This window comes from Leiobunum rupestre, chromosome 5 (assembly GCF_980474605.1).
Source record: "Leiobunum rupestre chromosome 5, qqLeiRupe1.1.hap1, whole genome shotgun sequence".
Taxonomy (NCBI): Eukaryota; Metazoa; Arthropoda; class Arachnida; order Opiliones; family Sclerosomatidae; genus Leiobunum; species Leiobunum rupestre.
Window position 1 is genome coordinate 14,017,299 of NC_143388.1, and position 60,948 is coordinate 14,078,246.

At 39.5% G+C, this 60,948-nt stretch overlaps 4 protein-coding genes across 5 annotated transcripts; 2 read left to right on the forward strand and 2 right to left on the reverse strand.

Annotated features, from left to right (window-relative positions):
• The first annotated feature begins 6,149 nt into the window (after nucleotides 1-6,149).
• Nucleotides 6,150-25,164, forward strand: LOC149943599 (glycine receptor subunit alphaZ1-like). Its single transcript, XM_090176120.1, has 9 exons — nucleotides 6,150-6,220; nucleotides 6,264-6,364; nucleotides 15,742-15,809; nucleotides 15,883-16,027; nucleotides 17,189-17,290; nucleotides 19,306-19,443; nucleotides 22,503-22,864; nucleotides 24,907-25,109; nucleotides 25,161-25,164. Exons 1-9 carry the CDS (start codon nucleotides 6,150-6,152, stop codon nucleotides 25,162-25,164), a joined length of 1,194 nt encoding a protein of 397 aa, XP_090032246.1.
• Nucleotides 25,165-31,341: 6,177 nt separating this feature from the next.
• On the forward strand, nucleotides 31,342-43,851 carry LOC149943600 (monocarboxylate transporter 9-like). Of its 2 annotated transcripts, XM_090174451.1 has the most exons (5): nucleotides 31,342-31,688; nucleotides 32,924-33,183; nucleotides 33,271-33,414; nucleotides 39,013-40,050; nucleotides 43,610-43,851. In XM_090174451.1, the coding sequence occupies exons 2-5, from the start codon at nucleotides 32,967-32,969 to the stop codon at nucleotides 43,786-43,788; spliced, it is 1,578 nt and encodes a 525-aa protein (XP_090030577.1). In that variant the 5' UTR covers nucleotides 31,342-31,688; nucleotides 32,924-32,966; the 3' UTR covers nucleotides 43,789-43,851. The 2 variants fall into 2 exon arrangements, with proteins under 2 accessions (XP_090030577.1, XP_090030578.1); XM_090174452.1 differs by lacking the exon at nucleotides 31,342-31,688 and having other exon boundaries at nucleotides 32,886-33,183.
• Nucleotides 43,852-45,048: 1,197 nt separating this feature from the next.
• Nucleotides 45,049-49,707, reverse strand: LOC149943601 (uncharacterized). The gene has a single exon (XM_090176121.1). The coding sequence runs from the start codon at nucleotides 49,705-49,707 to the stop codon at nucleotides 45,049-45,051; it is 4,659 nt and encodes a 1,552-aa protein (XP_090032247.1).
• Nucleotides 49,708-55,172: 5,465 nt separating this feature from the next.
• Nucleotides 55,173-59,447, reverse strand: LOC149943602 (growth hormone-inducible transmembrane protein-like). Its single transcript, XM_090175305.1, has 7 exons — nucleotides 59,367-59,447; nucleotides 59,039-59,285; nucleotides 57,169-57,280; nucleotides 56,687-56,828; nucleotides 56,316-56,613; nucleotides 55,569-55,740; nucleotides 55,173-55,490 (listed from the first exon to the last, which is right to left on the reverse strand). Exons 2-7 carry the CDS (start codon nucleotides 59,250-59,252, stop codon nucleotides 55,406-55,408), a joined length of 1,023 nt encoding a protein of 340 aa, XP_090031431.1. The 5' UTR covers nucleotides 59,253-59,285; nucleotides 59,367-59,447; the 3' UTR covers nucleotides 55,173-55,405.
• Between the last annotated feature and the right edge of the window lie 1,501 nt (nucleotides 59,448-60,948).

The following is a 60,948-nucleotide window of genomic DNA, read 5'->3' on the forward strand; positions in this document are numbered from 1 at the left end:
TTTTTGCGTATGCGACGATTGCATTTGGCGGTGTACGTTCATGTTGAATAAAACTACATTGAAAAGCACTTGGTAATTATCTTTAAGGGCTGTCGCTAGGCATTTTGCTGGAACAGGCAAAATAATGTTTTTAGCCGTCTCTGGCCCATTAGCAACTTTAAAAGTTTTGTTTTTTCCACATTACAAAATGATAATTTGGTGCAGCTTTATATTTTAAAGAGAGTAGTGGTGCTTTCACGTCTCCAACGTACGCGAAAAGAGAGGACCTCTGCTTTTGCATCGTCAACGAACGCGTAAAGAGAGGAGCGCCGCTTTCGCGTTTCCAACGAACGCGAAAAGAGGAGCGTCGCTTTTGCGTCTCCAACGTACGCGAAAAGTGAGGAGTGTCGCTTTTGCATCTTCAACGAACACGAAAAGAGAGGAGATCTGCTTTCGCGTTTCCAACGAACGCGTAAAGAGAGGAGGGCCGCTTTCGCGTTTCCAACGAACGCGAAAAGAGGAGCGTCGCTTTTGCGTCTCCAACGTACGCGAAAAGTGAGGAGCTCTGCTTTTGCATCTTCAACGAACACGAAAAGAGAGGAGATCTGCTTCCGCGTTTCCAACGAACGCGAAAAGTGAGGAGTGTCGCTTTTGCATCTTCAACGAACACGAAAAGAGAGGAGATCTGCTTTCGCGTTTCCAACGAACGCGTAAAGAGAAGAGGGCCGCTTTCGCGTTTCCAACGAACGCGAAAAGAGAGGAGCGTCGCTTTTGCATCTTCAACGAACGCGAAAAGAGAGGAGCTCTGCTTTTGCATCTTCAACGAACGCGTAAAGAGAGGAGCGTCGCTTTTGCATCTTCAACGAACGCGAAAAGTGAGGAGTGGCCCTTTTGCATCTTCAACGAACGCGAAAAGAGAGGAGCTCTGCTTTTGCATCTTCAACGAACGCGTAAAGAGAGGAGCGCCGCTTTTGCGTCTCCAACGTACGCGAAAAGTGAGGAGTGGCGCTTTTGCATCTTCAACGAACACGAAAAGAGAGGAGATCTGCTTTTGCATCTTCAACGAACGCGTAAAGAGAGGAGCGTCGCTTTTGCATCTTCAACGAACGCGAAAAGAGAGGAGATCTGCTTTTGCATCTTCAACGAACGCGTAAAGAGAGGAGCGTCGCTTTTGCATCTTCAACGAACGCGAAAAGAGAGGAGCTCTGCTTTTGCATCTTCAACGAACGCGTAAAGAGAGGAGCGTCGCTTTTGCATCTTCAACGAACGCGAAAAGAGAGGAGGGCCGCTTTCGCGTTTCCAACGAACGCGAAAAGAGAGGAGCGTCGCTTTTGCATCTTCAACGAACGCGAAAAGAGAGGAGCTCTGCTTTTGCATCTTCAACGAACGCGTAAAGAGAAGAGCGTCGCTTTTGCATCTTCAACGAACGCGAAAAGTGAGGAGTGGCCCTTTTGCATCTTCAACGAACGCGAAAAGAGAGGAGCTCTGCTTTTGCATCTTCAACGAACGCGTAAAGAGAGGAGCGCCGCTTTTGCGTCTCCAACGTACGCGAAAAGTGAGGAGTGGCGCTTTTGCATCTTCAACGAACACGAAAAGAGAGGAGATCTGCTTCCGCGTTTCCAACGAACGCGAAAAGTGAGGAGTGTCGCTTTTGCATCTTCAACGAACACGAAAAGAGAGGAGATCTGCTTTCGCGTTTCCAACGAACGCGTAAAGAGAGGAGGGCCGCTTTCGCGTTTCCAACGAACGCGAAAAGAGAGGAGCGTCGCTTTTGCATCTTCAACGAACGCGAAAAGAGAGGAGCTCTGCTTTTGCATCTTCAACGAACGCGTAAAGAGAGGAGCGTCGCTTTTGCATCTTCAACGAACGCGTAAAGAGAGGAGCTCTGCTTTTGCATCTTCAACGAACGCGTAAAGAGAGGAGCGTCGCTTTTGCATCTTCAACGAACGCGAAAAGAGAGGAGCTCTGCTTTTGCATCTTCAACGAACGCGTAAAGAGAGGAGCGTCGCTTTTGCATCTTCAACGAACGCGTAAAGAGAGGAGCGTCGCTTTTGCATCTTCAACGAACGCGTAAAGAGAGGAGCGTCGCTTTTGCATCTTCAACGAACGCGAAAAGAGAGGAGCTCTGCTTTTGCATCTTCAACGAACGCGTAAAGAGAGGAGCGTCGCTTTTGCATCTTCAACGAACGCGTAAAGAGAGGAGCGTCGCTTTTGCATCTTCAACGAACGCGAAAAGAGAGGAGCTCTGCTTTTGCATCTTCAACGAACGCGTAAAGAGAGGAGCGTCGCTTTTGCATCTTCAACGAACGCGTAAAGAGAGGAGCGTCGCTTTTGCATCTTCAACGAACGCGAAAAGAGAGGAGCTCTGCTTTTGCATCTTCAACGAACGCGTAAAGAGAGGAGCTCTGCTTTTGCATCTTCAACGAACGCGTAAAGAGAGGAGCGTCGCTTTTGCATCTTCAACGAACGCGTAAAGAGAGGAGCTCTGCTTTTGCATCTTCAACGAACGCGTAAAGAGAGGAGCGTCGCTTTTGCATCTTCAACGAACGCGTAAAGAGAGGAGCGTCGCTTTTGCATCTTCAACGAACGCGTAAAGAGAGGAGCGTCGCTTTTGCATCTTCAACGAACGCGTAAAGAGAGGAGCGTCGCTTTTGCATCTTCAACGAACGCGAAAAGAGAGGAGCTCTGCTTTTGCATCTTCAACGAACGCGTAAAGAGAGGAGCGTCGCTTTTGCATCTTCAACGAACGCGTAAAGAGAGGAGCTCTGCTTTTGCATCTTCAACGAACGCGTAAAGAGAGGAGCGTCGCTTTTGCATCTTCAACGAACGCGTAAAGAGAGGAGCTCTGCTTTTGCATCTTCAACGAACGCGTAAAGAGAGGAGCGTCGCTTTTGCATCTTCAACGAACGCGTAAAGAGAGGAGCGTCGCTTTTGCATCTTCAACGAACGCGTAAAGAGAGGAGCGTCGCTTTTGCATCTTCAACGAACGCGTAAAGAGAGGAGCGTCGCTTTTGCATCTTCAACGAACGCGAAAAGAGAGGAGCTCTGCTTTTGCATCTTCAACGAACGCGTAAAGAGAGGAGCGTCGCTTTTGCATCTTCAACGAACGCGTAAAGAGAGGAGCTCTGCTTTTGCATCTTCAACGAACGCGTAAAGAGAGGAGCGTCGCTTTTGCATCTTCAACGAACGCGTAAAGAGAGGAGCTCTGCTTTTGCATCTTCAACGAACGCGTAAAGAGAGGAGCGTCGCTTTTGCATCTTCAACGAACGCGAAAAGAGAGGAGCTCTGCTTTTGCATCTTCAACGAACGCGTAAAGAGAGGAGCGTCGCTTTTGCATCTTCAACGAACGCGTAAAGAGAGGAGCGTCGCTTTTGCATCTTCAACGAACGCGTAAAGAGAGGAGCGTCGCTTTTGCATCTTCAACGAACGCGAAAAGAGAGGAGCTCTGCTTTTGCATCTTCAACGAACGCGTAAAGAGAGGAGCGTCGCTTTTGCATCTTCAACGAACGCGTAAAGAGAGGAGCGTCGCTTTTGCATCTTCAACGAACGCGAAAAGAGAGGAGCTCTGCTTTTGCATCTTCAACGAACGCGTAAAGAGAGGAGCGTCGCTTTTGCATCTTCAACGAACGCGTAAAGAGAGGAGCGTCGCTTTTGCATCTTCAACGAACGCGAAAAGAGAGGAGCTCTGCTTTTGCATCTTCAACGAACGCGTAAAGAGAGGAGCGTCGCTTTTGCATCTTCAACGAACGCGTAAAGAGAGGAGCTCTGCTTTTGCATCTTCAACGAACGCGTAAAGAGAGGAGCGTCGCTTTTGCATCTTCAACGAACGCGAAAAGAGAGGAGCTCTGCTTTTGCATCTTCAACGAACGCGTAAAGAGAGGAGCTCTGCTTTTGCATCTTCAACGAACGCGTAAAGAGAGGAGCGTCGCTTTTGCATCTTCAACGAACGCGAAAAGAGAGGAGCTCTGCTTTTGCATCTTCAACGAACGCGTAAAGAGAGGAGCGTCGCTTTTGCATCTTCAACGAACGCGTAAAGAGAGGAGCGCCGCTTTTGCGTCTCCAACGTACGCGAAAAGTGAGGAGTGGCCCTTTTGCATCTTCAACGAACGCGAAAAGAGAGGAGCTCTGCTTTTGCATCTTCAACGAACGCGTAAAGAGAGGAGCGCCGCTTTTGCGTCTCCAACGTACGCGAAAAGTGAGGAGTGGCGCTTTTGCATCTTCAACGAACACGAAAAGAGAGGAGATCTGCTTCCGCGTTTCCAACGAACGCGAAAAGTGAGGAGTGTCGCTTTTGCATCTTCAACGAACACGAAAAGAGAGGAGATCTGCTTTCGCGTTTCCAACGAACGCGTAAAGAGAGGAGGGCCGCTTTCGCGTTTCCAACGAACGCGAAAAGAGAGGAGCGTCGCTTTTGCATCTTCAACGAACGCGAAAAGAGAGGAGCTCTGCTTTTGCATCTTCAACGAACGCGTAAAGAGAGGAGCGTCGCTTTTGCATCTTCAACGAACGCGAAAAGAGAGGAGCTCTGCTTTTGCATCTTCAACGAACGCGTAAAGAGAGGAGCGTCGCTTTTGCATCTTCAACGAACGCGTAAAGAGAGGAGCGCCGCTTTTGCGTCTCCAACGTACGCGAAAAGTGAGGAGTGGCGCTTTTGCATCTTCAACGAACACGAAAAGAGAGATCTGCTTTCGCGTTTCCAACGAACGCGTAAAGAGAGGAGCTCTGCTTTTGCATCTTCAACGAACGCGTAAAGAGAGGAGCGTCGCTTTTGCATCTTCAACGAACGCGTAAAGAGAGGAGCGCCGCTTTTGCGTCTCCAACGTACGCGAAAAGTGAGGAGTGGCGCTTTTGCATCTTCAACGAACACGAAAAGAGAGATCTGCTTTCGCGTTTCCAACGAACGCGAAAAGAGAGGAGCTCTGCTTTTGCATCTTCAACGAACGCGTAAAGAGAGGAGCGTCGCTTTTGCATCTTCAACGAACGCGTAAAGAGAGGAGCGTCGCTTTTGCATCTTCAACGAACGCGAAAAGAGAGGAGCGTCGCTTTTGCATCTTCAACGAACGCGAAAAGAGAGGAGCTCTGCTTTTGCATCTTCAACGAACGCGTAAAGAGAGGAGCGTCGCTTTTGCATCTTCAACGAACGCGTAAAGAGAGGAGCGCCGCTTTTGCGTCTCCAACGTACGCGAAAAGTGAGGAGTGGCGCTTTTGCATCTTCAACGAACACGAAAAGAGAGATCTGCTTTCGCGTTTCCAACGAACGCGTAAAGAGAGGAGCTCTGCTTTTGCATCTTCAACGAACGCGTAAAGAGAGGAGCGTCGCTTTTGCATCTTCAACGAACGCGTAAAGAGAGGAGCGCCGCTTTTGCGTCTCCAACGTACGCGAAAAGTGAGGAGTGGCGCTTTTGCATCTTCAACGAACACGAAAAGAGAGATCTGCTTTCGCGTTTCCAACGAACGCGAAAAGAGAGGAGCTCTGCTTTTGCATCTTCAACGAACGCGTAAAGAGAGGAGCGTCGCTTTTGCATCTTCAACGAACGCGTAAAGAGAGGAGCGTCGCTTTTGCATCTTCAACGAACGCGAAAAGTGAGGAGTGGCCCTTTTGCATCTTCAACGAACGCGAAAAGAGAGGAGCTCTGCTTTTGCATCTTCAACGAACGCGTAAAGAGAGGAGCGCCGCTTTTGTGTCTTCAACGAACGCGAATATAGCGGAGCGGCGCTTTCTTGTGTCCATCGAGCACGAAATGATAAATTGCTGATAGAAATATTCAATTTGTTTATAATAGAAGCGAAGATAGCCTAAATTTTTTAATAAATCAAAGCTATATAGATAAACTATTTACTGTCTTTGAATTTGAAGTTGGTTCGTCGATAAATAGCCGAACCGTATAAAATCGAATAAACTCACGCGAGGCTAGGTCAGCAAAGGCAAATATCAAAAGAAAACTGTATCGGTTTCTCTTCGGCAATACGAAGTTCGACGTGCCACTCACGCGTGCCTTTTTAAGTTTGCAAGGGCCTTAGGAAACCTAGAGTTACTAAAAGGATTATGGCACACGAACACACTACATGTACTCATAAATACTAAATTGCATGAGTGCCGCAGTTTCATTTCAAATTGAGTCTACTACAGACACGTTGAAAAAAACAACGTTATATTTCATTAACCAGACATGTTGATAAATTTGTTCGTGCTGATTTTGGCAACAGCCGTAAACGTGCTTGGAAAACCGGAACAAGATAGGTATATGATCTTCATGTTTTTTTTTTATAAACAACATTTTTAGTTACTTCAAAAATATTGATTGTAGATGCAGTTACACGTACGATCCGATTGAAAATATATTTCCCTGCAATTACAAAAGTTTCAAGGTTCCAACGGACGAAGGTAAAATATTTTATTCTTCCGAAAGCCAAAAACACGAGAGGCTGATCTAGTGCTTCCAACCATTGTGATAAATCAGAGACGATCAGAGATCAGATTCTATGCACTTACGCGCAGATATTATCAAATCAGTTGACTCAAAATGCAAACCGGATAGTTTAATAAATAGAAGAGATAACTGAGTGTGTCTACCGATAGGGGTTCCCGCGGGTGGGTGAAACGGGGGTAAGCCGATCCCCCCCATTCCCCCCTATTTGCGTAAATTTTCGGCGGGGTCAAAAGGTTAGCTGATTTACGAGGTCAATAGGTTAGATGATTTACGATGTTATAACCCCTCATAAAACCTAAGTGGTAAGCATCACCCCCCATTTTAGGTCAATAGGTTAGATGATCTCCCCCTGTCGCTATTCGGTAGGTGGTGTGGAATCAGCTGACACGATGTTATGCAAACAGCTATAAACCCGAGTAGTTAAATAGGTCCGTCAAAACCTATCCGTCATAGTGAATGTAGCCCTAAGGCACCTGTCTTTCGAGGTGGTAATAAATAGTTCAATGGGTTTCCGCCGACAAACACTTTTCCGCCCATTATTTTCAAACACTTTCCATCTTATATATCGGTCCCCTAAGGGGTGTAAAAGGGTAGCGTAAAATAGCGGGGGGGGGGGGGGGGGTCCTCGCTAAAAGTGTTTTGGAAAAAAAGAGTCGAGTGTATACAAATTATAAGTTTTTATTAAAATATTTTTCGAGTACAGGCTGTATATTACGATTTACATTGAAAATACGTCTTTGGAAATGTATTTTATTTATATCATGGTAATTACGTCGATCTTCGTAGGGTATATACCAAGTTCAATCAAAGGGTTGAAACGAACCATCTGAATTTAGCGTTTTTACGAGCATTTTCATTAAATGTTCTACCTCGAGACGTTTGACGGTAAGAGTTACGATTTCATCGCCGCCGGGTCCCTCGGGGGTGGTTGTGGGTCAGCCGGAGATGTATTTTTCGGATGGCGGGATATCTTGGCCCTCCAAAGCGGCGGGTGACGGACAGTTGGGATAAAATTTGTCGTGTTTCGCTTGGGGTACGTCGCCGGTTTCCCAACTGCCTAACTGTCCGTGGCAGAGGTAGCATTCGACTATGCCGTCCGAGTCTACGGCGAAAAGTCCGGCGTGGGCCAAGTCCTCTTTTTTCACGTGTACATTGTCCCATTGCTTGAACGTTTCTAGCCGACCGGTTACGGTGTTGAGATCCTCGTGACTAGCCATCCCGATTCTCTTTTGAGCTACGGAATAATATTTCTGGGTCTAAACCCCAAAATGACGTAATCTATAAAAATGACGTAATTTAAAAATGACTCACTAAAGATGACGTAATCTACACCATGAAACGTAAAGATTACGTAGATGCGTTGTGGTTTTCATAAGCCAGCCTCTATAGGAAAGAGGAAGATGTCTCCGCTTAGGGTACCAAAGAAATGCTAGATATGCGCTGAAATATACCGGTCCGTGAGCAGTGTTGCACAAAAAAAATTATATCTATCTTTTTCGTATCTTTTTACATAGATGGCAGCAGCTATACTATACTATCAATTTTTTCCCTCTGAAATTTCTATAAAATATCATTTTATTTTTGATATTTTTGAGCATAGATTTCGACAAAATCATTCACAATCTTTCATTTTATTTAGTTTTGGCCCTTTGATTTTTCACGATCTTTCAAATTTCTTTTTAAGATATGAGAGTTTCAATTATTTTCAATTCTTTTTTGCCCTTGCCTGAAAAATATCAATAGAAATCTTTAAAGATTTAGATAAGTATCATTTCAAATACTTCTTTAGTTTTCATTATTTTGAAAAGTATATTTAAAAATATTTCAACTACGTTTCACGAGAAAGTAGAATAAAAAATTTTCATATCAAAAGTTCGAAGTATTAAAATGAATATTTCAATTTTTATCTTTTGATTATTAATTTAGTAGTAAACCCTCCAACATTTGATTTTAATTTTATGGATTAGAATCGATTTTAATTTTATGGATTAGAATCGATTTTAATTTTGATTATGGAAAATAAATAAAGCTATTGCATCGCCACAGCCCACACTGCCAGTTTGCAACACACGTGACACTCTAACTGCGTGGGAGTTGGGACGGTGGGAACAATAACTTTTGAGAGTTTTGGTTTTAGTTTTGAAATCGCCTTTCAGGCTGCGCGGCGCAGCTTCTTATTGCTAGAATCAGTCTTTGCTTTCCCTCTTCTGTCTGCCTAGTGATAGAGCGAATGATCCCCCCTCCCCCAGCAGAAAAACCGCGCGACCGTTGACCGCTCCTCTCCCTTCTATCACTTAACAGTGTTTCGGGTTTGGCTATATTTCGGTATCACGTGAGAGATGTTCGCCGCTCAAATAATTGTATATCGGCATATCTAGATGGCGTTAAAATATTTCCTCTCAAATACGAACAAAATTGAAGAGTAACCAGAAAAAATCTATCGTGTAATTTCTAATACAACAAATGGAAGCACTAGCTCTATTCCCGCTCTTTTTTTCGCTAGGCTAGGTAAGAGAAGAATCTTTTCAAATATAGTTCGCTGCCGAGTTTTTTTCTTCAAAATTCTATCGCGATCATTTTGCAATGTAGAAGATCATATCAAAATCGTATATTTTTATTTTTATTTTTCGGATAAAGTATCATCTCGTATCCTAAAAGTATCCAAAGATACGAGCGCGCCCATCACTGTCCGTGAGAGGTTTCAAACAACATTTAATAACTCATTTATCGTGTAATAAAATGAAAGAAGATTCGGATCTGGCGTGTGATTGTGATGCGAGTGAATCTCTCCATTACACGGAGGACGAGGAAATGTCAGATAATAAAATTATCGATTATCTTAACGAACTTATTGGGGCATGTAAAAATCGCGGTGCCACAATGGTATCAACCGAGTCAACTTCAGCTACCCTGCCCGGCGAATTAAAAATGCCGACTGAAAAGGAAATGGCTGCTTTGATTTATTTTCAAGAATATTGTAAAACTAATCAAATTCATAATATTAAAAACGTTGTAAAGAAAATGTGAATAAACGTTTTTATATTGAATACATTGTTATTTTTAAAGGTGACCGTATAAAGTAATTTTTTAATTGGAAAATTTACACTTAATATTTTTAAAATTCTAAAATAGGTTTATAATATTTTTCTAACGTGGGCGAATGAATGGACACAATGAACTATTAATTACGTAATCTAAAAAAAATTACGCGAGCAATGAGAAATAACTAGTCTGATTTATAAGATAATAAAAAATATTTATTTTTACACAAAAATTTTATAAGATGATATATTACAAAAATTATTTTTCTTTTACGAGTCAAAAAAATATTATAGAGTGATACAAAAAAATGAAAACGGACATCGTATTTGACTGTCTATTTCAGCGCGGTTCTGGGTAATCCAGTCGGCGAAAAGTAGACTTCGTTCCAAAGAGCACGGTTGTCGGGTGTTTAGAGTTTGATGCCGGAATAGACATTTCACTGGCGGGGGCGTATCAAAAGTCGCAGCTCGGGGACAGTCAAAAGTTTCCAAATCGTATATGGCGGTCTCAGTATAATCGGCTAAAAATTTACACTTTACGTCTCCTTTTGTAAAAATCATATCCGCACTCAATACAGCTGATATAAGGCAGGCGGGTAGCTTATAATAGGGGAGATACCCCGCGGTCCAGCAAATACCGTGAAGGTTCCTAGACACCCAGCCGTTTTGTCTTTTAATGGCGTTCGGAAGTTGTTGTACTGGATAGGGTTGTTCGAAAGTCCAAGCTTGAACGGCGGGAGGGGTCGATACTGTTGATATAGCTAGTTCCTTCACGACAATGTCAGGGGCCTCTCCGCCGGAGCGCGAGGCGGATTTTCCTAGTAGAAAGTCAAATTCGACAACGGCCATTCTCGCCATACCACCGACACGATACTGAGGGTTTAGTTAGGAATAAAACGGGGTATAGTCGCGCGACGGGAATTTATACTCCGTTTATGATGACGTAACAGGTTGTTAAATTTTCTCGTGGCCATTATATCATTTTTGACGTCTCCTCGTGAAAAACCCTTAAATAAGCTTTGGTGGCTTCTACGCTTTGATCGGTGACGTATATAAATCACGCAATAATGTCCGCACATGACGCTCGTTGTCGATTGAAGTCGCCGCTTGTTGGGCGTGATTTTTCTCGAATTTTGTTTAAAAAAAAGTTTAATGGCCGGCAAAATGGGGCGTAGAGCCAACGAGTCAAAATACCAAGCCCGTTTTAATTTATCAAGGTAAATCTCGACCCAATGGCTGCCCGGTTCATCGTGGGGGTCGAGATTTACAACTAGTGACGCTGGAAAACTATTAATATTATCGGGTAGACAATCCGAGGCGAATACGCCCATAAAATTGCGCGTATGTCTCAAAATGTCTAAAATCTCGGATCCGCGCATAATTACACGTTTTCAATAGAAACGTTACGATCTTTGTCTCCGCTAAAGCTGGCTTGAAATTCGGCAAAAACTACGCAGCTTAACGTTTGCGGGACTGGTTTAGCGAACGAAAGCTCCAAACGCATCTGCCCCTGTCGGGATGGGTTCCAATAAGGACTTTCACCCTCGCTATGGTCGTTTGAAATGTCGAAGACGTAAAACGCGTACCCCTGGGCAAAATCTTCCCGGGAAATATCGATCCCGGTGTTTCTATAATGAATTCCAGTACCCGTATGTTAGGAAGTGAAAAAATTTCATTTAGCAAGCTTTTCTTAAATTTTGGTATCCACCCTGTATCATTTAAAAGCTCAAGCATTGTTTTTATCAAGTTAATTTTAAACATATCTTAAAACAAGCTTCCCTAAGTCTGACTAGCTTTGTAGGGTAATAATAAAATAGCTAAATATTTTTTGGGTTTAATAATTGTGATTCTTAGTGAAAATTTTGCATATATTACAGTATTAGGTTGGCTAATGATTTTTTTCACCTGCTACCATTCTCAACGGGTGAACATAGAATAACAAAGATAATTTTCCAATATATTTAAAGCCAACTTTCCTTACATTTCACTATGAAAACACTGAAGCTTCTTTCAATGCGATAACTTTATTACATGCATTTATTTTTCCCAGAATTACAATTATTGAATCGAAAAAAATATGTAACCACTTTAGAATTACCCAACACGGGTATTCAGAAGAGATGGTGTTCAATTTAAAAAAATTACTTTTTTTGGATCCACCCTATATCAGTTATATAAAACCTGAAATTATTTATTTTTTGAATTCTAATTTAACCATCACTTTAAAAACCTTGTGCAAGTCAGAATAGTTGTGTAGGGTACTAATAACGTAGATAAATATTTCTTGGCTCTGTTATGTGTAGGGAAGCTTGTTTGAAGATAAGTTTAAAATTAATTTGGAAAAAAAAAAGCTTGAGCTTTTTAAATATATGATACAGGGTGGATACCAAAATTTCAAAATAAAATTTAATAAAAAGCTTGCTAAATAAAAAAATTTTCACTTCCTAACATATTCAATAGGTGAACACAGACTTAAAAAGATAATTTTCAACTATATTTAACGGTAACTTCCCTTAAATTTCAAACCGAAAATACTAAAGTTTCATGCAATCCAATAACTTTGACTTTTGAAAATTTTTCACTCAGAATCATCACATTAAATGTGATCCACTCTGTATCGTAAATTTAAAAGCTCAAGCAATTTTTTTTTCCAAATTCATTTTTAACTTATCTTAAAACAAGCTTCCCTAAGTCTGACTAGCTCTGTAGGTTAATAATAAAATAGCTAAATATTTTTTGGATTCAATAATTTTGATTCTGAGTGAAATATTTGCATATATTACAGTATTAGTTTGGCTAATTAATTTTTTTTCATCTGCTACCATACTCAATGGGTGAACATAGAATAACAAAGGTAATTTTACACTATATTTAAAGCCAATTTCCCTTACATTTCACTATGAAAACACTGAAGCTTCTTGTAAGCCTATTTCCTTACCTTTAACAACTGCTCCTAGCCAAAAGGACGACAGCGCAACAGACAATAGCCTACAGGGAAGGATTGTAACTGGGAAACTCGTATAACGTACACGATTGGAGTTAACGAGTTGAAGTCTAGGGGTATGCTTAAACTATTCATAGGGATAAAAGGACGGACTGCCAAATTGTCATTAGAATGGTTACTTTTAATTATTAACACAAATTAGATTTCACTCTACCAAATACTCTGCAGAGACTAACTGATGCATGACATACATCTTATAACAAACACAACACAGAAACAATTCCGAGGGAATTGACAACAGTTTTAAAGTCTTAGTTACGAAAATAAACTTGCGTCATACCATTGCTGTTTCGGCTCGGCACCCAGTTTGCGGTTTCGGAACGGTGACCGCTAGTTTTGTGCTGCTCAGACACACACACGCGCACACCCTGGTTTCTACTGCCCTAACGGGACTCACGCCTTCCTAACTTAAACCGCCAGGTTAGCTTGATTCATCACGACTTATAGTCGCCGTTAGCTTAGGGATGCTTCCGACTTCGCGTCAGTGGCCAAAGTTACCCAAAGGTCGGTTCTGCTCCATGTTTCAAATTCAAATTAACCGCGCAAAACACTTAAATCTATGTTTTCATTTTAATTTTAAATTAACCGCGACGCGTCCCAGACCGCGTCCCCCCCCCAGGGGAAATCCGAGCCCCAGACCGCCCCCCCCCCCCCCGGGAAATCCGCGCACGCGCGCCGCCCAAATAAATATACAATAAACATTGTTTGTAGTTACGCTAACTGTTGGAGTTGAAACATCTGTATAGAAACTTCAGATTTTATGTTATTTTAACAATTTTAACAGTTGAAAATGGTAACGTTTGTTATAAGCTTGTTGAGATAGCTCTAGTCGACTGATATGTGTTCAGCATGTCTTATGGGAAACCAAAGTCATTTTAAAATTTGTTTCAGCTTCAATTTTAAATATATATAATTAAACAAAATAAAAGAACATAGTTTGAAATTATGGTCGTTGTCGGAATTCGCGAACATATCGGGTCTTCTATCTAAGGGCGATACCACCTTTGAGGTCGGGGATGTTTAACTTTTATTCAATAGATAAAGCTCTCAAAATTATTCGTAAAACGTTTTATCAAGTAATTTATGTTTCTGTATTCAGGGAGTACAGAACGGGAGATGAAAAGAGGGGCGTTTTTGGTTCTGCTGCAATGACCTACACTTCAGCCGGCGCCTCTGCAAAATACGGGACACCTCGACTAAATAACGCCATCTATTATCAGCGGCCATGTGGTTTTTGTTAAGAAATTCAAATTTTACACACGTGGTGAAAATAAGCATGGACCATTGTTACATAAATCGACTTTCAAAAGTCAAAAGAAAACAAATTGTAATTATTTTAACAGATCTTATAATTATTTTATATAATTTTATACAATTTATTTTTCTATTTTAGGGAATGTGTTTAAAAAGGACATGTTAAAGGCAAAAATGGGAAATATATTAGCCAATCATTGCAAAGGCTTAAGGTTTGAAATATGACACAAAATTATATTTACATTGATTTAGTACTATGATTTCAGTTGTATTATATCCTAAAAATGATACGCTTTACTCAAGAAACTTGGAATATTGCCGGTCGTAAGATAATTTAAATATTTACAATTAGGATCTACGTAATCTAATGAAAAACGGCAGCATCGACTTCCTCCATAAACAACAAAGCCACAAAAATTAGGTAGATGGCGCAAAAAGCCGTATCTTGTCCCGTATTTTGCCAACCTTCCACCCCCTTTCAACCCACCCCACCTCGATTCTCTGGCTTCTTGGTTGAGAACCCTAAAAGGTCTGTCAAAACGACTCCCGTTCTGTACTCCCTGCTGTATTATCCGATTACGCGCGCCGCCCAGGGTTATGACTTTTTACGCGTTTGTATTTGCATTTTTTCGCCATTTCTATCTGCGTTGAAAAGGAGCGAGTGGGCTCGAAAAGCTTCCCCAATATTCTTTTTAATAAAAGTTTATTTTAAACCATGAAGTATCTGTCTCTATAGTATATTACTTACTATTTACTAGTTTAAATTAACCATGGTTAAATTTTGCGTTTAGTCATTACTTACTATTATCATTAAACTACGTTAGTCATTACTTACTATTATCATTAAACTACGCTAGTCATAACTTACTATTATCGTTTAGCTACGTTAGTCATTACATATTATTATCTTAAACCTCCACGAGTTATTATCGAAAGGGGAAAACCGATGAGCTCGGGGAAGTATTTGCGTCGACTGTCGCCGTTATGTTCTTTTTGCCCTAGTGGAAACCAGCCTTTAAGAGCTTTAACAATTTAACGGTATACGTTTTCGACAATACGACAAGTTCGCATTAACTTGCGATGGACAAAGTTACCTTTTTTTTTGGTATGAACGAATCTTTTCTCTGTCAAACAGAAAAAATAAATTAAGTTTTAATACTTTATTGAAACAGGTCTGCTCGTAACTTCAAACAAAACTAACTCGGTTTGGAATTATTCACCAAAACGGGATACTAAAATATTCAGTGGATTAATTAGCGATACAATCTAATAGATAAATAAATTTTGTTACCGCCTCGAAGGCATATTCCGCTAAAGTACTTAGCTTTTCTTATTAAAATTAACGGCTCTATTACCATTGTTTTGCTATAGTTAGATAACTGTCCAGTTAACCAAATCTGAATGATAGTAATAATAATAATCTGATAATTAATTATCTGAGATAAGTACGTGGGGAATATAAAATATAAACCTGATCTGACTTAATCTGATTTACTTCAATTATCTTAAAATTACGACCTGAATAACCTGAACAGTTGACCTTTGGAAGCACTAGGCTGATCACTAAGAATTTGCCGGTACATCGGTTACGCAATCAGGGAATACACCAAGAATAAGTGGAGTTATCCAAGATTAAGCATGCTGTACACCACGAGAGGTCGGACATTTTCCTGTTTTGTGTACGGGATTTTGGATTTTTTAAAAATTAAGGATTGTGGATTTGTCATGCAAAGTCTATGGGAACGAAATTCTTGGATTTTGGATTTTTGGATTTTATTAAAAATTTGGTACGGGATTTGGCCAAATGACCGACCCCTCGGTACACCAATTTTACGGAGTGTACACCAAGATTACGATAAGAATGAGTACTCCGAGATTACGCCAACAGTACGCGGAGTACGTAGAGATTACGTGCATAACGTAAGATTAATGATAACGGGAAATATGTACACCGATTACTCGAAGTGATTAGCCAGCCCTTCGTCAAAACATGTGTATATTTCAGTGTACGGTAATCATGGTAATCGTACAGGTCAACCTGTTAAGGTTGAAGTCGGACTGCAGGTGTACGACATTTACGACTTAAACGACGAAACTATGGTAAGGTTAGCTGCATGACGCAATGCGTAAGATATCAACACATTTGTTATATAAGATTTTGTACAACGAATAGGATTTTTACGTGCACCTAATCCTGAACGAAAACTGGACCGATAAACGCCTTCAATTGACGAATGCCACCTTGAGTAATCGACCTTTGCTTCTCCCCCAAGAGACAGCTACCAAACTTTGGCAACCAGACCTTTTCTTCGAGAACAGTAAATATGGACAGCTATTTGACGTATCTTTGCCAAACCTTAGTATCAAACTGATTCCGCTGACGGGGAAAATATACAAATACGCCAGGTAAAAGTAACAATTTGTGTCACTATGTTAGTATCTATTGATAGAACACTAGAATTTTATTTGCTTTTTTTAAAATTACTTCTGAACCTTTTTTTAAGTTAAATTTCAAAAAAATAAGTGGAGTGACGGAGTGGTAAACACTTTCGCCTCGCAGCAAGATGAGCCGGATTTGATCCCAGCTGGTGGCACTGGGTGAAACCTTAGAATTACTCCTTCTGCGTTGAGTTTGCAAGTTTTCTCCCTACTGGTTAGAGTGGTTTTCCCCGAGGTTAACGGTAACAGTGAGTGTAGGAAACTGTTGGCTCGCGTGGCATGAAGGGCTTGCCACCAGAGTTCTACGTAATTTAACACGGCCACTTGAATTAATGCGGTTAAACGCGGCTAGATGACTTTAGCCTCGGGTGGTGCCTAGCTTATTAATAATATTAAGTTAAGTTTTTAAGAATTTATGTTAATTGGTTCTAGATTTATATAATAAATTGTATAGGAAACTTGGTAGAATGGTAGATAATTCTCAGATTGACTTTATTTGACCTTTAGAAAGATGAAGGTGAGGGGCAGATCACTTGGTTACAGGGTGTCCTAATAATCATGATTAAACATTTAATCCTGATTTAATCATTTGTAATCTTTGTACAGCCAAAGCCACGGATTTAATTTTAATCTAATCTAATCAGGATTTAATAATAATAGGGTGTCTTAATAATCATTGGAGTGAGCTACCCCTCGGATGAGGGTTGGAATTAAGGTCATTCTGAACACGATAATTGTTGATACGGCAGTAAGATTGTATTTATTTACAGTTAGGTTGAATGACTATGTTGAAGTGATTTAACTTATGCTCGAAGAGTAAGTTCCTTAATTTTCACTTAAAAAATCAAATCAGCGCCGGTTTCGAATTACTCTAGTTAACTAAAACTGACGATTGAAGTGCACCAGGGTGACGTTTCCCCCCCCCCCTCATGCCATCATGATGCTCCGAGGATCATCTCGTCATAGTCATTCTATTCTTAGTATAAATATATACATTCACGCGGTAGTGCTTCGTTTTTAACTTTTAATTGTCACTATAGTACAGTTATCCAAAAACAGGTATTTGTTAAAAATTAGCTGCGCCATGGATTTGCATTTCTACCCGATGGACACGCAAACGTGCTCGATCAGAATAGCACTGTGTAAGAATACCGAAACTTTTCTTGACCATTCTTAAAGGGAGTATAGAGCTATTCGATCATTTGGTGGTAGTAATTGTAATTATTTAAACGGATTTTCCACTATAAGCTCAGGAGTGGATTTAGACATGGTCTTTACGGACTGCAGCCCAGGGCCCGTTCAATCAAAGGGCCCGTTCACGGAAAAAAATAAATAATTTAAATTAAAAATTAAAAAGGGGTAAAAAAATGGTGAATGAGTCACCACAGCTAACCCAAAGTTGGTTAGACCCCCAAACCTAGGAGGATTCAAGCTAATCTGGAGTGGTAATCTCTCGTTTTAGGCGTGGTAGTAAAAAATGCATGGACATATCAAAGTATCGCCATCTATCGTAAAAAATTTACACTTTTAATCGGCTTCCCGTCTGCTAGTTTTTATGTTCGCGTATTTCATATTCGAAAACTAGCTGACGAATTTTTTAAGTACATATGGAGATGAAAGGTGGCGCTAAACACATATGTCCGTGATTCTGACACGCGCTGGGTTGCCCGTAGTGGGGGAATACACTTTTCTATTCCAGGGTACGAAGTTTTCATGTCCCTAGCCCAAACAGTGTTAGTCCAGGGCCCCCAAAGTTAACGGTCCGCCCCTGACTTAGCTCGGTGGAAAGTACTCAGTTCAGGCGCGCATGTACGAATTTTCCAAATGTACTAGATATTTTGCCTTTCCTGAACTGCATCCGAGCGCCTGCATCTGAATATAGAATCAGAAATTCTACTTTATACTCCCTTTAATTTTAATTTTAATTTTAAATGTTAATAGAACGTTAATTTTCGGGTACTAGTATGCGCGGTAAACTCTTAATCGTTAGTGTAACTAAAACGAGTAGTGCATTCTAAAGAAAAATAATGAATTTACTCTTAAACTTACAAAATAAAATATCAAAGGGACTGATACTTCATGGTTTTAAAATATTTATTTTCTTGGAGCTTTCGGACCGAGGTCCTTCGTCAGCCGTTAACTCATTACTAATAAACATTTGACAAATTTAAACAAAAAATTATACAATTAAACCATTAAAAATTAAAAATTTCTAAAAAACATAATTCTACAACAATTTTTCATTAAACAGCATTACCCCATAATCTGGTTTATTTTTCAGTTTTTTAATTTTATTTCCCCCCACCCTTTTAAATTTATATTCCCTTTATCTAAATTTAATTCACCCCTATCGTTAATATACACCGCCTCTTTAAAACATCGTTTAAACCATTTTTCTTCTTGGCATACAATTTTTGTGGATCCCCAGTCTATTTCGTGTCTATTCTCCTTTTTTATGTGCATAGCAAGTCCATTGCTTTCATCTTTTTTCTCTACACATTTTTTGTGTTCGTTTTGTCTTTTTGCAAATGCAATAAAAAATATATAGGACAAACAAAGAGACAGCTAAAAAAAAGACAAAACGAACACAAAAAATGTGTAGAGAAAAAAGATGAAAGCAATGGACTTGCTATGCACATAAAAAAGGAGAATAGACACGAAATAGACTGGGGATCCACAAAAATTGTATGCCAAGAAGAAAAATGGTTTAAACGATGTTTTAAAGAGGCGGTGTATATTAACGATAGGGGTGAATTAAATTTAGATAAAGGGAATATAAATTTAAAAGGGTGGGGGGAAATAAAATTAAAAAACTGAAAAATAAACCAGATTATGGGGTAATGCTGTTTAATGAAAAATTGTTGTAGAATTATGTTTTTTAGAAATTTTTAATTTTTAATGGTTTAATTGTATAATTTTTTATGTTTAAATTTGTAAAATGTTTATTAGTAATGAGTTAACGGCTGACGAAGGACCTCGGTCCGAAAGCTCCAAGAAAATAAATATTTTAAAACCATGAAGTATCAGTCCCTTTGATATTTTATTTTGTAAGTTTAAATTAACCATGGATCAGAAATTAAACATTTATAATTTACTCTTACACTACTTTGGATCGATAAAAGTAAATCAAGGAATAATTTGCGTGTTTTTAATTTAGTCGCTACACCCGACGATTTGGTTGAACTGCGTTGGATGGAAAAGGGAGCAGCCATTGATCTGAAATCGGACATTGTTTTACCGCAGTTTGCTATAGCGGGGACAAAGTGGTCCACAGAGGTAGCTGAATGGGAAACAGGTAGATCATGATGAAGATATTACTTAACAATTTTGAAACAAAATTCGACGCGTGAACATTTAAACCTTGAGTCATAAACATGAATAGTTGAATTATGTGTATATTCGAAGTGTATTTTTCGGCCTACGTCGGAAATAGTGTTCGCTAAATAGAGTGATCTATGTCAAATATTATCAGATTAGAGTTAGGTGAAATTTATTGTCTGCCACTAATATGAAAAATAGTATTTTCGTAAAAAAGTAAGATCTATGACCAGTACCGGATTAAAAACTAAGCCTTCTAGGCACAGCCCTATGGGCCCCCACCACTGGTGAAATCAATGTATATTTCACTGATTCGGTTTATGATAACAACATATCAGGCTTGTTGCTTTGTTATTTGAAAAATCATTATTTTCGTGACACAAGCTCAGCTTCGGGACACGTGAGTTTTGCGTTTTTACGCTTTCCTTACATAGGCTCCCACCAAAATCTGCCTAGGGCTCCACCTTCAGTAAATCTGGTACTGTCTATGACATCTATTTCTACATTAAAAGATCATGGCCACCTTGTTTTAAGTCCAATCGTTAGTCCTTACAACTAAAGACTACCGCAAATTTTTCTACGTAAAATTACCATGATGATTTTTTCCGCGCGAGTTTGAGTGCAAAATCGTAAGTTGCGAGATAATGTTTTATCGATTTGGGTACATTTGTTCGAATTTCATTCGTCCGAACGGTGGTACAAATGTCCGAATGATCATTTGTCCGAATGCCGGAAAACAGGATCGTATGTCCGAAAACGTATTTCATTTGCCCGAAAAATTTATCACAACTTTTGTTGGTGATTTAGTCGTTCAATTTATGTTAACTTTACTGGCGAATTTCATTTGTTCGAGTAATCGTTTGTCCGTTTTTTCGAACATTAGGAATTGGCTTTTTTTAATATTGTTAATATAAGAAAATAGTAACATTAACGTGAACCTAACCTAACCTAAAATATCAGCAATAAGAAATACTAATTTAGCGACAGAATTCGGACAAGTGATGCTACCGATTCGGACGAATGAAACAAACAAGTTGTCCAATTCGAACAATTGAAACATTTGTTATTTCGGCGGTTCGGACGAATGAAATTCGAACATTTGTTCCACCGTTCGGACGATTGAAATTCGAACAAATGTACCTACCCCGTTTTATCTGCGGGTGCTCTTATATTTGAAAATTGCGCTTGTAAGAATTGGAAGAGGACTAAGGTTATCCATTGAACAGATATGAAGTTACTCGGATGTTTATTAATGTTAAATGCTGATCACTTTAGTTGTCTTAGACCAACAATTAAAGGATGGTACACTCAATTGTGAGCCATGTTAGCTTAGAGAACTCAGAACGCCTGACGCCAACGTTGTGGCGGTGGTATTCCGAAATTTGTCTACTCAAACCAAACTACGTTATAAGTCTTCTAAGGGTCAGAGTATCTCACGTTACGCAAGAATAGATATATTTCAAAACTCTGCTTAGCAAAACATCTTCAGGGGATGTTTTGCTAAGCAGAACGAAACTAGTCGGACTCATTGTAAATATCATCATTGTTTTTATTAAATATGCAAATCTAACGAAGTTTTTATCCTTTCATAAATTATCAATCGCATATTGTACGTGCAAACATACTAAGCCTTAGTTTTATACAACTCATTATAAATAGGTAATTAACTATTTATCATGATTTTGTAAATTGGTCGGTCATGGACTTACTATATTTTGAAATATACTATTTTAACGTAGGTTACCTTAGCTATATTTTGAAAATGTACTTTATGTGTGACGGTTCCGGAAATTTCTATTATATAGGAACAGAGAGATAGCTAAATTATTTCTGATAGGAATGAACAAAAGCAAAGTTATTTAAAACAAAGAATAAATAAATTTGTAAGTCTTAATAAAGTTGCGCTATGTTGTCTTTGTGAAAATGTTAGGCCTGGTTAGTTAATAGCTATATAGGAATTTATAGAAAGATCTATTCTTGAGGCGCTTCAAGGCGGCTGGCGTTACTCAGTAAGCCTTCCGATTTACGCAACGGCTACCACGTGTTAACATATCGCGAACAGTGAGTCCCCTTAGATTCTTAGTCCATGACCTGTCTAATATCCCCTGCGCTAACAACCATACTATTAGGTAAATTTGTGGACTACTTTTAAGCGTTATATTTCAAAGAAAACAAATACAAACATGTACATATACGAGTTACGCCCAGAACGATTATAATATACAATACAAATACTGTAATACTTGAAAACAGATCGACAAAATATTTATTTTCCTTATTTGTTACAAGTTACTTTCTTACATTTATATGAAACAGAAACAAAGGAATGATTTAGTTTGCGTGCAGTACACTTTCCCGTAGAGGCTCGCTTTTAACAGATTTTCAGGGGATTGACAAATTACTAAGAAAGGTCCATTTGTGCTATTTATACTTATACAATTAAATCTCTTTCTATTCTATCTTGCCAAATGTTCTTGTTAAATCAAATATAAATTTATCATTCCAATGGAGATGTAGAAGCCAGAAATTAGCTAAGGCGGCGCCCGTACTGGCCCCCCTCTGGCTACGGGCCTGTCCTGAGGGTGGGTGGCGCCCAAGTTTTAATCCTTCAACTTAGGGTGGAATTTTATATATCAAACGATAAGAAATCACGTAGCCTCAACAGCTTTTGTATTAGTTTGCCTACCTGTGTCTACTAAGGGTGTATGGGTTTGCCCACCCGAATACACCGATGTGCAACTACGATTACGGCCTGGGCCGACTTGTTAGCTTTTGGTTTCCTAAAACTGACGTCTTCACGCGATTGAAGCACCAGCCAGTGTCGTTTTTCCATCCCCCTCTGGTACCATTAGAAAATTGGTCCTAACATATCAATTCGCCCTAAGTATAAATAACTATATTTTCATAAATTATAAAAAAAACATATTTACCACGGTACATTTAACTAGTAATTAAAATAGGATTACGTCGTATCCGTTACGTTCTTCTTACTATTATTTGAAACCAAATTTGATCTTATATATTTATTTAAATCAGGAAATTTCACAACTTTGCTGGCGAGTTTGAAGTTCAATCGTTACATCATGGCTTCCCTTGTAAATATCTACATTCCGAGCGTTCTGATAGTTTTGCTTTCATGGTTGTCCTTCTGGTTGGACGTGGACACGGTTCCGGCCAGAGTGACCTTGGGGGTCACTTCTTTGCTAACGGTGGCCACTCAAGTGGTCCAGTCTCGGAGTTCGCTACCGCCCATCGCCTACATCAGCGCCCTGGACGTTTGGCTATTTGTGGCGGTCAATATGGTCTCGCTCACGCTGGTCGAATACGCTCTGGCCTATTATTACACCTACTATTACTTGAAAAATTCTTCGTCATTTTGGTTCAAAATTAAAGATAAGGTATTTTTCACTATCATTATGTAGAAGATATACAAAAAATGGTTCGATTTCGTACCCTCAAATAGCGCAATAAAACAATTCGTATGTTACAAGGCTTTACTCAACCTAGAATTTTCCACTATAAATCTGTGAAAAATATGCTAATTAGGGGGGCCTAACAAAAGGGGTTTGTTACGTTTCTGTTTCGTTGGTTTCAAGGTCACTGGAAAATGTTTAGATAATAGTCGATCTGTCTTGTTTCTTTTATATTTATGTTAATTTTGATTGCCTCCCATACGTTTCCCCGCTACCAGATAGTTCTGCCATTGCATGATAAATAAAGGGGTGGATTTTAACTAAATTTTAGCTTGACATAAATTGAACACAGATGACGCTTCACGTGGAAAATTACCTAAGGTAGTGCGTAGGCGAAATGACAGTTCAATACTCCAATATCGATAAAATACTCATGGTGCTACTATATTCGCAAACATAGCCACCTAGATAGTACAAAGCCTGAGCATACTCCTTTTTTTACCCCAAAACTGACGCCAACAGTGGCCGCTTGGGGGTGTTTTATGTGTGATGACGTAGGGCCATGCGCAGATGATCGGCGCAGTAGACTCGGAAGCTGTCGAACTGTTGCCAGCGCGGGACAGAGGCGCTAGGCCTAATTTTTAACACCGAATCTCCTAGTCCATAACGCGCCACCTAACGGCGTACTAGTGAACTAAAACCCAGCATGGAGGAAGGAAAATACGCCCTCCTCTTCAAGTACCACCTAGGTAACAGAGATCCTGCGAGTATAGAGATATGAAACTCCCAATACCCCCAGCGACCCTCTATTTTTGGCCGATGGTGGCGCCCTTCGACGTCTGCGAGAAAGCTATTGCGATGCCATAAGCGAAAAATGGGTTTTCTCCCGGACGAGCGGCGGCGCTGATGCTTGAATTTTTCTTGGCGCGTTTTCGTGAGTTTCATATATCCATTACGGTTTATATATATTTACACAGGTTAGACTACTTGTACCTTCATACGTGCTAGCGTTTTGAGCCTCTTAAGTTCTTCTGACAGGCAACCCTGTTTTCTACTAAGCTACTGGTACACCCTCTAATATATATAAACAGTACTAATTAATTTATTATATTTTTTTTAATTTTAATTATAAATACACTAATGAGCTACCGTATTTATAATTTGATAATATGTATTTTAAAAATTATTAATTATCTACGATACATTTAAATTTAAAAAATAGGTGGCGCTCCATTTTTAAATATAAATATTATTTTAACAATAGTTGATTATAGTTCAGAAACTTTACACAAGCCGGCGCTGTAGGCGTGAAGTAGAATTTTTCAAATTCTCTAAACGCGGGAGTAGCTCATAAGCGTCCATCTCTGAGGAGTCTGAGCAGAAGTAATCTAACCATTGAGTTGGGAATAAATAGAGGTACAACTAAATCTGGCTGGCGCGGGACCAATTTCGTTCAATAAGGAGACTTATTCAACTTTATCGTTCTACCGTAGCGGCATCTGTCTCTAGTGGTGGAAACTATATTGCAATTCAATTTTTTCGCGAAACTGATGCGAAATTGGAATGTATGATTACTCTTAACAAACAAACCTTTGAAGTTGTTTAAAAATAATTTTATTCTATCAACACGATCCTTTGTAACTCAAGTTACGGTGAATTAGATAATAATTATTTATTTTCAGCCATGTAACTTTACAAAATATAGATGGCGCTACCGCCTAATTATAAAGATGAATTTCGTACAGTCTTATCAGAACAGGTCCCGCGTAACCATGGCAACCGAAATCTTGATTGTAATTCTAGCAGTATTATTCCCAATTCAATGAGTCTAACCTGTGTAAATATATAAACCGTGTTTCTATGTATATAATTACTATGTTGAAACCATCCGTGGGCATCATGGTAGAAATCTCCCCCCCCCCCGCATTGAGATAAATGATAAAAATCGTCTCCATATTGTCATTCTCACTAATTATAAATAAATACATTCTTGGTATGACGTAACGAATTTCTTTTTTTTAACACAGTTTAGTCCAAAGAAAAAAGTAAGAAAATTCACGGAAACAGACGAATCTAAACCAGCGAACGGTGCCACGTATAACCCGGAAAGCAACTGCAACAGCGCTCCGAAAAGTAACAAAGAATCGATAGGGGCGTTAACACCGGAAAAGGGTTACAAAAAGCTACGTCCGATTTCCGAATTGGATAACGTATCTCGATACTTATTTCCGTCAGTTTTTCTCGTATTCAACATAGTTTATTGGTCTTATTACTTATTAAGTTAAAAAAAAACGGGAAATAAACTATTGTTGACTGATTAAATTCAAGGACTTTTGAAAACATCAAAATTCAAAATCGACCATTTCTTTCATACAAATACCAGCTACGAACAAAAATAAATTTATTTATTTATAATGTTATTGAAATGAACTACGCGTGTATACGGGATTTACGACGGGTTTTCTTAGGGCGCTGACATTGCCTGTCGATGTAGGTATTGTGGCGATATCTATTAGTAGTAAAAGGAACTAATACCATTCGTCTACTAATGTTTTGTTTCGGACGGTCAAGCGAACTTAAAAAGCTCACTATTTTAACGTATTGCCGGGAGTAGTGGCGTACTCCTGTAATCCTGGGCGTGTGGGAGGCAGAGTTTGTGGATGGCCGTTTGAGGACGACCACCAATCCCCCAACGGGTGGTCGGAATACTTCCTCCACGGGCGAAAATATAAACACACGAAGAGCCGGTTATTTTGTTGATTAACGCAATCTTGACGTCACAGCACGCGGGAAGGCTAGTTGCAGACGACACGACAGACGATATTTTATAAAATTTACAAAAATCGTAAACAAGACGTACGACGGTCAGAATACACACAATCCTTCTAATCTGTTAAGTTTGTTTGAGCTATTCACAGCAACCTGCAACGCCGGTATCACAACCAAAATATATCCACGGTCACACATATATACATATTTACACTTATTTGTTACTTCTAGTCATACTTTGAAAGCATGGAAGATTCCTTCGATCAGTGTCACTTTTATTTTTTACTTCTGATCACACTTATTTGTTACTACTAGTCAGCCGTTGAGTGTCACACTTATTTCTTCTAGTAATTTATTAATTACTTCTGATCACACTTATTGGTTACTTCTGGTCATACGCCGAAGACTAGGCCGATTAGTGTCATACTTTATTGTTACTTCTGCTCATACGTTGAAAGCGCGGCCCACTCTGAACGGCCTTGAAAAACGCCAGAGGGAAACGGGCGAGTAGACCTCTATAAACACGCGGATTTACAATGTTGGAAATTGCGGGGGTCCGTATACGCTGCCCAAAAAACCTTACTTAGAATTAAATTTAAAGGGGCTGGAAAGTGGGGTTTTGAATAACGTCATCCGTGACGTCATTAAAGAAATTTGGCGCGTAGAACTACTTTTTCTCAAGTTCGCGAAGACGTAAACAGGCACCGCTGTGTTGCGATTTTTGTATGACGAAATCCAGCGTGGTCTTGGTTAGTGCACGGCCCCCTGCACGCGCTCACGCTGCTCGCGACGATAGCGGCCCCGGCAAAGAATTTCCTCCCCATGTATTTTCGCGACAGCGATTTTCCGTCGCTTGGAACGCTGGTGTAACAACCGGAATCTATCAAAGAGGCGGGAAGTTTAACATACGTTTCAATGGCGATGAATTTGCATTAGTGAAGTTTTTTTCCAACTGTTTTATTGAATTTGGAGAAGTTTGTAACAAACAATTAGTAATTACACTTTTTAAGTATGTAAGTTTTCATTTCAAAATTTTTTTTTTAATAAATATCTCAATATTTTGAGTGGTAACATTTTATTGCTAAGCCTAACCATAAATGGTTTAAGTTTTGTATTGGCAATGAGTTTTCAAGTTATTAAAAACTGTATTTTGTAGTTATTTAAGACTATAATTATGATAACTGCTCATAATTTTTGTCATATTCACCAATCTTTGTTCTTTATAATTTGCATAAGATAAAACATTAATACTTTGCTCAAATGCTATTACCCTGGCTGCGTTACATGCAGTTTTTTTAATAAGTGAAAATTACCGGGAGGGGCAGGTCACTTCCATTTTGGGTGCGTCTTAATCATAGTAAAATTATTAAATCAAGGTAATCGTGATTAAATCAGGGTAATTAAAATTAAAAAAATTGTTGAAGTTTTCAACAGCAACACGGAGCAGAGCGCAGATACCGAAATAAATCCAGTGACATCAGCTACAAGTAATGAACGGTTTATTTTCGACTTGGTTAAAATATATATATACATTACAATTAATGAAACGATGGTAGTACAACAGAAAACTGACTAGTAAGAACAGACTAGGACTGTTGAATGACTTTAACAAAAATTAATCAAGATTAGAAAATCTAATCACGCTTTAAACGAGATTTAATCATTCTAATCAGGATCTAATCTTTTTAATCAGGATTTAATCATTTTAATCAGATTTAAACATTTTAATTAGATTTAAACATTTTAATCACGATTTAAACTTAATCATGATTTAAACATTTTAATCACGATTTAATCAATATAATCGGTCGAATCGAGATTTCATCGAGCGCGGTAAATACGAAATAATAATTCTAATCATTTAGTAAATTATTCTAATAAGCTTGATAAAATCACGGACAATTATAATCATTCCAATCAGCAATATAATCATTCTGATTCTCGTTCTAATTTCTAATCGCGATTTAATCATACTAATCACGATTTAATCATTTCAATCATTTATATCAGATTTAATCATTTAGTCATGATTAAATCAGATTTAAAGATTATATTAATTAATTAAACATGATTTAATCAACATAATCGTGATTAAATTGAATTTAATCAAAATAATCAAGATTTAATCTTTTGAGAGATGCGTCGTTAATCAAGGAAGTGACCTGCCCCTCCAATTTACCCAATTAAAAAATACCAGCATTGTTCATCTACTTTTAAGAAGGCCAAAGTGTCATTTCATCAGTTACCCGCTGATGAAAATTTATACAAACTGTGGATTAAGAGCATCTCTAGGAATTATTTTGTAGTCAACGAAGCATACACTTCACATGGAAGATTGGTTTGTGGTTTGCATTTTAAGGAACTTCAGTTAATGATAGTCTGTTGTGAGGCTAATGCGTAATCGTAGGATTTGGAACCAGATGTACGTCACTACCTATTACTTAATTGGTGGCATTACATATGAGCCAATATACGATAAGGTCTCAAATTCGAATATAACTACCATCAGAAACGAAAAGAATGTTTATCCACATCATCCAGCATATTTCAACATCATCCAGCACATTTCAACATCATCCAGCATATTCCTACATCATCCAGCATGTTCCTACATCATCCAGTAATTTTAATTGAATCTTGATGAATTTTACTTAAAAAAGCTGATTACTTTAATGTGAGCGTGGGACTACTAAGTTATCGAGATTCTTAGTCAGGAATGGATTAAAGGCAATTAACCAAAACCAATTTTAACTTAAATTATGGTAAAAAAAAATGGGAATCTCTGCATTTAGGCCTAACCCATATTGTGATTTGTGAACTGTGAGTGAGACTAGTGAGTCTGTGATTTAGAATGCTTACATGTCTCATACATATATTTTCAGCAATCTTCAACATTGTCTGACTTTGTTAACTGTAAAAATAATATTCTAGTTTTATAATCTGCATTACATTTACTACTTATTTACTTAAATTGAAGTTAACTTTGTAAATATTAAAACAACTTACTATCAAAGAACTCTAAGAATAAAATCGAAAAACAACAGCTGATAAGCGGACACATGACTAGTTCTTTTGTTTACATTATTAACGTCGACAGCGTCTTCTTTGTCTGGTTTTCTCGGCGCGTATTTTGATTTAAAAAATATCCAAACGTATTTTACTTATTTATTAATAAGTAATTTAAAGATTACGGAAAGAAATTATAACCCTAAAATTACACAATTAGTAATAATTAATGAAACTCGAAAAATTGGAACGTTTTCGCCATATACTCCAGCCATTTCTTAGTTGTTACGTCAGCGCCAAAGGTCGATGTAGGAAAAAAGTTAACTAATTTCACTTTCGCAATTTTCAGTCGATCGCCGGGGCCGCTATCGTCGCGAGCAGCGTGAGCGCGTGCAGGGGGCCGTGGTTAGTGTTAGCTGAGCTCGTAGGAAGTTTTCAAATTTCATTAATCCTTATTGAGATTTGGTAGTAGTGTGTTCGTAATTTTTTTAATTATTATTTGCGAGTTTCATCGAATTTGGTAAAAAAACGCTAGATGAATCGAAGCCAATTTCTTAGGGCCTTGGTGTTTCATTGGAGCATTTTGATAAACCTTGGTACTCAACCACAGTTCTTATGCCTTTTCCCACTTATATAATTCACCAACAAGAGATATTTTCGCATCATCACGTTTCCGTTTTTTATTTGAATTAAACTCGTTCATTATAAATAAATAAATATTAAAATACTAGAACCAAAACCACGTCCACAAAGGCCCGAATATCTTAGCTCGCGTATGAATACCTCTCACTAGTCTGTCTCGGGTCGCTCCTCACTATTTTCAAAACATCTCCGTCAGAGCCAAATTCCTCGAGCGGTGAAAAAAGAAAATAAAGCAGGGTCCGAATTTTTTTGGAGATACCACGTCACTAGACGATTTCAAAACCCCACTTTCCAGCCCCTTTAAGGAACGTATTTGCAATTCTAGGTTAAATGTAAACCACAGCTATTAAAAAATATAACTTTCAAGAAAATCGGACTTAAATTAAGGAACGTTATGCCGACTTTCAGGCGGAAATATAAAACCACGAACATTGGGGTACCGTAAATAACTCCGAAAACTATACTTAAATTTAATATTTACTGATATAACCGAAGTTGTAGTTCAACTGAATCCTAACCTATCCAATAACATTTTTTTTAACGTTATCGGACTTAATTTTAAAGAAAATATCTACCACATAAAGGAAATCACCGAAAATAGTAAATTGGGCAAATGCCCAACTTCTTGGGCTCCGATTGGAAAACTTTATGAAAGGCTATCAATGGCGATGTCTGTACATTCGAACGAGATATCATTGACTCTTCTAGCCCTAACCGTTGAAGAGGTATGCGTGACACGGCGCCATCGGCGGCATCGGCAACGGCTACACTGTACGTGAGACTAATACACACAAATCCTTAGGATTGTGTGTAAAAAGCGTTCAACAGACGTGGCGTCACGATTGCAAACGGAGATCAATGGTTAATTAACAATTTCCCCTCCGTTGAGCGTCACTGAACGCGGCCCAAGTAAAAACCGATTTTTCCCAGATTTGCGTTACTTAACGTTCCCAAGGAGAACGCATTTAGCCCTTAAACACGCTAACGCCGTGCTGTGTACAAATTTCATTGGACGAACCTTTACGCAGGACGTTTTACGGAAAGGGGGAAGACAATTTCGCCATTTTCCCCTTCCGACGGCAGCAGGCGCTTAAGGGTCTAACCAATGAAAATTGTACGCAAGAAAATGAACGACTTTTGACGGGCTGCGTTCTCCTTGTGTGGGGTGCTGTGTTTGTTGCTCCTAGAATTTCATTATGATTATTTTGACTCCGACTGATTATCGCGCTACCCGAATTGGAAGCTCATGGCGCATTCTCAATTAACAACGTGCCACGGAGCGTGCATCGCGCACCGTTTTTAAATAGAAGCGGGGAAATCCCCTAAAATTGTGTAGCGCCATCTTTAGCATTATTTAGCAACTTAGAATCATTATTATCAAACACGTACTGATCTTATAATTTATTAAATTTAAAAAGCAAGGAAATAAACAACTCTCTTCCACAATGTTTTGTCACCATCTATACGAATTTTGGTTCGGCCCTTTGGGTTTTCTGTAATTTTAACTTGTCAATTTAACCTGTTTTGTCCTATTTTCCCCAAAATATTTTTATTGTACTTTTCTTTATTTACTTACTTGTGTTTTTAATTTAGTTAAATTGGCTAATTTATACTACTCCATGAGTATTCGGCACTTGAACATAAGCCCCTGTGGCTTCTCAAGCACTCTTGTATTAAATAAATAAATAAATAAATAAATAAATAAATAAATAAATAAACATTACAGTACCGTGTTAAAACTAAAAACGTCTTTCACAGATTCGAAGATCATTAAAAGAAAATTTTAAATGGGATGATCGTTATCAGTATCATTATCAGAAGTATCCCAATATTATCTGAAACGTTGTGATATAGTTTGACCTTGGATTAATAATATGTAACATATTATTAATCCAAGGTTTGACCGCACGCCAGTAAAAGCGTCAAGTGCTACTCACTTCGTTGATAAAACCACTATTTTATTTTATCGCCTGAGTGTAATACGATTCAGAAGGGCAGACTTGTCAGAGGGAAAGCGACTCGTTCACAGTACGCGTAACAACCAACGCGTGAACGTCGTCTCGAAAACGGTTAAGCCCAAATTGTGTTAGAGATGAATAACATTTTGCGGAAAACTTTCTTATAAAAGAGATAAAATAAAACCGGTTTGCGGATAATTTCTATTCCGGGCGGTTTACTTGAGCGTAGGATTAAGTATCATTCTTACGTAACGCCGGCTTAAACAACAAGAATGATTCAAGAAACTAGAGTGATAAGAAAGAAACTACTGTAAGACCATTCATTTTCAGTTAATAAAATATCGGTACAAAAAGAATTAAGATTATTTAGAAATCAACTAGAACAAGTTTGAAATAACGATAACTACACGGAAACTACTGCGAGCCCTTAACAGGTAAAGTTAATCAATTTTTTAAATTAATTTTTTGGCTTAATAAAATTTCTTTGGGTATTAGCTTAGGTGATTATTATTATTAGCATTAAACGTGGCGCAAGATTATTAATTAACTCAACTGAATAAATTTGAGATTAGAAAATGTACAGTTGAATCTTGTCTCGGTTATGTCAAATTCCAGAATCTTTGTGGATTTTAACATTTTGAAATTACTATAGTAATTAGAAATATCCATATAATTGAGGTTTTCAAAACCAATATGAAAACAAGGCTTACATAAGCTGAAGATATATCTTTTTATATATCATCAAAAGTACATAGTATTTATCTTATGGGATAAGTAAAATCAAAATGAAACCTGTACATTGGCAGGTTCGACGCCGATTTAATTTTTCCCGCAAAATAAGGCTCAAAACCTATCGCGTAGCTATGTAGAAAGTAACTATAACACTGCCTAGGATTATTTACTTGTTTGTCAAACATATTTTATCGATTAAATATTATTAGAATATCAACATAATGACGTGTTCACTCCAAATTATTTCTTATTTAAATAATCACCTGCAAAGGTACATGCTCAGAGAGTCAGAGTCGAAGGGTTCTTATGAGTTTTATTTCCATTAAAACCGGGTTACAAAGGGTGATCCCCTTGAAGAATTCCTAAATCCTAATGAACACTTATTACAAAGAACATTAACAGTTTAGGAAGATGAATACTTTTGATGATATTACATAAATGTGCAAAACCAATAATGATTTTTTTGAATAATTCGAATTAAAAGTTTTATAATGTTGTTGACTATTTTTACGCGTATTTTATCGTAAAATCTATTGATGGGGAAATAAAGTATTTTATGCAAAAAAATCAGCTTAAAATACACTAGAAAATATGCGAAACATACTTAAAAGAAAGTTAGAACTACGGAATTTTGAAACACGAAAATTAATAGCAAACCACAGATGCGTTTTTTACGAGTTTTAAAGCGTTGAACTAGGTAACGTCATAGTTAAATGACATATGGAATACCTTTAGACGAACCAAGAATTTAATCAGGTTAACAGAGAATATGCAGCCGCAACTGTAGCCTCTGTTTTCATGAAACAGAAAAGGCTGTGTATTATCTGTCAACTTGAATACATTCTTGGTTTAATTCCTACAATTGCGCACAACCTGTAGAAAATTCCACGTACTGTTTTCGCAGCAAGTGTGGTATCAAAGCTTTTGTTTGTTTTAGCGTATGTAAGAAGAAACTGAGGCAAAATCTCCAGCCCGGCAAGATGTGTTGGTTTGAACAAAGCCTTCTGGACGACGGCCGACCGGACAATGGTTGTAGTTGGATAGTGGCAGTTTGCTGCTGCTTGGTTACTTTCGGGTCATTCGGAATTAACCGCGCGTCCGGAGTGTATTACGTGGGCGTCCGAGAATCGTTCGGGGTCAGTCGTGAAGCCGCCTCATGGCCTTTCAGTATTTGCGGAGCTGTCAATTGTTTTTCCGGTAAAATGCCCTCGTATTTTCTATCTTGTTCTAAGGGCGGAAATTCCAGTCGTAATTACACTAATTAAGTTACATTATTTAATTTAGGTTTAATTACGGGCTTTCTGTTCCACTTCTTCTCGTTGAGGCAAGTCATCGTCGGCGGCTTGTCGTTGTCTTTTTTTGGTCTTTTTCTCTGCTACTTCGCCAACGACATCTCGTGGATTGTCGCGTCCTATGGAGTTATTTTCGGTACGCATTATTCATTTTCTATTTTCTTCTCTTGTTTTATCAAATAATCTTCCCATAAAATCGACTGTGTCGTGCTAGAATGATCTATATGCTTGGAAAGATATCAAGTTTACAAGAAATTAAACGTTTACACGTACAAGGGTCGGCTAATCGCCGATAGTAGTAGCAAGCATAAGCAAATAAAATATTCTTCAAGACAACTATCCCGAACCGTTCCCCGTATTAAAATTGTCGTCTGCTCAACGTAACCTTCCATTTGGGGGTTGGCGAAAGTGATGAACCAGAATTGGGTACACAGGCGCGCCCAGTAGCGTAGCAATAGTGGGGTACAGTGGTGGGCTATAACCAAGGCCCGGGCTCTAGTCGATAAAATGTTTTTGTATTTGTATTTCATTTTATTAATCATATATCTGGTATTCATAATCGTATATTTTGTACTATTGGTCTTATTATTTTGTAGTATTAGAAATTCTACGGCTAATTCCACTTTTCTGCCATATTGTAATGTTCAAACACCATTGTCCAAAACTAAGTAGTGTGGTGTACAAAAAGCGAGAAATACCAAGAAAATTTCTCGATAACGTTCGGGGTTTTAGCCACTCGTGTACAAAAGACTGATACCGTGAGCAATAGTTAATCTCATTAAAGCTGTTATATATTTGAATTATATTTACCGTATATTTATACTTTATTTAACGAATATTTATATTTTATTTAACGTATATTTATATTTTATTTAACGTATATTTATATTTTATTTAACGTATATTTATATTTTATTTAACGTATATTTATATTTTATTTAACGTATATTTATATTTTATTTAACGTATATTTATATTTTATTTAACGTATATTTATATTTTATTTAACTTATATTTATATTTTATTTAACTTATATTTATATTTTATTTAACGTATATTTATATTTTATTTAACGTATATTTATATTTTATTTAACGTATATTTATATTTTATTTAACGTATATTTATATTTTATTTAACGTATATTTATATTTTATTTAACGTATATTTATATTTTATTTAACGTATATTTATATTTTATTTAACGTATATTTATATTTTATTTAACGTATATTTATATTTTATTTAACGTATATTTATATTTTATTTAACGTATATTTATATTTTATTTAACGTATGTTTATATTTTATTTAACGTATATTTATATTTTATTTAACGTATATTTATATTTTATTTAACGTATATTTATATTTTATTTAACGTATATTTATATTTTATTTAACGTATATTTATATTTTATTTAACGTATATTTATATTTTATTTAACGTATATTTATATTTTATTTAACGTATATTTATACTTTATTTAACGTATATTTATATTTTATTTAACGTATATTTATATTTTATTTAACGTATATTTATATTTTATTTAACGTATATTTATATTTTATTTAACGTATATTTATATTTTATTTAACGTATATTTATATTTTATTTAACGTATATTTATACTTTATTTAACGTATATTTATATTTAATTTTCGATTTTATTGGGGCCCGGCACCAGGGCACAAAATTACACGCTACGGCCCTGGGGTCGCCCGCAGAAAGTTTTCAAAGTGGGGGGGGGGGGGGCAATATTCATACCTTTATTAGGGCATTTACATTTATAGCTCATAAAAGGGGGGAATTTCCTCCCCCCCCCCTATGGCCTCCCCTGTGGGTACAATAGCCGACTTGTTTTTACTTTGGTATTGATCGGCTTAAAAATTCCGTAAAAAAGCCTATAACTTAAAGGCCTAGGTTTTCTTCTGCCTGTCCCCCTTTAAATTAGGCCAACATGTTCAGCGGCTGGCCTACCACCAGGGTATTTGTGCTCCACTAAGTTAATTTAAAGGGGTACAGGCAGAAAAAAACCTAGGCCTTTAAGTTGTACCAAAAGTAACCATTTTTCAAAAGGTGGCGCTAGTTATCGTGGATAACACGTTGAGAAGATACGTTTTTCAGAGGATAGTGGTCCTGTAGAATTTTGGTCCGTGTAGCAACTAAGGGCCGCCGAAAAAGTAACTTTTTGTTAAATCTCCAACCAAAAGTGTACACTTTTTAATCTAAACCAAAACTATTTGCCTATTCGGTTGTTCATAATTACCCGATACCGTCAAGAGCAACTGGGATTTTGGGTACACATTTTACTCCTCAAAAGCATGAGTAAATATAAATAATTGGATTCGGTCGTCTCTAAGCAAATACTTTTGGCCTGTTCCATATAGCTACACTTTAGCAGGTAAATAATTTATAACATTGTTAGTGTTGAAGCTTAAAATAGCTTAAGGGTTTACACCCACTAGGTGTATGGTTTTAATCTATTCTGGGATTTCGAGGTAGAGTAGCTTTGACGTCATTTTACAATTATATCCTTTCAAATCATTCAGGTTCGGGTAATTAATAAATACTTCTGTGACTATAAGTGTAAACCTTTTACTCTAAATTAAAATATTTGGTCTGACACATCAATAGTGAAAATTCTTTGTTTTACGAAATAAAAATAAAAAATTTGTGGGCGAGCCAGCTTCTACAATACATTTTTATTATCGCGCGTACTCTTCTTTGTACCTTTAAAACTGCCTCTACTTGCCGTGAGATGGCGCGCTCTTAAAAAAGGCGCATCACATTCGAGACATAAGAAATTGGAATTACTACCAGCGATACATGTCCCTCTTGGGATAGATGGTCTGTGGTTACACCAACCCGTACTTTCCGCCAGAAGAGCATTGGTATAAAATGATTATAATGATATCATCTACAATAGGTGAAACCCACCTGTTGAATATATATAACAAAACCATCTGCCATCAGACCGACATTTCGAGCATCATATCCAATTTCTCGTCTACCAAGTACAAATAACCGTTACTATAGTTTACATTACTGTTTTACCTCTCCGAGGGGACTTTGTACCCTAGGAGGGGTTATACAACCACCGTGTCTGTCTGTCTGTCTGTCTGTGGGTGGGCAAAGGGTAATCACTGCGTACCCAGTTTCTTAGAATCAGGGAAAAGGTTTTTCTAAAAGCGCCCTCTTTTTGTCATTGGGTGTAGTATAATTTTTTAATCGGCCGGGATTCGAACCCGAGCCTTCTTGCACGACAGGTGACCGTTCTACCGCAGAACCACGGATAAAGTTACGCTTCACTGAAAATTAAAAACTCTTCCGAGGAGAGGTATATTTTGGCTTGCCAACTTGTTCTGTTTGGATCTATGTAAATTAACATCAATAGCAATTCAATTAAAGTAACCTTATCTAAAATTTGTAAAAGATAACGTAGAATGACTTATTCTCGCAATCTTTAAAGTTCACAGAATACTCAATATTGCTATAAACAATTAAGTTCTATAGGCAACAACGTCGGTTTATGGAGACGTGGAAGTCACGGTGCAGACCAAGACAGTGGTCTCTTATTAAATAGACCCCTTTTTCCGGGAAGATAGAAATTTAAATAACCCTAACAGAGAATCTCTCCAAGTGCTTTTATGATGTAGAGATTGCGAAACTCTATTCGAAATAAAAATGACGTTACGAAATGTCGCTTTTGGCCTTTGCGAGCGAATTTTTTTGAAGTGTCATAGTGTTTATTATTTTGTATCGATTAAATACCAAAGATATTCAATACGTATTGTCAACGAAATGGCATTGTCATGAACGGTAAATATATCTTCATGCCTAATCATTAACCTAACAAAGGGATAAAGGTACATACTGTTACAAAATTGGAACTGTCAATTTAAGCGTAATTAAAGTATATTTGTTGGGTATATTAAAGGGCAATTTTACCCAAAAACAAGTTCGCCAAGGAGATAACATTATTTCATTGCCCAGCTCTAATTTTTTTTCACAATGAGTTTTTTGCATAATTGATTACAAAAAAGTAGCAAATACACAACAATATTGGTGCAAGCATAAGTAACATAATAACTAGTGTATAATAAGTATAAAAATGATAAAAAATTATCGCCGAACTGATTGTCAGAGCTATTGCACAATCCAGGTTTATATCAGCACAGAGCCCCCTAGCATCTAAAATATTAAGTGAATTTAACTTATTCCGAGGACGGTAATATACTACTGAGTTCAATTGCAAGTCCTAGCCGAAGTTGGGCGGAAGTATCAGTGTGGAAAAAAGTTTCGGTTAGGAAATATAAACAATAGAAAGTGTCATACTTACGGTTATTATTTTACTTACAGTAGAAGGTGAGCAAGGAGTAAGATATTTAAAATATCAGAAATTTACGGAAAATGATTTCTATTAAAAAGAGTGTCAGTTTAAAGGGAATATGAACTTACATGTTTATAGTGCCAACAGAAGCTACGAATGATTTTTTTTGCGGTTGTGACGTGTGGGACAACTCAACAACTGACTAATCAGGGTGACGATAATTGTAAAGGCCATGTCAACGGGGGTGGACTTGGGGATAGGGATGGGACACCCGTGGCGGAAGTATGACAACAACCCGTTGGGGCTACGTGGTCGTCCTCACCAGGCCCTCCCCATTCTCCACTACTCCCGGCAGCTAGGAATGATTGGTGCTGGTTAAATGTGAGTCGTAGCGCATGTTAGCAGACGATTTTGGGTTTAGTTCATAGTCCTTTTGTTAGGGCTTCCTTCTGAAGACTGGCCACGGTCCCACTATCTCTTGTAACAAGTTTCCATGGCTAGTTTATCTAAGCGGGACCCACTCTAACAGATGACAATAGGTGGTTTCTTTTCGCCTGTTTACCCTAAAACGTTTTATTCGTCTGCCCCATGAACTATTCGCTTGTTCCGCCGAATTAGGGCTGCATTAAATACCCCCAACGAACTCAACGTTGGGACCGTTTACTCTACTGTACGAGTTTTCGCATATACGGTTTTGACGTCACGTTAAAAATTTTTAGTTAACGAAGTCATCGGCTGAAGGATAATTTCGTTGATCAAAGGAAACGTGACGTCGCAGCACGGAGTAAGGCTAGCGGCAGACGATATTTTACAAAATCTACAACATCGTAAAACGCGTTCAACAAGATCCTAGCTACGTCACGTTTACTAACGGTCTCAACGAAATAATTTTTCCAATAACTTCGTTGATCGCTACTCTTTCTAAATTCTACTCCTCAAAAGAGGGAGTAAAGAAAGTAACTGATAAAATTGAATGGTTATCCAGTGTAGGGAGCTGTTGGCTCGCGTGGCATGCGGGGCTTGCCACCACCCTCCTACGCATTGTAACCCGGCCACCTGAAATAATGGCTTTAAAAGTCGCTCGATGACTTAGGCCTAAGGTGGTGCCTTGGGTATTAGCCTAGTTGGGTTTTATTTAATTTATCTGTTCAAATGATCACAGGCAGCAATTTTGGGAAATCGTTTTTACACCACAGTTGAAGTAAAATGACGTCGTAGGGATACTCTTCTTACCCTACAACGAAATTCCAGTAGAGCCGAAAAATAAACCACCTATTAGTAACATAGGAACACTCACTGCTAGCGGGCATAGTTTTGACAAATGGTAGAAATTTTTGTCTTGAATCAAAGTCTATATTGCACACTAAATTATTTAATATATCCCCGTTTACAACAGGGCTAGGAATAGGATTCACCATTGTCTCCATGCCATTGGTAATCAACCAATACTTCGTGAAACACAAAGCGAGCGGCAATGGAATCTACTTGGCAGGAGGAACACTGGCTTCATTCTTCATTCCACCATTGGCTGAATTATTATTGGAAAGATACGACCTCAAGGGAACATTCCTCTTAACGTCAGCAATACCCATACAAGCGCTAGTTTTCGCGTGTTTCCTCAAGTCAAGAAAACCTCAAGAAACAATTAATAAGGGCAGATTGGTTGGTGTGGCGGTCGTAGACGCGGAAGAAATAAAACCGAGTCTGAATAAAGTCGACTTGGAGACTCGCGAAGACAGTGTCATGGACGGGGAGCAATTGGAAATTGACCAGTTATCTCCATTGCATCCAGACCTCGAGGTTATCACTCGTAACGGACAATACTCCGAAAAAGAACAATTGACCCCACTGCATCCGGACCCCAAGGTAGTCGCTCGTAATGCACCTTACTCCGAGGTGTACCGGAGCACCACCGAACAGAAAGTTCCAGATAAATCTTTCAATGAGACAGTTTTGGAAGTTCTGAAACTGAGTAAAGGTATCGTCATGAACCCCATGTTCGCGATTGTGACGTTTTCCAACGTGTCGACCCATTTTCTAATTTTGACCTTCAGTATGATCGTGGTCGATTTGGGTCTCGATAAAGGCTTGGAGCGTTCGGAGGCGGTGGCCCTGGCTTCGGTCGTGGGCATTCCGGAACTTATCGGCCGTCTGTGTTTCGGTTGGGTGTCCGATAAAGGGTACGTGAGCCGCAAACAGATGTTGGTTGCCGAAGAGATCTTCGCGGGCGCGTTACTGTGCATCATGACCTTGACGGACAATAAGTACTTTCTCTTCACCTTGTGCGGCCTATTTGGACTAGCATTGGGGAACGCTCTGATTCTAATCACAGTTTTTTACACGCAAATCATGAAACCGGAGGAGCTGGGAATCTCATTCGCTCTAAAACATGCCTTCACCGGAATCGCCTTTTTGCTGAGACCAGCGCTTACTGGTAAAATCGGAACTAAATAGAATTTTCGTAGTATGAATAGGGTAGCGCTCCCGGCAATACCAAACGTCGTACGGGCGGACGTCGAAATTAGCTAACCTTTCTCTCGTGTTGCCGCTGCTATCCCTCGTTATCGTGCCCCATCTTTATGGCCCCGGCTATCCAGACAGGCGAACGTAGAAATGATCTCGCTTTATCTCTGGCTGCCACAGCGCTGCTACCCCTCTTTATCTGGCCCCAACTATATGGTCCCGACTATCCTTACAGTTTTACGGGCGAACGTGGAAATTATCTGACTTTATCTCTGGCTGCCGCGGCGCTGCTACCCCTCGTTATTTTGCCCCAACTATATGGTCCCGGCTATCCTTACAGTTTTACGGGCCAACGTAGAAATTATCGGATTTATCTATGGCTGCCGCGGCGCTGCTACCCCTCGTTATCTTGCCCTAACTATATGGTCCCGGCTATCCTTACAGTTTTACGGGCGAACGTGGAAATTATCTGACTTTATCTCTGGCTGCCGCGGCGCTGCTACCCCTCGTTATTTTGCCCCAACTATATGGTCCCGGCTATCCTTACAGTTTTACGGGTGAACGTAGAAATTATCGGATTTATCTATGGCTGCCGCGGCGCTGCTACCCCTCGTTATCTTGCCCCAACTATATGGTACCAGCTATCCTTACAGTTTTACGGGCCAACGTAGAAATTATCGGATTTATCTATGGCTGCCGCGGCGCTGCTACCCCTCGTTATCTTGCCCTAACTATATGGTCCCGGCTATCCTTACAGTTTTACGGGCGAACGTGGAAATTATCTGACTTTATCTCTGGCTGCCGCGGCACTGCTACCCCTCGTTATTTTGCCCCAACTATATGGTCCCGGCTATCCTTACAGTTTTACGGGCGAACGTAGAAATTATCGGATTTATCTCTGGCTGCCGCGGCACTGCTACCCCTCGTTATCTTGCCCCAACTATATGGTCCCGGCTATCCTTACAGTTTTACGGGCGAACGTAGAAATTATCTGACTTTATCTCTGGCTGCCGCGGCGCTGCTACGCCTCGTTATCTTGCCCCAACTATATGGTACCAGCTATCCTTACAGTTTTACGGGCGAACGTAGAAATTATCGGATTTATCTATGGCTGCCGCGGCGCTGCTACCCCTCGTTATCTTGCCCCAACTATATGGTCCCGGCTATCCTTACAGTTTTACGGGCGAACGTAGAAGTTATCGGATTTATCTATGGCTGCCGCGGCGCTGCTACCCCTAGTTATCTTGCCCCAACTATATGGTCCCGGCTATCCTTACAGTTTTACGGGCGAACGTAGAAATTATCGGATTTATCTATGACTGCCGCGGCGCTGCTACCCCTCGTTATCTGGCCCCAACTATATGGTCCCGGCTATCCTTACAGTTTTACGGGCGAACATAGAAATTATCTGACTTTATCTCTGGCTGCCGCGGCACTGCTACCCCTCGTTATCTTGCCCCAACTATATGGTCCCGGCTATCCTTACAGTTTTACGGGCGAACGTAGAAATTATCTAAATTTATCTCTGGCTGCCGCGGCGCTGCTACCCCTCGTTATCTTGCCCCAACTATATGGTCCCGGCTATCCTTACAGTTTTACGGGCGAACGTAGAAATTATCGGATTTATCTATGGCTGCCGCGGCGCTGCTACCCCTCGTTATCTTGCCCCAACTATATGGTCCCGGCTATCCTTACAGTTTTACGGGCGAACGTAGAAATTATCTAAATTTATCTCTGGCTGCCGCGGCGCTGCTACCCCTCGTTATCTTGCCCCAACTATATGGTCCCGGCTATCCTTACAGTTTTACGGGCGAACGTAGAAATTATCGGATTTATCTATGGCTGCCGCGGCGCTGCTACCCCTAGTTATCTTGCCCCAACTATATGGTCCCGGCTATCCTTACAGTTTTACGGGCGAACGTAGAAATCATCTGACTTTATCTCTGGCTGCCGCGGCGCTGCTACCCCTCGTTATCTTGCCCCAACTATATGGTCCCGGCTATCCTTACAGTTTTACGGGCGAACGTAGAAATTATCGGATTTATCTATGGCTGCCGCGGCGCTGCTACCCCTAGTTATCTTGCCCAAACTATATGGTCCCGGCTATCCTTACAGTTTTACGGGCGAACGTAGAAATTATCGGATTTATCTATGACTGCCGCGGCGCTGCTACCCCTCGTTATCTGGCCCCAACTATATGGTCCCGGCTATCCTTACAGTTTTACGGGCGAACATAGAAATTATCTGACTTTATCTCTGGCTGCCGCGGCGCTGCTACCCCTCGTTATCTTGACCCAACTATATGGTCCCGGCTATCCTTACAGTTTTACGGGCGAACGTAGAAATTATCTGACTTTATCTCTGGCTGCCGCGGCGCTGCTACCCCTCGTTATCTTGCCCTAACTATATGGTCCCGGCTATCCTTACAGTTTTACGGGCGAACGTAGAAATTATCGGATTTATCTATGGCTGCCGCGGCGCTGCTACCCCTAGTTATCTTGCCCCAACTATATGGTCCCGGCTATCCTTACAGTTTTACGGGCGAACGTAGAAATTATCGGATTTATCTATGGCTGCCGCGGCGCTGCTACCCCTAGTTATCTTGCCCCAACTATATGGTCCCGGCTATCCTTACAGTTTTACGGGCGAACGTAGAAATTATCTGACTTTATCTCTGGCTGCCGCGGCGCTGCTACCCCTCGTTATTTTGCCCCAACTATATGGTCCCGGCTATCCTTACAGTTTTACGGGCGAACGTAGAAATTATCTGACTTTATCTCTGGCTGCCGCGGCGCTGCTACCCCTCGTTAGCTTGCCCCTCGTTAGCTTGCCCCAACCATATGGTCCCGGCTATCCTTACAGTTTTAAGGGCGAACGTAGAAATTATCGGATTTATCTATGGCTGCCGCGGCGCTGCTACCCCTCGTTAGCTCGCCCCAACTATATGGTCCCGGCTATCCTACAGTTTTACGGGCGAACGTAGAAATTATCTGACTTTATCTCTGGCTGCCGCGGCGCTGCTACCCCTCGTTATCTTGCCCTGGGCAATTATATGGTCCCGGCTATCTAGACAGTTTTATGGCCCGAGCTACAGGTGAACGTAGAAATTACTTAAGCGGTTTTCATTTAATGAATTAGTAATTAAAATAAATGCAACGGTTCGCTTACGCTTATGTCAATATACACTGAAAAACACTAGTTGATCAATTGACACTTCAATACAACATCTTCAATGAATAGCCCAGAAGTAATATTAGTTACTGTTTATATAGTGCTTGTTGAAATAATGGAAACTTTTCACCTGTACAACTAATTCCTTATAACCAGGTGGCTTTTTTAACACATTAAGGCTGAGCAAAAACCCGACGTTCTGTTTATAGGTGTAAAGTTTCCATTATTTTAACCCGCACTATATAAACAGTAACTTGCTGGTCCTGGCTATCGGAAATATTACTTCTGTGCGATTTCCTTGAAGATGTTTTATTCAAGAGCTTATTAATATTCGCTCTGACCACTAATATTTTCTGCAGGTTTGTTTAGAGACGATATTGGATCTTACAGCTACTTGTTATGGACATTAGGCGCTCTGTCCATCACAGCTGGAGCCGTTTGGAAAGTTGAATCTTACCTCCACTACAGCCATACCATCAAAGAGGTGGTCAAGGAAAGAAAACAAAACTCCACCATTAGCCGGACAACGCTGTCTTAACTATGATTTTCAATAAGAATCATGGTTTACGAATTTGATATTAATTATACACGGTTAAAGCTTAACTCCTTTAGAAATTTTGATTTTGTAGAAATAAATTTATTTATATTAAAAACTTTTTAGATTTGATTTAAGCAAAGAGGAATAGTCCTGGAGTGGTATTGATAGTTCTGATTGGGATAAGCACTGACGTTCCTCTTTAGAAATCACGTAAAGGGGGATGTAGAAACGGGGGGTATGTCGAGGTAGACTTTTATCTATCCCTCCATTCCAACACACCAACACAGGCAGCGCGATCATGGCGCGATCTACCGGTTAGGGTTTGAATTCTTTAAAAAGTCTACCTTGACTTTTGCCCTATTTTTCCCCCGCCTCGAACTAGCACTACGCTGTCGGATTTAGCGCCTTCTTTCCTTTCCCCTCCTCTAGTATTCCTCCATGATTTAAGGTACAGAAATTGTGAATTAGATTTGAGAAACAAACACAAGAAGAACGCAGCTAGTGTTTAAGCACGCTAACACAATGATGTGTATAAATTTTATTAGACGAACCTTTCCGCTGAACGTTTTACGGAAAGGGGGAAGACAATTTATTAATTTTCCCCTTCCGACGGCAGCAGGCGCTAAAGCGTCTAACCAAGGACAGTAGATACAGGGACGAGAAAGTGCATTGGCGGCCTCTGTTGGAATATATCAACTAAAACGACCTAAACGCAAGGAGAGTTAGTTGTAAACAAAAAAAAATGGCGGTCACCTAATTTTAGCGGTTCTTGACGAGGCTTAAGTGTTCAAAACAAATGGGCATTTTTTTATTCACGCTCGTAGTTTTATTTTTAATTCAACATTAAAATGGTAAAAACTAACTACAATAATACTGTCCATGGTGAACCACGTCTTAACAATGGCCGCGGTTTGTTTACATCTAACTCCCCGTGAATATGAAGACGTTTAAAATCGAATTTTTTTCCCTGCTTTCTCGTCCTTGTATCTACTGTCCTTGGTCTTGTTATAATAGTTGTTATAGTTATATTCTTAAACTATACTTGTCTTAATTAACTATACAAGATTATATTTAATACTGTTACTTTAATAGCATCACATGAATACCTTAATACATGGTATTCTTACATTTTATTCTGGTCTGTCTGCCAGTGCCAGATTTTTTATATATATTGTTTGTTACATCATTTAGCCCCACCTGGTGGCTCCATATACAACAACCTTCTTTTTTTTTTTTTTTTTTTTAACAAGTTAGTAATAGTTAATCAGAGAAACGTTGTGGAGGACGAATAACACGCCCAGAGCGAGTGGAGGTAGGAGGGTTATGGGCAGATTCGATTATTGGAGAACGTTGAACATCAGAATACGCAGGTGATGGGACCCTCCGGTAAGTATGTGTCGTAGGGTGAGGAGAATTACCGGGAACAACAGAATCCAAAGGACGTGTGGGGAAAATGGGTGTATTCCGTGGCAGGACATCATGAGATCGTGGTTGAGGGCGATGATGAAGAGTAAATGGACTAGGAGGAGTTGAAGTAGAAGTGGTGAGAGGTTGGTGTGTCATTGTTGATTGAGTAGTTGATGGTATGGGAGTTGGTGAGCTGTGCGATGACGGTTGAGAGAAAGTTACTGAGGTATTGGTAGTGATGGGTATAGAAGAGGAGGTAGATTGCGTGGAGTCAGAGCTCGTGACGGTATGGTATAGAGTCGGTGAAGAGGGTTTTGGTGGTGAGGATATGGGCGGTGTAGTATGGGTGTCAGGTGTCTTGCGGTAGAAAACACGTGTGAGAGTGGAGCGACTCAGATCCGGACGGAGGAAAATTCGGTTGCGCCGATAAGAGCGGCCTTGAGAATCGGTGACAATATAAGATTGCGGCTCCGGTCCAATCTGTGTTACAATCGCCGGAACCCAAGAACGGTTACCTAATTGTAGCAATACTCTTTGACCATTGGATAAAGGAGCCAAAGGTTTCACACGAGAGTGACGGTCATGATAGGATGTCATAAGTTCTTGTTTGTGCTGTAGTTGTTGACGAGTGGCAAGAGTGGGATAATGTGGATGAAGAATTTCTTTGGTGGTCGTCAATGGTGTCCGAAGTCGACGGCCCATGAGAAGTTCAGCAGGGCTAGACGAATTAATTAATGGAGTGCTCCGATATTCAAGTAGTACGTAGCTCAAGGATTTGCCAGAAGCTTTAGCTTTAATAAGAGCGTTCTTGATCGTCTGGACGGAGCGTTCAGTCAATCCATTTGATTTAGGATAATAGGGACTTGTGGTAATGTGACGTACTCCCCATTGTTTGAGGAAATCTTGAAATTGGGCAGAGGTAAACGGAGGACCATTGTCGGAGATTAACGTAGTTGGGGCGCCATGGCGGGCAAAATGAGGTGTCATAAATGCAATCACATCTTTGGCTGTGGTGTGGTGGAGGTCCTGTGCCTCAATAAATTTAGAAAAGTAATCTACCAGCAAAATCAGGGGTTTGGAGTCGACGTGAAAAAGATCAGTGCCAATAATTTCCCACGGTAGACTTGGTACGGGGTGCGGTTGTAGTGGTTGAGAAGAGTTAGAAACAGAGCGGGATTGACACAGAGAACAAGAGCGGATCATCTGGGTGATATCCATGACCATATTGGGCCAAAACACATTCAGCTTTGCTTTAGCAATACATGCAGAAATACCTTGGTGGGTAACATGAAGTTGCGATAGAACATCATTACGTAGTGTGGGTGGTACTAGTAAAGTTGAGCCTCGATAAAGTAAGTCTTCTGAGATGTGTAGTTCATTTTGGTATTGCCAATATGGGTACAATGCTTTAGGAAGGGATTGTCGAGAAGAGGGCCAACCATCTGCAATGAGTCGACGTAAGGTAACCATGCTTTGATCTTGAAGGAATTCAGACTTAAATGCTTGATATTTGTCATCAGAAAGAGTGGTAAGTGCATGGAGAGCAGTGGTAGGGCCATCTAAATCATCCGATTTAAAAGGGGAGATAGACTGATGAGCCCTTGATAGTGTATCAGCAATGTGAAGAGTAGAACCTGGAACGTACACAAGGTTAATGTCATATCGGGAGAGTCTCAACACTAGGCGTTGAAGTCGAGGAGATAGTAAGTGCAAAGGTTTATGGATTATGGCTAGTAGTGGCTTGTGGTCGGTATGGACAGTGACTTTGGTGGCGGTGATATAGTAACTAAAATGCTCACATGAGTACACGATGGCCAGAAGTTCCTTTTCTATATGTGCATATCTGGATTGAGTGGTGGTCCATGATATGGAAGTATATTCCACTGGATGACTATCTTGAAGCAAGACGGCTCCGGCACCGGTTGGGCTAGCATCAACAGATATAATGATTGGTACAGTAGGTTGAAAAAAGGCAAGGACTGGAGAGGTAGTTAACCGGTGTTTGAGTGTGTCAAAATGCGCTTGATAGGTATAATTCCACGTAAAGGTAGAGTCCTTCTTTAGAAGCTGACGTAATGTAGAGGTATGGTGCGCCGCATCGGGAATGTAACGCACAAGATAATTAATCATTCCCAGGAATCTCTGAAGGGCTTTCCTGTCAACTGGAGGAGGCATAGAGGTAATTGCAATTATCTTTTTATTGTCAATGGTGACACCAGAAGGTGTAATTTCATTACCTAAATATGTGATCTTTGTAACCGCCAGTTGCATCTTACGAGTAGAGAAAGTAAGGTTTTTATCTTTTGCAGTATTGAGGACATCAAGAAGGTCTTGTTTATGGTCATCAAGTGTAGAGGAGGGGATGAGGAAATCGTCAGTAGAAATATGGAGATTGGGAAAAAGAGAAGGAGGAAAAAGTTCTTTCATAGTGCGTTGAAAAATTTCCGAAGCGGTAGTGATTCCATAGGGTAGTCGTAGAAATTTGTACAGGCCGAAAGGGGTGGCAAAAGTGCATAGATTCGAGCTTTTATCAGTCAATCGTATTTGCCAGAAAGCACTTTTTGCGTCTAAAACGGTGAATACTGTGGACCCATGTAACTGGGCATAAATTTCCTGGTTGGTGGGCATAGGGTAATATTCCCGTTTAATGGCCCCATTTAATTTGCGCGGATCAAGACATATCCTGAGAGAGCCATCAGGTTTGGTAACAATCACCATGGGATGCACCCATTCCGATGGTCCAGAGACAGGGGTGATAATATCAGCTTCGACCATCTTGTGAAGTTCTGCTCGGACCTTAGCAGAGAGTGCGTGAGGAAGTTTTCTTGCAGAAGAAATACTTGGTATTGCATCGGATCGGAGTTTTATGTCATGGAGACCAGGAAGGGCTCCGATTGTGTCGAATATTGGGTGGTATTGTTCAATTATTTCGGTAGGAGAGATATGAGTGAGGTCAACACTTGGCAATTGTCGGGAAGAACGAGATAGTGTAGAAGCAGGTTCCAGAGAGTAGGAATATTTGGTTTGCGAATCCATCAAAGAATTGTTTAAACGTTTGATATAGCCATATGTGATGGAAGCCAATGCTCCAAGAATAGGCTGGGAGGAGCAAGTGGTTATGTAAAAATCACAGTCGGCTTGGTATGTTTTGGAAGCACATGGAATAGTTACAATGCCCAATATTGGAACGGTATGTCCAGAATAAGCGAGGACACGATGAGTCGGTTGTTTAAGTGGTGGTTGAGTTGGAAAAGAACGGTAGATGTATTCAGGTAGAAGGTTAATCTGGGAGCCCGTATCCAGTTTGAGGGTTATTAGTTGGTTATAAATATAAAGTCTGTCCAGCATGAGGTGGGAAATAGAGATATCGTGAGGAAAGGAGTTGAGTCTGTTTGGAGTATTGACTTCATTTAGTTCAAGAGTAAGACTGTGTAGGTGAAAGTCATCAAAATCTTCTTCTAGAAGGTCTTGGTCAGATTGATCACAATCAAAATAATAAGATTCGTTAGGGTGTCCATAAGAGGTTGAAAGATCTTGTGGATTGGAAGTGTCAGTATCAAGAGAAAATGCTTCGCACTTACTCGCCCAATGTCCAAATGAACCACAGCGTAGACAACGAGACTTCTTTGCACGACATTCGTTTGGTAGGTGTGATTTTCCGCAATTATGACATGATTTAGTTTGACGAGATTGAGGTTGGTGTTGGTAAAGTGGAAGACGGGAATGAGCTGGTGGAGGATTTACAGTTCCCGAGTATTGTCGTGGGGAGATATTGCGAGTAAAGGGTGTTCCATAAGAAGGACGTTGGTGCGATATTTGTGATGAGGATCGTCGATTGCTTTGAGGACGAAAGGAGGAAGAGTTGTTATATGGTGTGGAAGGACGAGTGTTGTAGTTATAACGAAGTGCATTAACCTGAGACTCATCAGAAGTAGAGGTAGTTGGAGGAGAAGTGACCATAGCGGATGCCTGATTTGTTGCCATTTCTTCCGAAAGGCAGAGTAGGGTTGCAGCGTCAAGTGATAAGTTAGGTTTGGCCAAGAGATCTTTGCGAAGCTTGTCATTTTTAATGCCACAAACAATCATAAGGCATACAAGGGAGTCATTCAAAGTTCCAAAATCACAGTCTTGAGCTTTAGTTTTCAGATCAAGTATGAAATCAGTGAAAGACTGAGAAGCAGTTTGTCTTGCAGTAAGGAAAATATAGCGAAGGTACAGTAAATTTTTCTGTGGAGCGTACAAAGTATCAAAGGCTGTAAGTATAACTTGTACAGTGCGATCATTTCCGGTTTCAGGAATGGTAAGTGTTTTATATATTTTCTGACCAGCTGGACCCAGTACGTGGAGAAAATGAGCAACTTGAACATCAATGGGATCTTTATTAAGTTTCATAGCAGTATAATATATGTTGAAACTGCATTTATAATCTTCCCAAGCTGTAGCAGGGTCTGCACCCGGTTTGAAATGATCAAGACCCCTAATGGAGGTAGTTGTTGAATGTGATTGCGACATAATAACAATGGGAATTTTACGCGGGAAACAAGGCTTAAGGTGATAAGGTCTTAATACTTCCAATTGGCGTTCGAAAAATGGTTCTTCGCAGCTGCCACCATGTTATAATAGTTGTTATAGTTATATTCTTAAACTATACTTGTCTTAATTAACTATACAAGATTATATTTAATACTGTTACTTTAATAGCATCACATGAATACCTTAATACATGGTATTCTTACATTTTATTCTGGTCTGTCTGCCAGTGCCAGATTTTTTATATATATTGTTTGTTACATCATTTAGCCCCACCTGGTGGCTCCATATACAACAGGTCTAACCAATGAAAATTGTACACAAGAAAATGCACGAATTTTGACGGTTTGAGTTCTCCTTTCTTTCATCAATGAAAATAATTTTAAGTAATACCAGAATTAAATGAACCGAAGTTATCGAAATAGCGCTCAGAATCGGAGGGCGTTTTACTTATGAAAATTATGAGAAAATCGAGTCTAATAAAAGCTAATTTCCATCCCGGTCTTTTAACGCGATAAATTGCACTTGGGAATAGGTAATAACATATGTAACATAATTACTCATCAGTATGCCACTACTGTAGCTCTATTTCTAACGGTTTGTTTCACAGCTATTGCGTCATCTGTACACTACGAAATATTTGACGTCATCGAAGCTAAAATTCCGATTACACCGTGGCGTAATTAGCTCTACGTCTGATCACGGCCAACTTTGATTTCTCGCGCATCTCTCGCGCTACAGCGGCCATCTCATTCGTTGACGTTTCTGTGTTAACCTATGAGCAAAAGATGTGTATGACGTTAGCGCCCCTAGCGGATTATTATTTTTAGTATAGTTTTTACATTGAAGACAATATAACCACCGAGCGTGGCGCTGAACTCCTACACATTATAGTACAGTTTATAGGGGGAAAATCCTTGCTCGCGGAATTTCGACGAATGTGTTGGCCGTAGTAGCGCGAACAGCGCGTGATCAAAGTTGGCAGTGGTCTGATAAACCGACGGTCATTATTTTAGTAAACAAACTGGTTTGAACAACCAAGGCTTAGGAGCTAAAATGAACTACGATATACTGTCAAGTTCTGTTAATGTAATTAATTTGCAAATTAATGAAGCTCTCGGAGACTCACGTTCTAAAATAAATTTGCATTGTCAAATAAAAGAAGCAGGTTTATTGGAAAAAATAGTTGAAATTCAAGTTGAGCTTTTCTGGCGCATCTACCTTCTCCAAGCATGATCTATCCCTCACTCGGCTTTGCCAGAGGCGGGCAGAGTCAACCGTAAATTTCGCACTTTACTGACTTTACACACATTTTGCCACCGAACTTTGGAGCCCCTTTAACTTCATCCGCACAAACCAAGCGAGTTTTTTTTATTATTATTCAAAGAGGAAAGGGCTGATTTTGAGTCTGAGAAGACGGCGAGCCCGGCGAAGACGCCATCTGATTAATCAGGGCGAGATATGTGTAACGGCCACGCCAACGGAGGGATACGTGGGGACACCCGTGGCGGAAGTATTCCGACCACCCGTTGGGGGATTGGTGGTCGTCCTCACACGGCCATCCACAATCCTACCTCCCGGACGCCTGGGATTACAGGAGTGAGCCACTACTCCCGGCAAACCGAGCGAGCCCAAAATCCTGAAATTTTCCGCGAATTTTTCTCCTCCCTAGCACGAGCAATTTGGGGCAAATCGAAGCTGTAGTTTTCTTCCTAAAATAGAAGGAACTGAAGTGGAGCGATTCTGTTTACTTGTAGAAGTTTTCAAACCAGAGATTTTTAATCGTAATATTAGGCTTATTATCGAAATAAAAAATAAAAGCATAGAAATTATCTTTTCAAATCACGCGGCGCGGCGTGAGGAGCCTTCGGTTTCATATCGTTTTTCTACTACGTAGCATTGTGCAGGCCTATTTCAATAGCTCTTTCCATAAAATAATATATACGCATACATGTATAAAAAGTGTTATTTTTTGGAGCGCGCGCTTCCTAATATTTCCGTGTAGAGGGTCTCGTGCGTTTTCGCACAAGCTCAACAAAAACAAAAATATGCGCGTGCTCTCTAACTTTAACTGCACGATGAATAAAATTACTCGACTTCTCGGGCGCACCGTGCGTCGCGCACGGAGCACGAGCACCGTATAAAAATTCTGTTAGTAGGATCCCATGGTCCAATAGGGGTTTTTTTCGTTTTCGTCCACGGAATTAGTAGCATCATAGTATCATCAAGAATTTGTATGCAAGCCTAAGCCTCATGTTGGGTAAAGCGACCAATGAGATAACCTGTTGTCAATGACGTCAATGACCACGGCAAAATTCAAAAACATTTCCCGTTCTTTTAATTATTTCTAATTATCTACGAAACATAAAGCAACGAAACTTTATATTCGGGTATTTTAATCGTAATTTCTTCGTTTAAAAGTAATATTAAGGCGGTAACGAATAATTTGCAACTTACTCTTTAAGACTGGGCAAGAGTCACCGTCTTAAAATTTTCGTCTACTTTAAAGGTACATTGTGAACGAACCAATGGATGAAAAGTTATGAAACTAGCTTTTAAATAAACCTTGAAACTTATTTCAAGTCATATTTATAATTAACTGATAACAAAATTCGCGAAAACTATTAATATCGTTCCGAATTACAACCTACTTTCTAAAATCTCATTGAACTTTCTAATACGCGCGTTGACAACGCAAACTTTACCTACACGAGCAGCTGTTCGGTTATCTACATGGTGCGGGAAAAATATTATTTTTGAATGTTATAAAGCGATAAACGACTTTTCAAGGCGAGTTTATATTACATTTAAGTTCATATAAACGGTAAAACTTGTCAGTGTAATATTTCTTATATCATTTGGTAGGTTAATTAACGTTTAATTATCGCCAACTTTAAATTAATTTCAATGGGGGCGGGGAAAAAACTTTTAACCAAGTTACGCGTGATTTCGCCACGAGAGGCGCTGCGTGTCATTTTCGTTTGAAACCGACAAAAGCCTATTGACTAGAGATTTATAGAGCAAGTTATTATTTAGGCCAAGGCTTAGGTATATATTACATGAAATATCTAATTATTACTTGTTAACATGTCGTAACTTCGATACCAACAGTCACCGATTACTATAAATATACTGTAGAAGCTAAGATATAATTAAATTGTTAGTAAAACAAAACAATAATCCATTAAATCACCAAGTCACTGACTACGCTTTCACGCTACTCCCTAAAATGCATAGGTGGCATAGTTGGCATAGTTCGTCGGTCGATTTCCTACCATAAACATTGCTACTATAGCAAGTAAACCAAGGAGCGGAATCACTATTTATAAGGCATTGTTGTTTTGTATCAGGTACAACTCTTTTTGTCGAGTTTCGTACGGATAGAATACATTCCACGCCCGACTTTACCTGGTGCGTAAGGCTTGGTGCTGTCCTCTAGGTTGCGTTATAGATGGCCCATAGCATTTTTTAGTATGGGGTTGGGGGCGCCGCGCGCCCCCGGCGCTCGAGCGAAGTGAGTGCGCGTCGCCGGCAGGCGACATTACTCGGCGTTTCCTATATCTATGGGCGAATCCAAACCACCACGTTTCTCGTGGGCCGATGTCACGTCGGTCGATTTTAGAGAGCTATGCCAGAGAATTCATATATAAAAATATATAATACGAAAAGTTATGTCAGAGCAATGCCGATCTGCAAAAAAAGCTATGCCTGATACAAAACAACAATGCCTTATAAATAGTTATTCCGCCCCTTGGTTTACATGCTATAGTAGCAATGTTTACGGTAGGAAATCGACATATGCCGGAACTATGCGAACTATGCCACCTATGCATTTTAGGGAGTGTCCGGTTTGACCGCTGAAAATGCCCGAAATAACTCCGGAAATGAGAGCCTGTCTTTCTCTCAGAATCGCCAGAATCTTATCATTCTGAATACGAGCACCCTCTTACTTGACAGAAAGACGTCACGGGCAACATTTTCCCCTCACAACCCCTCCTATTTTATAGAATGACCTATTGTGGGTATAGCTATTTCTATTCGTCGAATAATATGCCGAATATTCGTCGAATATAGGGCCAAATATTAGTCGAATAATAGGTCGAATGGTCAAAACATTTAAAAAATTTATATCTAAATGGTAGAACTGAACGACTTAATGACGGGATAGTTGACCTGTGACTTAAATAAAATACTAAAACTATCTGTACACCCAAAGAAGTGTGTCAGAATTTATAGCCCGGTGTACCTAGTAACAGAGACCATACCACCGGAGGCCTATCATCATAGTGCCCTACGCCAGCGTCCACCTAGCCCGGACAGGTGACAAATCCAGCCTGGGTAGTAGAACCCTACTACTTATGGTCGCACCTTTGACGCAAGCCACTCAACCCAGCAGAAGGTGCAGCAATGGGTGGACCAATTCCCACTTCGCACACAGCAGTGGGATTAAGAATGGATGCTGTAGAAACTCCAGCCGACACCCTACCTACACAGGTAAGGAGTCAAACCCTTTGGAGAGAGCTCCTAAAGGGGAACGACGAGCACACAGCAGTCCAAGTAACCCGGCACAGTCGGCACCGGAGATTCCGGTGTTGTTCCAAAAGGCCGGGAGGCAGGACCACCGTGCCCACATATGCAGGCCCGCCGCCCCACAGCAGGCTACCCAATCCACCGAGGCGGCCAGTTTGCACGGACCCTCTCCGTTAGCCTGAGCCGAAGCTCAGTATCCAGCAGAAACCTGACCGAAGTCGGAGGTGGAGATAGGACCAATTGATCGAAGCTAACATCTCCCAGTGCGCCACCGCCCTTATGGGTTACAAGAGCCGGACCCCGACTCCCCGTTAAAGCCACCAGTTATTGCACACTCCGACCCATTTAGGGCCTACACCCAAAGAAGTATCTACTGAGAGCCAATTGGCCAATGACGTACGTTATTTTATAGAATTGCCTATAGATTATTTTATTTGAATTTTAATAGGCGCCGCCGTCCTAGCCGTCAACCGAGATCTCTACTATAGAAATTTCTTCCCCCAAAACCGGTTCTGGCTTCACCCTCCATATAGGCAGCTATGGGGTGGCACTTGCCGATTGGGAGGCGGGAATAAGAGTATATTTACCGAATAATATGTTATTCGATATTCGATCAAATAATGAGGTGTGAAACGAATATCGAAAAGCTTATTCGTTTCGATACTCAACCAAATAATTCGGTTATTCGCCCAGCCTTACTCTTCGATCATGAGGAATCCCCTCATGTTCGAAGAGTAAGCTCCTACTCAATAAAAAATCAAATATCAAAATCTGACGTCTTCCAAAGCGATTGAAGCACAAACTGGTGACGTTTTTTCCTCCCCCCTTTCATGCTGAGGGGAAATTTTGACCTCGATCCCAGCCAATAATATCCCAACTATAAACAATTACATTGCATTAAACTTACTACAATAATAATCAAGCTATCATATTCTTTATTTCCATAAAGATCATGAAAACAATTTTTAAATTTTAAATTAAATTTTACATAAATGAAATGAAATTGTACTATACAAATTCCCTTTTTACATAGTAACTTTAGTATTAAATAATACGTTGAGACAATTTTAAGGATAACTAGGCTCTTGTTACTTAAGTTCAGAGATATTCACAAAATAATATAGTTTATCCAAAATTTGACAGCGGTGTTTTACTTCTTTCGACCTCCACCCATAGCCAACAATTGCACAATACGAATGAAAATGTTCATGGTATCCATGTAAATTGAAATAGAGCTGGTTCGAAAAAATGGAAATCTTTGGTTACATTGAAAATATTTATTTTGAACTTTAGAGAGTGAGAAATGTACTTACGCATTAACGGGATCGAAAGGCTTGATAGCATATTCTGGATGAATTTCAGCGATTCTGACAATTCTCTGCGTGTCATAGAGTAAGAAACCACTAAAGAGAACTAGGCCACCATACATGGCGATGGAATAGAGACCGGACCCCAAAACAGTCGTTGCTGGTAGAAACATTGAGCCTATGGAAATGGACAAGAAACATAAATTCAACCATATTTTCAAAAATACCGTAATTTTTGGTTCATACACAGCATCTTAAAAGTTAGTGGCGTATCTTTCCATGTGGGTTATAGCACAAGTTTTTAGTGCGATGGGCGCTCCCATTTTCCGCATGTTATTGACATTAAAATGTACCCAACCAATCAATTTTCAGCTAATCGTGGGCAGGGAGGCATACATTCTCGACCCAGGTGATGGAGACACTCAGTGGTAGTGTTGGGCCCAAACCGATATGAAATCGGTATCAATCACTGATATCGCGATAAGTAATTATTTGTAAGTGACTTAGTAAAATGTCATGGTGGCAATTTTAAGACAGAGTTTCGCTATGACGTATGCCAATGATGCGACAAACAAGTTAATAAAAAATTAATGTCTCAAGAGTCAAAAGAAACACGGGTCATTGCTAATACTTCGCAGCTTTGTGAAATTGTTTTAATAACTGCATACATAAATATTTCCCAATAGATGTTTCTATAAAATAAAATGACTAAAAACTTAAAAAGTTAAAAATAGAGTCTAAAAATGAACTCGCCTAAAGACGAGGCAAAAACAACTCCAAGGCCAATAGCAAGTGGTCCACCCATGTTGAGAAACTTGTCACTCGGTGCACAAACAGCAACAGCTGATAGTCCAGAAACAACACCAGCTGTGTACAAGGCTGCTCTCAAGATTATAGGTCCACCTAAGAGACACAGCGGTGCTACTACGGCTCCCATTACACTGCTGTGTAACATCCAAGCCATTTGTTTGCTTCCGAATCCTTCAGAGTATGGTATGGAACGGGCTAGAATACCAGTGCCCATCATGGCTGCCAATGTGGCTCCAATTGCCTAAAAACAATGTTACATTTTATTTTCAATTACAAATTCTATTTTGGTAATCTCCAACTTGATTTGAACATACCAGCCACGAATTTTTCATCATCATGTTCAACACAGCTGGAGATCTTAAAACAGCCGCTGCAGAAGCGGCAGTTAATACAATACTACCACCAAAATACAAATAAGTAGAATGGATTCGGCTCTTCACATAGTCGGGCCATAGCCTGTTAAATATTCACAGTGAAATATGTAAAAAATATACTTAATTTAAAACAAAAGTGATAACCAAAGGCATAAGTGTATAATATTGTTACATAAGTGTGACGCTTCCTATTCTTCATATGCCAAAGTTTTACTGAGAGCTATTCACAAGACCGACTGCATTACGGACTTAGTCACCGTTTTGCGTCCCCTGGCTATCGAGTCACACGTAGCCTTTGACAGCGCCTCGCTTGGGGGATATTTTCTTCTTGTGATGAAGTCACTGTTACTAGTTCTCAGTAAAATATTACCCAAAGTGACAAACTTATGGAACAATGTTAGAGACTTATGCTAAAAGCTTACATTGACTGTTCTAAAATTCCGCTTTGATTTGATAAACCAAGGCCGTAGAAGCACAAAGCTCCAATTCCTATCGCTGAAGCTCCAGCTAAGGCTCCTTTACCAATGTTGAATGCTGCAAATAGAAATTAAGAAAAATTTAGTTTATTCATTAAGATAGCTTACAGAGAAAACATCGTCTTCTACAAGTCCACAAGCAACTTCCACATTTCAAAATCGTGATAATTTCTTTCTCACAACATTAAGAGCAACATTTTATACCTCTACAAGCATTTCTTATAATTTACAATAAGAACTATTGGAATCATTGTTCGCACTTTGAACCCAAATCAACATATTATACATCCGACGCTAGACACTACGCACACTTTCCGGGTGGATAGAGGTCACAGGTGCAACAACAATGATATATAAGAATTAATAATATGGATGATATTATGACAAAATGTTTTTCATAATCCTAATTTAAGGAGCTTTGAGAACAGCTTAAAGCACTACTCTCAGTGCTCGAAATGGACCGGAACACCTCTTCAGTTTAAGTTTTTCCTCATACCGTTCTAATTTGTAAAGATTACTTTTTATTGCACAGCTCCCGTTTTCCAGAAGAATTGGAAGCTTTGAAAGGAAACGCGTTGCAGTTCGTGAATAAGTCCATTTCAATCACTGGCTACTCTAGAAATTATCCTGAATATTCTTCCTCTTCACCTTTTTATAGAGGAAGCTGCTGTTATGGGTGCATCAACCAGAATGGCTGGTGGAGGGCTAATAATTGGGATAACAGCCACACCAAGCTCTACCGCAAATTCTTGAGTCAGTTACCTGTTCTCTCAATGGGTTCTGATATTATGACTACTAAATTATCCCAAGCTGTATGGAGTGGTCCAACTGTAAGACCATTGGAGCCAAGGAGCGATCATCTGGGTCTAAGACACATTCTGATGCTCGAGTGGGAATGTATTGTATTACTAGTAAATACGGCTCTTATGAGAGCCTTGGTGTTTACGCTAGTGTTTTCCCAGAAAAAATTTCTGTTATCTGTTTCTGTGTTGACTTTTGTCTCAAAAAGAAGCTTCGTGAATTGAGACAAGATTATCCAAATTTATTCAGATAGTCAAGGCTCTTAACCAGTTTAACATATCCTCCAAACTGGTCTACAGCTACTTAAGCCTCCTTTAGGAGCTAGGCAGTAGGCACATACAATAAGGTTCAGCTTTATTGGGAATGAAAAGGGGCAGAGTCTGCGCTGGTCCTGAAGCCGCTGTTCCTATCCCCTTAGCAGTGCCGGCCCTAGGGTGGTGCGATTGGTGAGACCGCATAGGGGGAGCACCAAAAATGCAATGGGACCAATAACTTGTGACCACACGTCCAAAATGCTGGGCCTCGCATTGCCACGAATAAGTGATTGAATATTTGGGGGTAGGGGGGCCGCCACTATGAGATCTTGACCCACCTGAAAAACTTGCTAGGGCCTTATCTCCAATCTCATCACTGACCATCAATTCAAGCTTCGAAAGTGAGATACACTTATTGGGCTCCTGAGTACGCACTTATATTACGTACACCAAGCAGTCGAAGACAAGAATAACATAAAACCAACGTCCTCTAAGGTACTTTGTAGATGCAAAAAATACGCAGCTCAAAGGTTTGAGCATCAACTGGAAACTTTGATTTCTTTAACATGCCAGCCAAACAAATTTATGTCAGAGATTAGACTTTTTAAGTCTTAAGGCCTAGGGTTACACAATGGACCTTTGGTCGAAGTGCCCGATTGGGACTATCTCCCCTTTCAATAATAATAATAAAATAATCATATATTAGTTTGCTGTCAACTTGACGTACTAATATTCTAAGAATCAACCACAGTCAAACATACCAGTTCCTTCCGCTGGAGCCATTGCCATTTCTTTGAGGGTTCTTCTTTTGGCTGTTCTGCCAATTGTGGACTTCGTATTGTTCGTAAGACATTGAATCCTAGTAATCATCGGATTTGATTTCGAAGATTGAATAGTTATTCTTCCAATAGTTGTCAACTGACTCTTTGCCATCATCCCAATTGTGGGATTACTGCAGAGCTTGAAAACCAACATCTTGTTTTTGGGTAGATTACTATTCCTTAAATACTAGGTAGATGAAAAACGATATTGTTAATGAAATTGGAAAAACAATTAGCCAATTTATACAAAATATAAGTTATTAAATACCTTCTGGTGAAACACAAAGTGAAATATTTTACCACGTAAAACTTTGCTTATGCAACTACTATTGTGAATCAGACGAAAAGATTTGCATCATTTTTCTAGAAATTTCGACGTTACTGGAGATGTAGCGCCATCTACGGTTAAGTAATAACACTAGTATTTTGGCCCGCTTTATTCAAACTAAAATAAAGGTACCAAGTAGCCTTTAGGTGAAATTATTAGCTTACTCGGAAGCAAAAAGAGTACAGTTTATGATGTTTTTATCAATTGGTGCATCTGGTGTCAAATGTTTCGCATCTGATTGGATATTATATAAACTTCTGCGCGACCCTAAACCAAACTATTTTTCATATACAGCTTCTTCACTTCCCACCCCTGGAAACAGTAGCAAACTTCATCTTCCTCACTGCAAACGCGATTATTACTAAATCCTCGTTCTTTCGCCGCACAATTATTCCATGGAACAACCTACCTGAAGAGATGGTGTCAGTGGGCGCGGTTGCCCGATTTAAACAGAAACTCTTATCATACATGACTATAGTCATGGATTGTTTAATTTAGCGCAATAACACTTTAAAGTCAGTAAAGTGCGAAATTTACGGTTGACTCTGCCCGCCTCTGCCAAGGCCGAGTGAGGGGTTGGGGAGGAAGAAAAGGGAACTTCTCATAATTTCGAAAATCACAACTCCGAATACAAAATTCCCATAAATTCCCATATCGCAGAATTCCCATTTCTCCGAATTCCCATAACTCCGAATTCCCATTACGTAGAATTCTCATATCTTCGAACCAAAACCCCGAATACAAAATTCCCATAACTTCGAATTCCCATAACTTCGAATTCCCATAACTTCGAATTCCCATAACTTCAAATTCCCATAACTTTGAATTCCCATAACTTCGAATTCCCATAACTTTGAATTCCCATAACTTCGAATTCCCATAATATCGAATTCCCATAACTTCGAAATCCCATAACTTCGAATAGTAGTTTTTTGGGTACGGAAATGCTAATTATTATTCTCAACTCAATGGTGAAGTTTGTTTTCGTTGTAAAGCTCTCTTGCGGAAGTGAATAGGAGAAAGCGTGTTGATTTCAAATAAATGATGAAAAAAGGACTATAATTAACGGAAATAATGGAAAGATTCAATAGGCCATATCATAAGTAACATAATAACAGTAAGTATGACAATTAACGAGATTTACAACGGAACTGATCTTCATAGCTATTGCGCAATCCAGATGTTTTATCAGCACAGAGCCCCCTAGTGTCTAAAACACGCGAGACTTCCGCCTAAGCCAAAATATCTGGTTTCCGATAGATCGGCGGAATATTACACTTAATTGATAAAATAAAAAATAAAATTCGGCGGCACGAGCCCAAATGAAATATGTTTTTTTGGCACGCGTGATTCGCACGCGGGCTTCAAAACAAAGGCAAAGTTCCTCACGACTCCAGAACGGGCTCTCCGATTTTTTTTATTATATTCTTAAAGAAAATTATTCACCAAGGACGGTAACTTCAAGAGAGTATCTTTGTCGCAAAAAGGTTCTGTAAGGAAATTAGAATTAAAGCAATAGAAA

Bases quoted from the DNA above. Each gene is read 5' to 3' on its own strand.
- LOC149943600 (XM_090174451.1), top strand. From the start codon at position 32,967: ATGTGTTGGTTTGAACAAAGCCTTCTGGACGACGGCCGACCGGACAAT. The intron at 33,415-39,012 runs GTACGCATTATT...CGTTTACAACAG, and splicing joins GTCCTATGGAGTTATTTTCG to GGCTAGGAATAGGATTCACC. The intron at 40,051-43,609 runs GTAAAATCGGAA...TATTTTCTGCAG, and splicing joins GCTGAGACCAGCGCTTACTG to GTTTGTTTAGAGACGATATT.
- LOC149943602 (XM_090175305.1), bottom strand. From the start codon at position 59,252: ATGTTGGTTTTCAAGCTCTGCAGTAATCCCACAATTGGGATGATGGCA. The intron at 57,281-59,038 runs GTATGTTTGACT...TTCTATTTGCAG, and splicing joins GGCTCCAGCGGAAGGAACTG to CATTCAACATTGGTAAAGGA. The intron at 56,614-56,686 runs GTATGTTCAAAT...CATTGTTTTTAG, and splicing joins TGATGAAAAATTCGTGGCTG to GCAATTGGAGCCACATTGGC.
- LOC149943599 (XM_090176120.1), top strand. From the start codon at position 6,150: ATGTTGATAAATTTGTTCGTGCTGATTTTGGCAACAGCCGTAAACGTG. The intron at 16,028-17,188 runs GTAAATATGGAC...TTGTCACTATAG, and splicing joins AGACCTTTTCTTCGAGAACA to TACAGTTATCCAAAAACAGG. The intron at 19,444-22,502 runs GTAGATCATGAT...TATTTAAATCAG, and splicing joins GGTAGCTGAATGGGAAACAG to GAAATTTCACAACTTTGCTG.
- LOC149943601 (XM_090176121.1), bottom strand. From the start codon at position 49,707: ATGTCGCAATCACATTCAACAACTACCTCCATTAGGGGTCTTGATCAT.